At 36.5% G+C, this 56,540-nt stretch overlaps 4 protein-coding genes and 1 long non-coding RNA gene across 7 annotated transcripts; 3 read left to right on the top strand and 2 right to left on the bottom strand.

The window, feature by feature from the left end:
* Positions 1–5,916: 5,916 nt before the first annotated feature.
* Positions 5,917–8,437, bottom strand: LOC130716194 (uncharacterized). Its single transcript, XR_009011889.1, has 2 exons — positions 8,301–8,437; positions 5,917–6,358 (listed from the first exon to the last, which is right to left on the bottom strand). It is a non-coding gene; the product is annotated as an uncharacterized LOC130716194 (long non-coding RNA).
* A 1,903-nt stretch (positions 8,438–10,340) lies between these two features.
* On the top strand, positions 10,341–15,685 carry LOC130710986 (zinc finger CCCH domain-containing protein 64). 3 transcript variants are annotated; one of them, XR_009010531.1, is made up of 11 exons: positions 10,341–10,516; positions 10,603–10,876; positions 10,980–11,109; positions 11,214–11,333; positions 12,130–12,247; positions 12,650–13,104; positions 13,314–13,599; positions 14,190–14,283; positions 14,495–14,640; positions 14,807–15,061; positions 15,165–15,685. XR_009010531.1 is itself a non-coding variant. In XM_057560406.1 (11 exons), exons 1-10 carry the CDS (start codon positions 10,445–10,447, stop codon positions 14,933–14,935), a joined length of 1,824 nt encoding a protein of 607 aa, XP_057416389.1. In that variant the 5' UTR covers positions 10,341–10,444; the 3' UTR covers positions 14,936–14,983; positions 15,135–15,685. The 3 variants fall into 3 exon arrangements, 1 of the variants encoding a protein (XP_057416389.1); XR_009010532.1 differs by having other exon boundaries at positions 15,135–15,685; XM_057560406.1 differs by having other exon boundaries at positions 14,807–14,983; positions 15,135–15,685.
* Positions 15,686–17,524: 1,839 nt separating this feature from the next.
* On the top strand, positions 17,525–27,240 carry LOC130710985 (receptor-like serine/threonine-protein kinase ALE2). Its single transcript, XM_057560405.1, has 18 exons — positions 17,525–18,123; positions 18,989–19,114; positions 19,226–19,351; positions 19,424–19,666; positions 19,772–19,906; positions 20,027–20,152; positions 20,262–20,387; positions 20,471–20,602; positions 20,682–20,771; positions 20,878–20,967; positions 22,196–22,324; positions 22,825–22,896; positions 23,219–23,305; positions 23,415–23,786; positions 23,871–24,164; positions 24,840–25,235; positions 25,350–25,593; positions 26,110–27,240. The coding sequence occupies exons 1-18, from the start codon at positions 18,045–18,047 to the stop codon at positions 26,780–26,782; spliced, it is 3,540 nt and encodes a 1,179-aa protein (XP_057416388.1). The 5' UTR covers positions 17,525–18,044; the 3' UTR covers positions 26,783–27,240.
* Positions 27,241–27,683: 443 nt separating this feature from the next.
* Positions 27,684–29,553, top strand: LOC130710987 (uncharacterized). The gene is made up of 4 exons (XM_057560407.1): positions 27,684–27,839; positions 27,934–28,034; positions 29,202–29,280; positions 29,375–29,553. Exons 1-4 carry the CDS (start codon positions 27,837–27,839, stop codon positions 29,420–29,422), a joined length of 231 nt encoding a protein of 76 aa, XP_057416390.1. The 5' UTR covers positions 27,684–27,836; the 3' UTR covers positions 29,423–29,553.
* Positions 29,554–35,204: 5,651 nt separating this feature from the next.
* LOC130715542 (beta-galactosidase-like) lies at positions 35,205–41,083 on the bottom strand. The gene is made up of 19 exons (XM_057565658.1): positions 40,666–41,083; positions 40,451–40,546; positions 40,234–40,346; positions 40,041–40,107; positions 39,851–39,943; positions 39,544–39,687; positions 39,352–39,440; positions 39,169–39,274; positions 38,846–38,933; positions 38,465–38,583; positions 37,951–38,115; positions 37,587–37,762; positions 37,361–37,470; positions 37,160–37,269; positions 36,934–37,044; positions 36,738–36,848; positions 36,447–36,652; positions 35,814–36,129; positions 35,205–35,600 (listed from the first exon to the last, which is right to left on the bottom strand). Exons 1-19 carry the CDS (start codon positions 40,843–40,845, stop codon positions 35,490–35,492), a joined length of 2,511 nt encoding a protein of 836 aa, XP_057421641.1. The 5' UTR covers positions 40,846–41,083; the 3' UTR covers positions 35,205–35,489.
* Between the last annotated feature and the right edge of the window lie 15,457 nt (positions 41,084–56,540).

Genomic DNA, 56,540 nt, shown 5'->3' with positions numbered 1-56,540 from the left:
GGTCATTGAAGTTCGAGATCACACATTTCATTGCTTCGAAAAAAGTTTTAAACCTTCCTCGGGTGAAAAAACTTTTACCAAATAAGCACTAATACATTGACGGTGAGACAAATTTAATACTTAATTAGTAACAATAATAAAAATTACACTTTATGAAAACACATTTACTCGAATGACAAGAGATATGGATTGCCGAAACAATTCAAAATATCTTTAAAATGTGGGTTTATAGAAATACAAACATGCCCTGAAGTATGCACTGGGATTTAGGTAGGAGTAGGACAGTTGACGTTTACTTCGCTTAGCGGGTTGTTGTCGTTTCCTACTTTTGTAAGTTTGTTCACACGCTATGGCTCTAGATTCGACAACATATTCTTTACTCTTTACTCTTAATTTAGCAGACTTTTTTTAACTCTTTGCTTCAGCGTAATTTTTTAAAGCAAATTGATAGTTGCTACGAAATTAAATGAGAGATATAAAGCCTGTGAAAATAAGGAAATCCAACGTGCAAGTGCCTTTGAATGTTTCTTCTTTCTCATGATATGACAAATTTGATTGGTAAAGTTTTGCTTTCTAAAAAGTTCAAGCCAAAATTTTCATGTTATATACGTAGCACTGCTCTTTTTTGAAGCATTTAGAACTATGGCACTTGCGAATGAAAAGATGATGTTAAAAGGGTTAAAGGGGCATGATCATTTTATCATGCATAAAGGAAAAAGTTATGTATCCGTCAGATTTTGTTCATGTTGAAGAGAATCTTAATTTACATGCAATGCATATGCATTCGTTTATTGTAGATATATATATGGTGATTTCAGTTTAACTCAATGCTCCAAAAATTAGTGGATGGATATGCACGGATGTTTATAATCAACACTCAATGACTATTTGTGAAATAAAATGAGAAAGGTCTGGCGTCACCACGACACCACCTTCTTCAATTGAAAGAGACAAATCAACTACATTGGATCCTTTGAAATTAAAAGCATTTTATATAGTACAATGAATTGACTGATATATATATGTCGTTGATTTCGATTTTTTTTCTTATTTTCACATTGCATTACCTTGATTATTGTTTTTAAAACCAGAAGTAGAGGTTTCAATTTGGTAGGTATGCATCTGGAGCGGAATGGATTAATGGACTATGGAGTAAGTGACGCAATCACCGGAATGCTTGCTCATGTCACATACATGCCTATGGGGATGTGCAACGTGTTTTTGTTTCTAATAAAAAAATCTACATGCTGATGACTACGTTCTATTTATTGTTGACCAAATGACCACCACTCGTTAAAGTCTCCTCTGATCTGAACAAGTCATTATTAGTAATTAATTCATTCCGGACATTTTGATTGAGCTGGGCGTCTGGATCAATGTTTGAAAGGTCACGTTTGGATCAGTATGATTTTGCAAATACAGTCATCATTTTTTAAACACTTCATTTCCACCTATTGTTGTTTCTATCTCTCTCCTCTTATCATCTATCACATCTTATACTTTCTTTCTCTTACTTTTTTTTTTCTTCCTATTTCTCTCATCATTCCACCTCTTTCTACCTCTCTTAAAAGTGTGAAAGAAACATTATCCTTTTTTTATGGATCGCATTTAAAATAATAATGTTATTTAAAAAAATGGCAATACATGTTTGGTAATAAAATTTGTACCTCTTAAGTTACCACTCGCGTAACACGGTGGGGAGGAAGAGTATGCCCTTCGCATGCACTTCTCAAGTCACCATACCATATATATGCAAGGATTATATGCAATTTGGAAAGCGAGAAATGAGGCGGTTCACAATGGTGGAGTTCCTCATCCAGCTGAAATTGTGAACAAGGTTGTGGATGCATGTCCACTGCCCCAATAGAGGAGCTCCAAGCATAATCACACCTGCACCCAGGAAAATGAACAAAGGCCTAATCGTTGGTTGCCTCCATTTGCTGAATGGTTTTATCAAAATTAATGTAGATGTTGGCTGGTCTAGAGAAGATGCAACATGACTTGGCACGGTGGTTGTTAGGAAATAACAAAGCTGAAGAAGTAAAATAAACCAGGAGCGCAATTAACAACACAAGAATATAACGTGGAAACTCCAAAATCGGAGAAAAAACCACGACCGTTGTCAAAACCGACAACCAAAGAATAAACACTATGTGAAAATTGTTACAACACATAGACTTCACTCTCAACCACCCCATAACCCCAGTACACCCACATTCTCCAAAGTAAATATTGGAACTACATCTCACAATACTCTAAAACAAGAGCATAAGAGAAAAAGAAAACACAAATATAAACTTAAAGTGTTTTCAGGTGCTACATCTTTGGTGTTTTGGTGTGTTGAAACAAGGAGCTTGAGATCCCTATATATAGCCTTGGACTCTCCCACCCCTCACTAATATAAGCAATGTGGGACTTCTCCAAGATGCATAACTTGATTTTTTTTCTCCTTCATTAGCAATGTGAGACTTACATTGCAATCAACCCCAACAATCTCCACCTTGATTGTAATGGTCTTCAATCTTCATTGTCTACACCGACAATCATTGTCTTCACCGACAAACATAAATCTCATTGTCTATATACCGACAAATTAAATTATCATACTCCACCATAAAGAGTACACTGCACTTGGAACTAAACCATCCCAAGAATTTTCTTCACTTAGAACTAAACCATTCCAAGAATTTCGACATGCCGAAACCTTGCTGAAAATTTATGGTGCAACTTCCATGTTGGCTTTCTCCGGAAGTTCATCAGCAATCGACATAACCACGTACCTTGCATCAATGCCAACCAATGCCCGCACGCTATCACCATACACCTTGCATCTATATCAACCAATGCTCGTGTGTCACCTGGACAATTTCATGCCCAAAACGCCTTCTGTAATCATGATTGCATCAACTCATCCATCACAGCATCATCGCAGTTGCAGACCACTTCTTCAGCACCTTCGCAATATCACACAAACGGATATCCATCGAATCGGAAGCTCTGATACCACTGTTAGGAAATAACACAGCTGCAGAAGTAAAATAAACCAGGAGCGCAATCAACAACACAAGAATATAACGTGGAAACTCCAAAACCGGAGAAAAAACCACGACCGTTGTCAAAACCGACAACCACAGAATAAACACTATGTAAAAATTGTTACAACACATAGACTTCACTCTCAACCACTCCATAACCTCAGTACACCCACACTCTCCAAAGTAAATATTTGAACTACATATCACAATACTCTAAAACAAGAGCATAAGAGAAAAAGAAAACACAAATATAAACTTAAAGTGTTTTCAGGTGCTACATCTTTGGTGTTTTGGTGTGTTGAAACAAGGAACTTGAGATCCCTATATATAGCCTTGGACTCTCCCACCCCTCACTAATCTAAGCGATGTGAGAATAAACACTATGTGAAAATTGTTACAACACATAGACTTCACTCTCAACCACTCCATAACCTCAGTACACCCACACTCTCCAAAGTAAATATTTGAACTACATCTCACAATACTCTAAAACAAGAGCATAAGAGAAAAAGAAAACACAAATATAAACTTAAAGTGTTTTCAGGTGCTACATCTTTGGTGTTTTGGTGTGTTGAAACAAGGAGCTTGAGATCCCTATATATAGCCTTGGACTCTCCCACCCCTCACTAATCTAAGCGATGTGAGACTTCTCCAAGATGCATAACTTGATCTTTTTTCTCCTTCATTAGCAATGTGGGACATACATTGCAATCAACCCCAACAGTGGTGAGGGATGAGAATGCAAAAATGATGTTCACGACAACGAAGCAGGAAACACCACAAAGGGATCCTTTAGTCGCGGAAGCATCAGTGATGAGTTGGAGGTTGGCACTAGCACATGGACACGAGATGGATCACATTGTTCTTGAATCAGACTCAACATCAGTAATAAGGGCCATGAGCTCTTCTATGGTGCCACCATATATTGAAGGTATCATCCAAAGATTACAAGGTCTTAGCTCGGAGTTTCCATATATTACTCACTCTGTTCCACAAAGATTGTTGTTTAAGGTTGTGATACAAAGACTAAGATGATAATTATTGATAGTATAATGATACTAAAATTCCCTTATTTAATTTTACTAAGACTATGTGTAACTATTAAACTATACTTAGATAGAGAAGAATGTAGCTAATAGGGAAGAGTTGTAGTTGGTTAATATGAAAGGTGATAAGTGAGAGAAAATGTATTAAATGAGGGTATACTAGGATAGAGCCAGTTTTCCCGTGCGATGCACGAGTAATTTTTTAACAAATTAATTGTTAATTATAATCATTGAGTATTCGATATATATGGAATAATACAATGATATATTTATTAAAACATACAATTTTAATAGTGAAACGCTTATATGTTGTAATTATCTTCCCTTTTGGTTCGCTCTTTACAGTTAGTACAGAGTTTGTGGGTGTGACCTTCGGCCCAATATTTCATGTAAAAGATAAATAAATAATTCATACAAAGAGGTACGAATAAGGAATATAATATATGTTGCTCAAATGTTGGTTAATTGAATTAGTACCCTGAAAAAAATTAGGAAATTATATAAACTAATTGTTTGTTGTAAATCTTTTGGAAAACTTCCTTGAAGACAATGTTCTTGAGGAGCCTTCTTTTATTTCAAATTAAAAAGACATAATAACAATAACCAATTTTTCTTTTAGGACATAAATACTCTTTCTTGTTCAACAATGCATCATTAGGAAAGGACTCCAGTAATAAAATAGTAATACAAAATTTGAATTTTAAGTACTTTAAGAGCTTGATGTGTGATTTCAGATTAAGTTTTATAATGCAAATTTTCCTAGAGGTATAAATGAGAAAAGAGACGGGACAATGACTCCTACAAAGACGGTGACCTTCATATTAACAATTACATTTTTGCTTACCCTCATGCTCAATCAATCTTTGGTATGGCTACCATAATCAATCAATAAAAGTACTAAGTACTAATTATATCTTTTAATGGAAATTTTGACAGTCTGATTCTGCTAACCAAGACTTAATAGTAACAAAGTTTAATAGCACAAAAAAGAACTTCAATAGAAGATTTGATAGCAAATAAGAATTATCATCCTAAAACCAAATGTGCCCCATCCAACATGATGTGCAGTGCAACCCAATTTAAACGAAACACAACACAAATTGTCACTTAACATAACCCTGTTCTAATCATAGTTATCAAGTCCGCTTTCTAGTATTATAGGTCCTATTCTAGTGATGCAGCAATTTACACGGCCCTTAAAACTTTCTACATTCAAGATGAAAGACTATAGTGAAATCTTCTGAGCAAGTTTATCAATATTTAATCAATCTTCATTCTCTTTTCTTATTGTATATACACAACAAACGAAAGAATATATCATTGTACTTTTTCATTCTGTTTCCTTCCTTTACATTAATTTAGATCATCCATTCAATGAGTTTAAATAAGTTAGTTGGACAATTCTTAAAAAAATAAAATAAATATACTCACCATTATAAATTTCTTCGCTTAACTTGAATAAAACAAAGGGTTAAACCCTTAAATTCCAATCATAAATCATAATGACATGATAGCTGGGTTTCAGGTTCTGTTTTGTCTAAAAAAATGTCATATGTAATTAGTAATCAAATAGGTTTAACAAATGAGAAACATGAACATGTTAAATAAAAATTATCAGAAAAATTTGATTTGTCTACCAAACAAATTAATAAAACAAATAACACGTGTGTCAGCATAGTTTCAAATACCAAGTCTATTGTGTTTCAAAAAAAATCAATGTACAGAGTTTCAATGGATCCTTAGTTTCCTTACTGTCTTTTTAAAATCAAGTTCATTCTGTATACTATCTATACACATTCAGCTTAGACATGAAATTCAAAAATAAAGACAATCAAAAAACACAATCAGCTTTGAGATTTGAGCAGACTAAGAAGTTTTTGAACTAAATCATTAAGATAAATGTTCTCCAGCCCCTTACTAAGCAAGAAATCTCTCCATTTAGCATGAATAGTTCTAACTTCTTGATCCACTTCAATATCATTGTCCATTAAGATTGTCACTACATGCTAATACAGGTAACCGATATGAGAAATAAAAAAATACCATATGAGATCTTTGCTCTCTTAGATAACCTTAAATTTTAGGCTTAGTGAGGTCCATTGTCGTCATAAGAAGAGAGTGCAATGAGGAAGGAAAGTCTGCAGTTGTTTCAGAGCCAGCACGAAGGCCATCATGTGGTATGGGATTGGAATGAAGGATATTTGATTTGGGTGGAGATGAAAGCTCCAGTTTGGGTATAGAATTTCTAGGCATCATAAATGGAACATTATATGCAACCTGCAAAGACAAAGCTAGCAGTTAGACCTAAGATTTCATCCTTCAATGACTTTGAGCTGGCTACTACTCTAAGTTCTTACCTTCATGAGAAGGAATCTAACACCAAATTTGATCACAGTTTTTCAGAAGAAACTGACTGCAAAATAGATTGATAAAAGAATGAATTTAACAACAAATTTAATTAAAACTGATTGAAAAACATACTTTCATGATCACCCATAATTTTGAATCAAACATTAATAAATAATTAAAAGATTGAAGTAGCAGCAAGTACATCTATAACATGTTGGTTGCATGGTAATCAATTTCTTCTACAGGAATAAGATTTCACTGGAAAATGTTAAATCTTTTAACTTTCACTTAACTTCTATTTGGTAGCGAAGATAATGCCTATCCTTCTTTGAAGCTGAAATTAATTAAGAGATAAAAGTCATCTTAGATATGATCCACATAAAAAAGGACAATGAGTAAGACAAATCCCTAAAAAGTAGTCTGTTAAGCTTAAGCCTGAGACTCAACTTATTGACATCTTAACTGCAGAAAACTCATTCACCATACTCATTTATTCTGCAGATGTTAAAAGAAGAAAAATGAACCCATTAAAAAACTCTTGTTCCATTGCTTTCATCATAGTTTTAAAAGCATAACCAAAAGAAAAAGAGAAAGAAATCAAAACATTGCATGATAGCCGAAAACAAAAGACCAGAGTATAGAAGATGAATGGGTACACTTTTGCAATTAAGCAACCATTCCAGTAGCACTTAAACCAGAGACTCAATGTTTTATTTTTTTTAGAACCAACTTCTTATTGGATTGATAATGTAATAGTACTCCACACAGATAAAATTAATGTCCCCTGAATCTAAGATCAACACAACATCACCACATATAACAAAAGTACATATTTTCATATGCACTCTGTAACACTACCAAGACTGATATAACAACCACACACTAAAGCATGATTTTCCAAAGATCCCCTATATAGATTATAATGGAACAACAAAGAAGCATCATATCAGGGACCACATTGAGATGGTTGTCCTGTTTATGAATCAATCAAGGAGGCCAAAATGGATCACATAATCTCCACCTCCAACAGAAAAATACACATCTTTCAAAAGCTCTAATATTCAAAGATGCATAAAGATGTAGTTCCCACAACTTGGAGGACGCCTTTGGTAAAGGTTTTCTACAATCTACTTCATCCTTTGCCACCATATCTTCCCTTGACAAATCAAACTTTTATTTTTAACATTGCAACTCCTTGCATAGAGTGAAAGACACATAATGTCAATTCCCGGTAAACAATCTCTGTCATATAAAAATAAGAACCATACAAATTCAAATAAGAACCCTACGTTCTCTTCATCTCATTATTGCCAATCCAAATTATCTTAGTTTCTCCCAGCATATTGGCTCCACAAATAGATTACAGGTTGGGAAAATGCTAAGAATAACAAACAAACAATAGATGATCTTTTCAAAATATGGCTTTAGTGCAGATTGTTCATGCATTGAGAGTAATCAGGCCTTGGATGATCCTATTCTAATTTGTAGATTTTTCAGGAAAAATCTGGAAAAAAATCTCAAAATCCCTTACCGCAATCTTGTGGATACAAAAAAATATAGATCCTCCATTTTATAGGTCCATACGTTTGAGAAATCAGTTGAAATCAATAAAGGGGCAAATGGGAAGTGGGAAATGGGAAAGCACACTGAATGCAAAATCCTCATCCAGGGAGTATTTATAGAAAACTTGCATAAATTAACTGGCATACCTACATCTCTATCAGATGTAGGTCATCATATGTACTTGGATGTACAATATTTATTCAAAATTGAAATAAAATCTTTTGAATACATATGAGGAGGATTGAATAGTACGAATACAATCCAATGAAATCAAGAAAATTTATGGCGATTTAGATTGATAACTGACCAATAGATTGTCCATGCCAGATTCAACCCTTGAAAATGCACACAGGTCTGGAATTTCCGGCTATCCAATAGAAGAATGACGAAACAACAGTGAAAGAATGGAGGTGTCGAGACATGGTTAGTTCCACCATTTTCGGCATACCAATAGTCCTCTGACATGAAACAGCGCGCAGCGGTGAGGATGCCATCAGAAAATCCAGAGAAGACAACACATGAAGGAAGAAATGGTGAACTTGTGATTGATTTGGATGACATTGAAGAAGATAGGGCAAAAAAGTAACAAAAGGCTATTTAGTAGGTAGTAGTAGACTTGGGCAATCTTTATCTATAAGGCTTCAGCCCATTCAAATAATGCCACACAAAAATTTAAAAAAAATCGAAAAAATAAGGACACGTGGCGCAACGTGATTGGTGGTCTTGTAGGAATAGTAAAATTCAAACTCATGAATAAGAAGTAGTAGATATGGAAAAAAATTTAACACAAAATGCATTGGATTTATAAAACAACAAACATTTTGGAATATTGAAAGAATTCAAAAAAACAACAATCTTTCTAGAACGAAGAAAGTATTACTTTTAGCCATGTAAAGAGGAAGGAAAATAATGCAATCCACTGCATGACCTCTTTAGCTGCATTGTATCCATCTTATGAGCGATGGGATTCCCCTCCTCAATCTGTAGCTCATGCAATTTTTGCAAACATTTTTGTCTTGCTTAATAAAAGACGAGCTTCCCCTAAAAAACTAAGTGGGAGCTCAAGTGTGTTGGGAATTGTGATTACCAGTAATAAGTAGTTGTCTGTAATCCCAAAGTAAATAAAGATAATCATAATCATACTTAATACATAATAAATCAAATCACATAATGGTGGTGAAGCAACCAAACATGGCTTAAGCGATGAAAAGGAAGAGTTTAAACTAAATCAAGTAGCACATTCGCTTAGAAGATCGCTTGAGCGAATAAGTGGCAAAGAGGAATAGAGATTTAATCGGTGCATTTCGCTTAAGCGAGCAAACAAAATCAAGTTGAAAGCAAGGTCTGAGCTCACTTAAGTGAGTCAACTACGACAAAACACTTATAAATAGGCCGAAAATTGACAGAGAATGCAAGTACTATCCATGTGTTAAATTGATTGAGACACACTAATAAACATAATGGTTCTAATGATGACAAGTAATATGTACCTTCACCTCCTCCTTTACCACAACCAATATCTCCACCATATAACATCTGCCACTACAACATGTAAAGTTTATAAAATATATTTTACAATTATCGTGACTATTGTGAATTTTAAAGTTTAAAACAATTTTCAAAACTGAAAGGCACGAAATAAAAATAAGGATCCGTTCAGGGTGGTTGTGAGTAAATTAAAAAATAAAACGTACTCGAAAAAAATGTAGTTGAAATGCTTATTTACTTGATTTCAAAACAGTTTTAGGCTAATTTTTAAAACCACGAAAATTAGTTTTGTAGTAACGTTTTTTAATTTCAATAACATGTATAACCCACCGCCACCACCACTGCCACCTCCTTCGCCGCTACCACCACCAACATCCACCATTCGTACACCATTACACCACCCTCCACCACTACCAGTGCCACCACCATCAACATCTACCATTGCCACGTCATTGCTACACCCTCCACCACCTCTTTCGCCACCACCAACACCGGCCTCCACCAAAGCCACCACCATCATCCATCACCACCGCTAGCGCCACTACTACCATCACCACTACCTTTATTGTCGCCACTACCACCACCACACCACCTTCCACCCCCCACCACCATTTACTACGTCCGCCCACCACAACCACCGTCACAACCATGTAACATCCACTCCACCTTCTCATCCACACTGCTATGGCCGTCACCACTAACATCCACCACCACACTAGGTAATGTTGATAGAAGATGTTTTATAACAGTTGTGACAATTATGAATTTACAAAGTTGACAACATTTTCTTAAAACTGAAAAATCATAAAACACTAAAATTAAATTTATAAAAGTGAAAACTAGTTTTGATTTTTTTAAAGATTCCAAAACTTAAAAATTTGGGTTCGTGAAGCAAGAGCGAAGAAGCTGAGCTACAGTGAAACACACTGTAGGTTTTCTCTTCCACACCATCAAAACTCCGTCATGGCCCCTCGAATCCTCCTATGCGGCGACGTTTTGGGCCGCCTGAACCAGCTCTTCAAGCGCGTCTCATCGGTGAGTCTCTCTCTTTCTCTCTCTAGGGTTTATCCTCTTAGGCATTGCAGCGAATCATCATCACTCACAGTGATCGCCGTTTTCAGGTGAACAAATCGGCGGGTCCATTCGACGCGCTCTTGTGCGTGGGTCAATTCTTCCCGGACTCACCTGACCTGATGGAAGACTTCATGGCCTACATCGAAGGTGGCTCCAGCATTCCCCTCCCGACTTACTTCATCGGCGACTACGGCGTCGCAGCCCCGAAAATTCTCTTGGCAGCTTCCAAGGACTCTGCTAACCGTGGTTTCATGATGGAGGGCTTGAAGGTTTGTGAGAATTTGTATTGGTTGAAAGGCAGTGGCAAATTCACACTCAATGGTAGGTAACTACTATGCATGAATGAATTGAATTGAATTGAATTCCTATCTATACTTGAAATGAAATGCAGTGGCAAATTCTTACCTATTGTAATGATTTGTAGGGTTATCTGTGGCTTATTTATCTGGTAGGAAATCATCAAATGTTCAACAGTTTGGAACTTATAGTCAAGATGATGTTGATGCTTTGCGCGCAATAGCTGAGGAACCTGGAATTGTTGATTTGTTCTTGACATATCCTTCAATTCATGTGCATTAAGTATTTCATATTCTCAGAATTGTAGTTTCTTGTTTTCTACTCAGTAATCTATTTGTTGATTTCCTTGATTCAATATTACTAACGAATGGCCTAGCGGGGTTACTAATCGAGCAGCTGCTTCAGACATTCCTGCTGGACTCTCAGATTCTATAGGCAGTGATCCGACCATATCAGAGTTAGTAGAAGAGATTAAACCACGGTAATTGTTTGTTAGATAGATAGATCGCAGTTCATTCCTATATTTTCCTTTGCATGTTCTTTCACCATAGTTAATTAGGAACCTCCAAGATTCAGTGCCTACATTGTTTTTTCCCTTAAATTCAATTTTAATCTCCAAAATGCATTGCAAAAACTCCAATTGCTAATCACCACCAGTTTTATGATGTCATTTTAATTTGCTTATATGGAATATGTATGTTTATGGAGTATGTAAGCGGGCGGGGTTTGGCAGATGTATTTTGGTCTTAATTGTTTGAGTATGCTCCTGTGGTCTGTAGTAGTCATTAGGAGTACATATCGATTATATGATTAGGAGAGGCTATGCAGATTGAGAATGAAGGATGTGTTGCTGAACAATAATTGGGTCAGGTGCCACCAAACAAGGGCCAAAAGGAATAAGCTCAAGCCCAAGTGGCTGAGAGATTACACAGTTTGTGTGTCACCTATATGGTTTCATTGTATTGTCTTAATTATTCATTTCCTGTGTTGTAATTCTGTTAGTTTTTGTTTATATATAGGAATAAGATTGAAATTCCTTAGATTGAAATGTGAGGAAAAGGGGATCCGGTGAATAAGAGTTAACCTCCTCTAAGCAATATCTTCATGATATCCACAGTCCACACCAAGTTTTATAATTTTATTTTTCTGGTTCACTAGATCAGAATTAGTCTCTTATGTTTCTACAGGAATTTGGAATGCCAAATGTACCTTCTATGTGGCCTTCATAAATGCAGGCCTGATCCTCGCATTTTTGCCTTATGATTTTCTTTTGGTAGCTATCACATTGTAGGTACTAAAGGTATATACTATGTCCGTGAACCATATTCCAATGTTGATGCTGTGCATGTCACTCGTTTCATAGGGCTGGCATGCGTTGGAAATAAAGATAAGCAGGTTTGGCTATTCTTCTTTAGCATATGTCTATATGGGATTGTCTTTATTTAATTGAAAATTGCAAATTCTTTATCATTTTCATGTGATAAAACTTAAAAGTGGTTATGATTAATTGGTTGTCGACATGGTGATTCTTCTTTCAGTCGATTTTATGAAATTTTCTGCGTAAAAAAATGCCCTATTCTTCACCGGAATTCCCATGAGCTCTATGCTCAAGTTTCTTCTTCCTCTGTGTGTTTATGTCCGTATCACTAGTTGATGTGTATTATATTATAGATATCTTTGGACTTTCTGGAGTTGTCAATTGAGATAGTACTTTATTTATTCTCTTATGGAGAAAATAAACTTTTCATATATCTCTAAAAGCAATGGGGTAAAATTTTGTTTGCTTTTACATGCCAGAAATTTATTCATGCAATTTCTCCAACACCTGCATCCACCATGTCTTCAACTGAGCTTGCCATGAAAACCACAACTACCACCTTATCACCATACACATCTGTGGGGAACAAAACTTCTCCAAAGGATACCACAAAGAGATCCAGTGATGGTATCTCTGATTCTCAATATTGGAGATATGATGATGTTTCTCAAAAGCGATTAAAACATGGAGCTGGGGATGGTGATAAGCTGTGTTTCAAATTTGTATCATCTGGCTCTTGTCCACGAGGAGAGAAGTGCAATTTTCGACATGATATAGATGCAAGGGAACACGGCATGAGAGGCGTTTGTTTTGATTTTTTGAATAAGGGAAAATGTGAAAGGGGTCCAGATTGCAACTTTAAGCACAGCTTGCAGGATGAAGGTGATATGCATCCTTCCACGAGACCTGGGTCCCGAAGTATTAGGTCTAGCAGGTTTGTCTTTTGACTTACTATATTCTATAATTAATATACATTCAGTTCTTTGGTGATACATGATTTGTGATTTTTTGGGTCATATCAAGACTAATGTGGTTAATTTTTAGTTTGTTATTCCTCATATTTTGGTTTATTTGGTCGTTCCGTGTTCACTTAAACTTTAGGTGTTTTGCCATTGATAAATCTATCCTACAATACAACTGCAGATCTCAAGAATGTTGGTTTTGCTTGTCAAGCCCCAATGTGGAGTCACATTTAATAATAAGCATTGGGGAAAATTACTATTTGGCATTGGCTAAAGGTCCACTTGTTGAAGACCATGTGCTGATAATACCAGTTGAGCATATGCCAAGTACCCCGTCCATGTCTTCAGAATCTGAAGTTGAGCTCTTTCGGTTTCAAAACAGTCTCAAGAGGTACTACAAGGACCAGGAAAAGGAGGTCATCTTTTTTGAGTGGCTTTCTGTACGAGGAACTCATGCCAATCTTCAGGTAAAAGAAGTTTCAGCGAGTTGAAATTCTGGCTAGTAATTGCTCTTTGCACTTTGTTTATTTAATGAGCTGGCTCCCCCCTCCTCCACCTCCTCCTCCTCCTCCTCCTCCTCCTCCCTTCTTTTCATGCCTGCCCACTTTCTACTTGTATAGTTTGCTTAATTTCACTTTATGTTACAAACTCAAAAAAAGAACTAGAAAATTGATAGAAACAGGAAAAAAAGGAAAGAACAATTTTTATTGAATGATTGAGAATAGGAGAAAAATTTCTTATCTCGGGTTTCCCCTTTCACACAAACTTTCTAAATTCCCTGAATGAATTCCCTAAATTCTCTTTATATATCCCCTTCCAACTGACTAACTAATGGACTAACTGCTCTGGCTGACCTTTTTCTGTCATAAGTCCTTCGATTTTGGATATTTTATCTGGTATCTATCTCGTTAGTTGGTTATTTTTAGCTCTAACATTAGTATTTTGTTAATTTTGTTCCCCCCCCCCCTCCTCGATGACCGTATTAGTTCAACTTTTATGTGATTGAGATCAATGGTAGCTTCATAGTGTCTCTCTCTCATTTTACCCTTTTATGCAGGCCATTCCCATTCAATCTTCCAAAGCAGTTATGGTTGAAAAAGCATTCAATTTAGCTGCACAAAAGTTGGGATTTGAATTTGTGGCAAAGAAATGTAAGTATTAATCTTCAAGGAATGCTTCATATTTCATTGCTTATGCGGTCCCCTTCAGATCCGGATCCATCAAGTTCTTCTTAACTATTATTCCCCCTTAACTTCCTTTTTTTTCTTTACCTTGTTCTCATCTGCACTTGGTGTTACTTAAAAAATCAACTTATTTCTAAGCTTCTGCTGCATTCTTATGTTGTTACTTGTTGCCACTCAGTTGATAGCATATCTGATGGAAGGAAGTTTCTTAAGGAACAAATTGATGGGAAATCAAGCTTGTTTTATGCTGAAATACCAGGAGGCACAATTTTGCTCCATCATGTTGAGGAGAAAGAAAGATTTTCTGCCCAATTTGGACGAGAGGTAGCCTTCTAAAAGTGTGATGTACTAATAAATATAAAATCATATGAATATATTTCTTAACCGTATCTTTTTCTGGAAGAGATCATTAATGGTTAGCGTGATTTTGTTATAAAATTATAACTTGTATTCATCAGAGTAAGAAGTAAAACTTGTAAATGTGAATCAGGTTCTGGCAGGGTTGCTTAATATGGCAGATAATGCAGATTGGAGGACTCGCAAATATAGCAAAGATGAAGAGATGAAATTAGTCGAAGATTTCAAGAGTCAATTTCAAGAATATGATCCAAACTGTTGATTATTCAGCATTAAATTCTCAGTTTACACCTATGCCACGATGACTATGGTGACTCCTTAATCTAATCGTACCGAACCTTTCTGTTATATGCCCAATTGCATGTGATGCTGAATGTCAAACTGAGAGGTGCATATTTGTTTAATTTTATAACCACTCAACTTTCTGTTTGCTTGATAATTGTAACCAACTGATTTTGCAGTTTTTTCTTTCCCAATGATTATGTGCTTAGGAGACATGATAGTCCGGATGGATTTCAATTGGTCACTTTTTTATCAGCATTTCCTAGGGTGAGCTTCATTTTCCTCTCCTAACTTGGACTTGCTGTAACTTGTTCTCTCTAAACCCGGTGGCTATTTTTGTGACTATTATATGCCACATTATATAGATGCCTCAACCTTGCTATTCTAAATATTTCACGCGAGGAATCACCAAGCTGAAGGTTCTATTCTATCACATAGCTATTTGCATTGGTGACACAAGCAGCCGCTGCATATATATTTTGAGGCACAGGGAGGTTGAGGGTGAGATATACTTCTACTTCCAACTAGTTAGTCGGTATCCTTTTATTAATGCTCCGATCTTGCAATATCTGCACTTCCATTTGCCTAGAATTGAAGTCTCTACAATTGTGTTTTTTATCTCAAAGGTTGGCTTCAACCCTTCTGTGGAAATTCAGTTTTGTAGACTCTAGTTGATTGGTGTAACATTATTTTGTTGTTCTCATGTAATTATTGTGCCTTTTCATTTGTATTTTTCTGGCAGCTTTTATTATCTTTAGGACTATAATGCAATGCACTGTAGTATTTTTCTGTATGCTGTTCCTAATCCTAAATGTTTGCTCTATTGATGACCTTAGCTTATTGGCTAATGCTAGCCTAGTGGCCCCCGGAAGGAATTTTTAGCCACTTTAATAAGTTTTTCATGGACTGACTAGTTTGTATGACCGGCAGGCAGGTAGAGGCTATGTTGACAATGTGGGGAAAGTCTTGTTACTAGGCTGCATGTGGGCTTTGTCCCCCCCCCCCTCCTTTGGGCTAGACCTAATTTCTCAATGAATATCATTAATCCTTATCCAAAAAAAAGCTACCTACCTTAGTTTCTTTTGACAAAAGAAACTACATAACTATCGAAAAGAGTTAGGGTTCATTTGTTCTTGTAAGTGTTTGGATCTTTTTGATGAAACTCTTGTTAAAAGAGTATTTACTGAAACAATAAGGAATTGGACTAGTGGTTAACTAAATGGAACGAACACTTGGACAAGAAAATGAGAGGTTGGATTTGAATAGGCCAAGCCTTCAGAATTCAGCGGGAGAAATGGCAAAAAATGGAAGGAAATCTTTTGTGCCTGGTAGGCATAAAACAGAGCATCAAGAATATTGTAGCACACAATTTGGTAGGTATAAAACAGAGCATCAAGAATATTGTAGCACACCATTTACTAGTGACAGTGATTATGAGACTTCTTACTGCAGAAACAAATAAACCAAATACACTTAGGTATAGAATGCTGTCTTGTCCTTTTGTTTCATGATTCAGCTTGCGGGAAACTGGAAGCAACATCAGGAGTGAGTCAGTGAGCACTACTGGATTTATCTAACAAATAATGGTTGGTTTATTAGTGATGGATCCCACACAATCGACCCTGTTATCTTGCAAATGGCGCATGTGGACAGCAAAGCCACCAGAGTGTCCCACACTACTACCACCACTCGAGCATGTTGAGACTTATGTGCCCTTCACTAGAATCCAACAAAAAAATCACGGAGATATTTCGCCCTTAACTTATAACCGTCCTTGGTGACAAGCTGAGCTGAGCTGCACTTTGTTTTAGTGTCACCCGGGCAGGGCCCTCATGTCTGTTTCCTTCTGTCTCATACATATACCACCTTTCCTTCATAAGCATTTAATAAATATGATTCTTATGGCATTTGAGTACCTTATCAAGTTTCATTTGATGGAAACAGCCTCTTCATTGTCTTCATTTCAGTTATGCCAATAAAAAATTTAAAGGCCACTATTTAATACATTTTCTTGAACATTATTCTTGTGTTTCGTCAATAGTCCACCTGAAAATATCGTTGGATGCTGCAATGAAAAACTCTTGATTTGAGGTAACCAGGGCAATTTTGGACTTCCTCAATCTCTGATTTTTATGTTTCCATTGTGAAGAAAACCACGGGAGCCGCATTTGTATTTGTCTGCCAAATGAGTGATGGACTCTTCTCACCAACAGCTTCCATTTATACAATTTTTAATTCCCCCCCTGGTTTCAAACCAATAATATGGGACTAGATATTATTTAGTTTGAGTTTTTTAATCCAATTGTCTAACTCACTAAAGATTTACACAATGGGACTAATGTATTTATCTTGTTTGATTAAGACGTTCTTTTTACACTGTGTTCTGATTTTAAAGATTTTAATTTAAAATAAAATGAAATTAAGGTAATATTTTATAATAAAGTTTTATTGACCAAACACATCCTACTATTTTTTGAAGCTAAGACATTTTATTGCATGTGGCCCCGATTAAAAATTGCAGCTTGCACTAAAGTATTACTATTGATCTTAAGGTAACACGTGAACCACCAACTCTTGAATATTCTAAACATGACTCTTGATAACTTTTTCTGTCAAAGAAGCTACATTAGCCATTAATAATCCCTGAGCTTACATGTAAAAAGAACACCTTCTTGTGATAAAAGATAACATGAGGTACACTATTATTCTATTCTAATTGAGGTTTCTTAACGTATGTGTCTCGATTGTGTGAATACACACACGTGTTACACTGTTCTCCAATTTTAACTCCATGAACTGAGTCGACAGAGTTCAACTTTTCACCACTCACATGTAGGAAATTACTCTGCCAATGTCAGAGTGCACTATGTCACTTTTAACTTCGTTTTCAAGAGATGTTATGTTCTGGGTCTTGTCCTTTTCACCAAAAACATATACTTTCTTCTCATTGCTTTGGTGTCACAGTATAGTGGGTCTTAATCAATTTAACATCTTTGCTTCAAGTTATCAACTTCAACATCTGTAATCCATTGTTTTTTCATCTGCTCTGAATCACTGCCAAGGAGGTTGTTCTTGGAGATTGGCATGGGATGGGAATGGGAGTGGTTTTGGATCTGATGTTACAGCTCTGCATCATTGCCTTTGCTGTGGCAGCTCAAGGATCCAAAGGTAGGTACTTGCTTAGTTTTCATTCATTGAAGTGAATCCCTTATGCTTAAGCTAGAAGTAATTGATGTGGGTTAACTAACAAACTTCAATTGTACAATGTTTATATTAGTAATTACCACATTTGTGCTCAACTTTGCAATCAAATGGAGCACCAGATATCTTCTCCTTTCTGTTTTCCTCTTGCATTGCTAATAAAATCTATTTTCAATTATTATGTATTGAAGTTAATGCAAGCTGCTACTGGGTTTTGAATCTTGCTCTCACAATTGTTCTAATGAGATGACATGCTATTAGAAGTTTAGAACCAAGGACATTGGTTTACTTTGAGCAATGTTGCTGACTTAAATTTTTTAACTAGGGTTTTTAAGGTTCATAATATTTTTAGCTGCTGAAGTGGCTGAGAACTACTGATTTGCTTCTTCAAGTTTAGCTAGTAGTGGCTTTTTGATTATGAGATAATTGGTTTATATGTGGAAATCTCCACTGCAAAGTCATACAACTAGTAATCAAACATTGTTGGAAGCTGGTGAATTACTTAAGAATCAGATGCCTGCAGTCTTGAAATTTGTACATGTTAATAGTAAAGAATTATAGCCAAGTTTTCTTGTCAATTGAACACATATACAGTACAAATTTTGAATTTTAATTCAAAATCTACAAGAAGAACTACATTGAAGAGTGATACCAAGATTCCAAAAGGTTAAACTAAATGCTAAAGTAAAGTGAGCTCATGTGTTTGCTTGACTTATTAGTCATCTGATATGTCAATTTTGAGCTTGCTGGTTATAATTTTATTTTTATTTTCTCTCCTTTTTCCTAATGGTATATTGGGCATTCCAACTGATGATATGATATCTTCTTTAAGGTTCCATCTTATCTCCATCTCCACTATTCCTTCCTGCCATTCCTCCTATAACAGAAACACTTGGTCCTATCAATCATGGAGAGTCTAAGGGAGGCAATGCACCAAGCTTACCACCAGAACCAGATGGTATGTCTACATATCATACAAATTAAATGGCTCCAGTGTTAACTTTTTTAAGTTAATTGTTCACCATCCCTTTTAGTTTCTTCTAGTATTTGATATATTGTTACCTTTTAGGGCTTGTTATGTCCCCAACTCCAGCAAACTTGCATACATATCCTTCCCCTATTGAATCACCTGGTTCTTTACCCCGAAGAGATTCATCGAGAAACATTGCTCCAAGCTTTCCACCAGTACCAAATGGTAATCCATTCCCTTATTCCATTAAATAATCTTAGGAACATCTGATCAGAAGATTCTTTTGTCATGATTCAGGGTCATTTTCTCACCCTCCAAATATAAGACCACTCCCTTCATCAGCTCCAACTCCTCAGATGCATAAAGACATTGAACCGTTCATATCTCCAAGTTCAAGCCCAGCAGCATTATCACCACCACATGATGTCATTCCTTCACCATCAACAGCGCAAGGAAATATGCCACCATCTGTAAAATCAAGTCCACCTCCAAGGAAAGCACCTTTTGTTAGGCCTCCTGCCCCTACACCAACTGCTCCAGGTACATGATTGAATTGTTTCCTTTTGTTTTTGTGTGAGGAATTTAGTCCAGCTTCCAATTGATATTGAACCTGATTCCTGCTCCATCTATTGGATTTTTTAACAGCTCCAGTTGCAATACCTTCTGGCAGATCACCAGAAAATTCCCCAGTTAGCCAACCAGGTGAACATGGAAATTTGGCACCTAATGTTGATGATAGCAGAGCAAATAAGAGTCATACTGCAGAGCCAATTTCCCCAAGTATGTGATAGAAGTCTTATGATTTTGCAATAATTCTTACTGGATGGCTTTACTTTTCATAGTCAACAGCCTCCAATTAGTATTGATACTAATATCCTATTGTGTCGAATATTTGAACAGCACCAATTGTAACACCTTCTACCAATGTTCCCAAAAATTCACCACGCAGCCAACCGACTGAACATCAAAGTTATCCTCCTCAGCAGGGAACAAATAAGGGCCACGGCCCAGGACCAATTTCACCAGGCAAGTGATAAAATAAAAAAATTATCACCTGAATAAAAATTCCTTTTGTCATCTTCAGTTTCCCATTAGTATTGAACCACAATATGCTCTTCCATTGATTTTTTAACAGCCCCTTTTGCAGTTAATTTACCAAAAACATTGCCTGTCAGCCATCCGCCTGAACATGGGAGTTTACCGCCAAATGCTCATCAAAGGAATGCAAATACTGGTCACACCTTGGAGCCCATTTCTCCAGGTTTCTGCAAATGATTCCCCTATCATTGCCAATTTCCAACTGGTATTGAACCTAATTCTGATTTTCTATTGTATTTTGTTCAGTTTCAGCAGCAAAACCTCCTGCAACTTTGAAAGAAAATTCACCAGTCAGTCAACCAACTCAACATGGAAGTATTCCACCAAATGTTAAGAGGAGTACGGATGAAGGTCACACTCCTGAGCCAGTTTCACCAAGTAGGTGACAATCTTATTGAATCATCTCTGAAATTCAACTATATGGTTCTAAGCTTTCTCTTTTTCCATTGAAGCACAGAGTCTGTTGCATCCCCACCATGGGAAATAGAACACATCCCACCAGTGACCCACCCTATTTTCCCAATAACAACTCCATCCATATTACCTGGTAAATTTTATTACCTTATTTTGATGAAAGAAGTGGGAAAGATAAATTTTAAGTTAATGTCAAAGTTATCAATTCTCACATTTTTTCTATTGTTGAATTCATGCAGCACCAGCCACATCACCAATTAGTGCATTTCCAGTAAATAAACCATTGGTCCATCCAAATTTTCCAGTAGTGTCTCCATCAAAATTACCAGGTGAAAATTTTGAGGATATTGTTCTATCAACTCCTCCACCCCTCTCGTCATTTGTTTTTAAAACATTGTAGTACAGTGACATTTTTCTGTTGAATCATTCAGCAACTACATTTCCATATATATAGCCTCTCTGCAAGTCATATAAAATTACAGTGGTTTAAAAGGTTTTTTTTTTGCCTGAATTACTATTTCTGTTGATAACCCAAGCAATTGGGTAAATTGTATCTTCCCTGTCCAACACATAATAATTTAAAACTGAGGAATATTCTCACGAATCTGCAAAAAGTAGCAGAGAAATTTGATGAAAGATAGTTAATGAAAGAACAAATCTTCATCAACGATTATATATCAATCTGAAGAAGAGAGAAATCTCCTCCATGGATTTTCTCTTACAACTGAGCTACTTCTCTTTTTACTGAGTGCTAAAATGTCTGTCCCTTGTAACCCTCCTACTTAGATTAGACGTCCCCTGTACTTTCAACCTCTCTTAAGTAATTAACTAGTTTTTCTAACTGACTCACTATCTATGTTTGGATACCATTGGCGTGAGTTCTAACGGATGTTAGCACTCACTTTGAGGTAAAAAGTGAACAAAACTCTTCTTATGGATTGAGATGAATGTGCTTTCACGTTAACTCAACGGTTATCGAAACACATACTTGTTGTAACTAACTGCTATTGTATGAGAAACCATAACAACTACGAATTCAGATACCTTAACAATTGAATTGAGATTAAAAAGGGGCAATCATGAGTATATGTAATATTTAGTTTACATGCATAATCTCTGATCTATGGATAGAGGAATGACAAATAAATGATCATGATGCTGTTTAACACAAATAGTTATTTGGTGATGTTTGCAAGCAAGATGTTCAACATATTTAAAGACAAAATTTTTGCCACTGGACTTGCAGTAGAATATGTAATATGTAACCATTAAGGTCTTTACTGATAACTTGTCTTTAGTTACAAACTTACAACTTTCAGCACCCAATTATCAGTTAGTTTCTTGATGAGGAAAAAATCCCCCCCCCCCTCCCCGAATTTCTTTTATATTCCCTTCAAACTTTGCTCTCAATATTCAATTTTTTTTTCCATGTGTATCATTCTTTGAGTGTTCAATATTTGTATCTGCTTTAATTTCTTATATGTTAATGGCATAACACAGTCATACTTCAAAAGTTCAAATCATGGACATCTATTTGACACAAAACATGTGGTGCAGCATCTGTTCCCTCTCCCACGTCAACACCTTCAAGAAGCACCAATTGGAGAAAGGATGGAGAACCAGCTGCTGAACCTTTGTACAAAACACCAAAGCCACTTACAGATGTAATCCATTCCCCTGCTCGAGGTAGACTAGCACCAAAAATTGAGAAAATTATTTAGAGAAATCCCCAGTGAGTCATGTGCATAAGCTATTGAGAGATTATCCTACCAATGAAGTTCAAATTATACGAAGTTGATATCATGATGGAATGTTTTTGCAAACATACAGACTGAATTTAACTGGTACTTTGTATGCAACATTGCAACCATTGTTTTATCTGCTGTAGCTCCTTCTGCACAAAAAGCAACGCAATTACATCATGCTCCTGAGCCATTGACTTCATTTCATAAATATCCTACCTATAAAGACAGTTATTCTCCTGCATTGTCACCTTTTAGCATTTTATAATCATCATCATGTGAGTAACATAACTACCAGCCTTGCTCCTACATTATGTTTGGTTTCTCCTCCCACTTCAAAACACTAAGGTTTACTGTGGTACATGATTTATTTAATTGTCACTAATAAAGTTCTTTGCAGCAATTGAATATATAACCAATTTCTATATTACAATTTTGATATAGATAGAGCAATTCCTCCCTCATTGTCGTCAGCAAGTGGGAAAAAACATCATGTTCCACTACCAATGAACCCAGGTAATGAGATGTACACAAAGGGCATATCTTCTCCGTTTTTTTTTTTTGCAACACAGATTCTTCATTTTCTTCCCCCACTCATTCAGCCATGAACCAAGTTGCACTTGTTCCTTCTCCATCAATCAAATTTAACCCTCACCCCCAATTGAAATTATGAAAAACTGAAATTCCATCGCTTCTTTTTCTGGGTTGCAGAAATTCCATCATTGCTAATTCATTAAAAATAACTTAGAAAATCTCATCCTTTCATTATCAGCAACATATTAGGGTGCATTATTCATTACTATTTGCTAATGCAAGTATCTTTTTTTTCTTCCTTAAGTATCTCCGTCGAAGTCTTTTATCAAGAGCCCTAAGATGCTCCTCCTGCCTCAGATTCATGCACTGCCACCCCCACCTCCAAATGAAGGTTTGCACTTTCTCTGCTTAATATGTTTTATGCTGGAGTTAGTTATAGCTGTCAATACTTTTGGACTGTTTTGTGCCTTGTTCATCAGACTGACGTATGCATTTTTCAGATTGTTTATCAACTGTCTGCTCAGAGCCTTATGTAACTTCGCCACCAGGAGCACCATGCAGATGTGTCTCGCCCATGAGAGTTGGTCTTCGCCTTAGTGTTCCTCTTTATACCTTCTTCCCTTTGGTTTCAGAGCTGGCTTCTGAAATTGCCACTGGCGTTTTCATGAAACAAAGTCAAATTCGAATTATGGGAGCCAATGAAGCAAACCAGGAACCTGAGAAAACTGTTGTCCTTATTGATTTGGTGCCACTTGGGGAAAATTTTGATAATACAACAGCCTTTCTGACTTTTGACAGATTTTGGCATAAAAAGGTAGTTATAAAGGCTTACTACTTTGGCGACTATGATGTGTTATATGTGAGCTATCCAGGTATATATAAATTTCAATTTCTTGAGTAACCTTTCCTTCGACTTCTTAGGTGAGAAATTATACGGGATGCTATTTATGTTACAGGTTTACCTCTTTCTCCTCCTTTACCACCTTCAAGCATTCCCTTCATATATGGTGACCCATATTCCACTGTTGGCAATAATGGAGGGGCAATAAAGCCCCTTGGGGTTGACATACATAAGAGTCAGCATAAAGGTGGACTTAGCAGAGGCATAATTGCCATTGTTGCTGTTTCAGTTTTTCTAGCAGCTGTTTTATGTACAGCTGTTGCTTGGGTCATGTTCAAATTTAGAGATCATGTTAGTCAACTAGCCTCAACCCCAAGGCTTTCACCACCTTCTCTTACCAAAACACCAGGTAATGCAACCGCTTGTATTTTTAGAACCAGGTGAACTAGCTAGTGAATTTTCCCCTGTTAGTTTCTTTGTCTAAGTGGTTGATCATTGAAAACAATACTGTATTTACAAAATATGAATTAACTTAGACTATTGTCTAACCTAATATAGATTGTAAATATGGCAGAATTTATGATGTACCGATGAACAAGAACTGAAATGTATGGAATAAAAAGAAAAAGAATGAATCTATTATTTGTGAATGAAATATGAACAGAAAAGGACATGATTCACCTTCCAAGGTTTTGCCTTCAATTAAGGGGAATCCCTTTCTAAAACTGAATTACTGAACTACTGCTCAATTCACCGAAGCTAACAATTCTGAATGAATATCTCTTCTAACTCCTACTACTTAAGGCTTAAGTCCTTACCTCACAATTATGACCACCAAAATAACATTGTGACTATTTTGTAACTAATTCTATAACTTCTTGTGTTTTATCAGAAATCTTTTCTCGAAAAGCAATTCAATTTGAAGGATTTTAAATCATATCTTTTTTCATAAGCATAGTATTTTGAAATGAAATTATTCAAGGCATATACATTGGAATATTTCCTTACTGCGTAATAAATGTGAACATTTCATTGTTTTATCATTTTTAAGCCCTTTTGCTTACAAAACACAGGAATTTCACAGGTTCTGCTCGTGTGTCATTAATTGGAAATGTAGGGGCTGGTTCTAATTCCTCATCATTTCGATCTAGCATTGCTGCTTATACAGGGTCTTCTAAGACTTTCTCCATGAATGACCTTGAGAAAGCTACTGATAATTTTCATGCTTCAAGAATACTTGGAGAAGGTGGTTTTGGCCGTGTTTACGGTGGTGTCCTCGGAGAAGGAACAAAAGTGGCTGTCAAGGTTCTAATGAGGGATGATCATCATGGTGACCGTGAATTCTTAGCTGAGGTTGAGATGCTTAGTCGTCTTCACCATAGAAATTTGGTCAAGTTAATTGGTATATGTGCTGAGGACAGCTTCCGAGGCTTAGTTTATGAACTCATTCCAAATGGCAGTGTGGAATCCCATTTACATGGTACTTAAATCTGTTTTTTTTGTTAACTTACTTCAGCCTTGGGTTGAGGTAGTATGCCATTTGTTTAGTCCTTCTAGATAATGTTTCCATTTTATTTATTTGGCCTTCTGGTAGGGGTTGACAAGGAAAACTGCACACTTGATTGGGGTGCTCGGATGAAGATAGCTCTTGGTGCAGCTCGCGGTCTAGCTTATCTGCATGAAGATTCAAGTCCCAGCGTTATACATAGGGACTTCAAGTCTAGCAACATATTGTTGGAAGATGATTTTACACCAAAAGTGGCTGATTTTGGATTGGCTAGGGCAGCAACGGATGGGCAGAACATACACATATCAACACGTGTCATGGGAACTTTTGGGTACAGCTTTATTTTTTGTCATGGAAACTGTACCTAAGTTCTGTCCTATTAATATCTTGTTGGAGAAATAGTCTTCCAAATTTTCACCTTGGCTAGTACACTACCCACTGCAACATAAATTTCTTCCGAATGATTTTTGAATTTTTTTGAGAGGATCGATATGATCATAGGATATTTAGTCCTGGTTTTGCTGTCTTTTTTTATCAGCTTATTTCAGTAGAAACAAGAACTGAATTTAAATCCATGACAACATCTAAACTTGGTTGCTACCTTTTTTTCCAGATTTGGCTCCTCTAAAGTGAGTGGATTCACTTTAGAGGGCAAAGTAAGTCATCACACCATTAATAGTGATCACCTAATTTGAAAAGTCAATAAAAAACAACCCGATCAATGTTGTGATGGCTTACTTTACCTCCGACTCACTTTAGAGGAGCCGGACCCTTTTTTTCCTGGTTGATTTTCACTGTTATGCATTTCCTGATACATCTTATTTTCATAATTGAACAAATAACTCAGTTATGTGGCTCCGGAGTATGCAATGACTGGGCATCTTCTTGTTAAGAGTGATGTGTACAGCTATGGTGTTGTTCTTCTTGAGCTTTTGACGGGAAGAAAACCTGTAGACATGTCACAAGCTCCTGGTCAAGAGAATCTTGTTGCGTGGGCTCGTCCACTTCTCGCTAGTAATGAAGGTCTGAAAGCAATAATAGATCCATCTGTGGGAGCTGATGTGCCTTTTGATATTGTAGCTAAAGTTGCAGCCATTGCATCAATGTGTGTGCAACCAGAGGTATCAAACCGTCCCTTCATGGGTGAGGTTGTTCAGGCTTTAAAACTTGTATGCAGTGAATGTGAAGAAGCAAAAGAAGATGCAGTCTCAAGAAGTTCTAGCCAGGAAGATTTATCTGTTGTTTTAGATGGGGGAGCCAGCACTGTTTCTGGACAACTACAAGATGAAAGACATTTCTCGGCTAGTCACTTTAATTCTGAAGTTGATATTGAAAGATGCTTGTCAGCATCAGAACAATTCAGTTCATCCGCAAGAGTCGGCAGGCGAGATACTGAATCATTTAGAAGAAACTCTTATTCAGAACCTCTGAGATCCGAAAGAAGCACGCGGTTGTGGAAGATAATTAGAAGGCTTTCTGGTGGTAGTGCCAGTGAACATGGAACTATGTTCAAGTTATGACCAGGTTCCCATGTTTGAATTTTGCTTTGTGGAAATTGGTTTTCCTGGATTTGTTAATCTACAGTTTATAGTCCCAGCTTTTCAAGAGGCATTTTAAATTGGTGTGGTGGAAAGAGGAGCATTTCCTTTGACTACAGAAGTTGGCCTTTTTTTCTGGGATGAGGACTCCACTGTGCTATAGAACATAAAGAACCAGACTTTGCACTTGTAGTGTTAATAAAATTGGGTGAAAGGAGTTTTTTTGTTAAATTGTGAATACACTACTTGTATTTAAGGGGTTATTTTTGGACCAAGAGGGGTTGCTGCTATTTGGTGTGTCTAGGACTATATGCATCATGAATTTGCAGTCCAAATAATTGTAATATCGTAAGCTTATAGGCCTGGTGTAAGATGTGTATAAGGTGAACTTAATGCTTCAAAGCTTGCACTCTGAAATGGACATCAACATTTGGTATGAATACTTAGTAAGAAAATCCGCATTTAATGAAGAAATGAACAAGCCCAATTTCCTATTTTAGTACAATTTTAAGCTATCCTGGACTGAAGTGATTGCATATACAAAAGTGAGACATGTTAATATGAGATGTTTTTAGAACTTAATTTTTACACGTACATACTAGTGAAAAATATACACATCTAGATGTTACATCTTTTGCCAAGGTAAAGTGGAGACCTTGTCAGAACATCTCCACAATTGGAACGTTGAGACTCTGAGATCACATTAAGTTGAGACTGTTCAGGGGTCAAACCCTCAATTAGATGTTTAAGGATTACAACTATCTATTAGATATGCTTGATTGATTATTTGTGGTTCTTAAGTTCTAACTATGGTTTTTAGATATTTCTTAAATGATAATCCTTTTTTGTCAAACTTGGGCTAGACATAGCAAAAAAAAGCTATAATTTGGGCTCTTCAAGTTGGGCTCATTGCAACCGTAAGCTGGAGAAAAATATACACACTGAGTTGACAGAAGGAGAGTGAGGTGATTTGCAGTTTGCAGCAGGTGAAGTTCAGAACGTGCAAGATCCGTCACTGCGATCTCCACACTCTGCCATGGTAACTCCTCCGAATCGAATCGATTCAATTTCGTTTCTGAATCTCATTTTCATTTCTGTGTGTTTGAATTTGGGTCTTTGTGTGTGTATTGAAGGCTCCAAAACCGATCACCAGCCCTGTCCCCGATGCATGGTACCCTACACTCTCCGTCTTCACCCTCGCCATCGGTCTCGTCTTAACTGCCTCTTTCTTCATGTAAGTTCCGATCCCCCAATCATCTCGTCGTTCCTTTTCTGCTCCACTTTTCTAAACAGGATTTCGGTTTCGATTTCGATTTGTATGTAATTACCCTGCAAATTGTGATAGGATTTATGAATCTTAGAAGTTTGAATGAACATTAAGAACAGTGAACACTGCCTCTGGGTTTGATTTAGTGGTCTTGAAGGTTAGTCAAAGTCAAAATTTGGTTCTGAACTGCTGATGGGGGAGTTTCTTTTTCGTTTGTCATAATTAATCATGTGTAGTCAGGGCCAGAGGGGAAGTTTTCAGAGAATTGCGCGGCGGGATGTAGATTTTACTTGTTTGCGGGTAGTATCGAATCAAATGATAGAACAATCTTAAATCTGTTGGCTGCTTGGGGTGAAGGCTTTTGCAGGTGTAGGAGTATTTAGTGTAATTTATCATTAACAAAAGTGCTTCCAGAACAATATCCTTCAAGGTCATAATGAAATGGTTTTATTTGAAGGAAAAACGTCTTCAGCTTTGGGGTGGTGGTTGTATATACGCACGCCCCTTATACTGAATAAGCAACTTTTGTTCGTCTATTGTTGTTAACTAGTTAATGTACAAGGATTAGTGAGAAGCACAAGGAATTGTACTTTACACATCCGACAACAAAATAAAACTTATCTCTGGGTTTATTGTTCTTTGTTACTTGGTTTTGTATAATCTAATAAGGCAAGGATGATTGTCTGATTGTCTTAGAGCATGTTTGGATACATGGTTGAAAATCACAATGAGCACAAATCACGGTGGAGATAAGCAACTTACCTTAGTTATTGTGCCTGTCCACTGTGATTTTACATTGTGTATCCAGACATGCACTTAATGGGTGAACTTTTGTAGTTGCATCAAGCATATATATGTGAAATGTTACCTCAGATCTTAATGTTACAATTGGTTCAGTGATGTATTAGTGATTGGTGCCTCTGTTCAGCTTGGACTTAGTCTTATGTTTTTGTGGTGCATTAATGATTGAGTGTGATACTTGAAGCTTGAACCATTGGAACTTTAATCAGATCAGAAGTTCCCCAATATCTTGTTAGCTCGAGTTTCATAAGCTATAAATTTTCAGCTGACAGCTTATCATTGTATCTTTAACTTCTCTCTACTCATTCGAATAATTGGCTGTATTATTTGCAGTTATGAAGCAACCTCTTCTCGGAAAACCCGTTCCCTTGCTCAGGAGCTGACAACTGGAGCAGTGGCATCAGTCTTCTTGGTATGTGTCTTTTTCTATTTCTTATCTTCAGTCACTTTGACATGATGTTGGTATAAAATTGTAAACTTATGCTTATGTGTCTATTTTCTTGCAGGGCTTTGGATCCTTGTTTCTCTTACTTGCCAGTGGCGTCTATGTCTAATAATAGTTGAACATCAAATTGTATGAAATTTTTGCTAAGCAGATTGTTTAAATGAAAAATTACATGGAACATCTTAGTTTGATATCTGACTCAAAGTTATGTTCTTAATCTATTAGTGGCATTGTTGATTACGTGTAGTGCTCAAGAAGATCATGAGTTTCTATGATAGTTTTATGCATGATTCTCCAGGGGAAAATGCTTTGCTTTTCTATATGATGATGAAGATCATGATTGATATAATACTTTATAGTTTATGCCTAGCAGGTAATTCTCTCCAATAGATGTGTTCTGTTTTTGTATCTTTTGGAGGTTATAAGCGGTTGAGCAATTTGTTCTTCTAATTTAAAATTTTTAAAGGAAGAAAGGCCCATCGATTTTTTTTAGTAGGGGATTATATGTAAATTGTTGAGTTTGAAGCACTTTCTGTGGATTATTCTAAGGGTTAAACCCTCGTCCCCGAGGGTTAGCTCAAGTGGTAAGAGTCAGGGGACATAAGGGTGGGGAGGGGAAGGTCCAGGGTTCGAAACCTGGAAGAGAACTTTGAAGGGATTTTCTAACTTACTAACAACTAATCACTAACATTTGCCTATTAAAAAAAAAAAGGGTTAAACAATCACATTTGAATTGAATGTTTTTTATTTACACTTGTCCACACGGGATGTGGTTATTCCACTTGGGATTAGACAGACAAATTATACTGAGTATTGAGCAAGCAAAACCGATTAGAGAAAAGCAATAATGGAAACAATAACCAGTAGCAAAATGGCAAGGTGAATGGAGTCTTTCAGATAAGGCCATAAGGGTAAACGTAGCCGGGCCATGAGGTTGAAAACTGCTTGGGTGGTAAGACACACAGTTTCAGTGGCTGGATGCTTGGGTGGTGAAGACAAATGGTTTCAGACTTTCAGTGGCTAGTTACGGGTGATTGGTTGAAAGTTCATCTACGGCGAAGTTTAGAAAGCTTAAATGCTTAAAAGGAACTAACTCCACATGCTGAAGGGTACACACCCAAGAATTCGGGACAAAGACCTAAGTAATGAACAAGATTAAAATGATCCCAAAACTATGAAGGATGAAAAAGTGAAGATTGTAAAATTAAAATGATTTTGAAGTTTAGAATAGTTGCTGCAATGGACTACATCAAGTCAAAATGTCTTATTCAGAAGAATCCGAGTTCATAGCTTGAGCAAGAGTTTATAAAGTTTTTGAATTGCATACTCTAAAGTTTTAGAATGCACAATTGGAACCCGTTGTGGCTGTGGCTATTACTTGGCTTCCAATCCAACATTTCATGGAAGAATCAAGCACATAAAGCTTGATTGTCATTTTATGCGTGAGAATGTGATTGATGGGAACTCTTTGATTAGTTTATGTTACGAACACACCATCAGTTAGCAGACTTGTTGATTATAGGGGGTGTTTGTATAGCCGTGGGCATGCTTTCCAAGGGATGTTAATGCCAATCCATCTCTCACATTACTTTTAAATTAATGAACTTTCACTTTTCCTCAACATTTATACAAAGAGGCCATAAAGCTTTGGCTATCTTCATTCAAACCCCTATTGCCCAAGAAGCAGGTTTTGAACATATTACTCCCATCTCGAGGAAGATCATGATTAAAACTAGTTGGTTAGTTAGTTGATTAAAAATGTACTATTTACAAAAAAAAATATCGATTAAAGAACATTTTGTAAAAGTGGGGTTGTTTTATCATCTGGATTAGGGTTGTTCATAGTTCTTTGAGAACCGAAGTTAACCAAAAATTGAACTGAAAACCGAACCGTTAAGAACCAAACTCAAACCTAAATTTAAAAACCGGTTCGGTAACCGAACCAAAAGCTCAAAACCATTTCAGTAACCGAACCGAAACGAACCGATATATCCACAATTCCACATAACCATTAACCACATTCACTCGAACCAATTTTTCGATTCAGGTTCGGTTCAAACCATACTATATCAGTTCGGTTCGGTTCGAACCATACTATAAATATGTCTGTTTTACCGAACTAGTTAACAAAAATTTAAAACTAATTCGGTTCGATTCAAACCATATTATATCGGTTCGGTTCTCTTAAACCAAATTTTTGGTTTAGATCCGGTTCAGTTCGGTTCAAACAAAGAACTGAACCATGAACAACCCTTCTGGATGATGATAAGTAAGAGATGTATTATGAGTGGTGCCGAAGGAGGTGCACAAGTCATTTGATGGTTGAAGCAATGACTCACTAACCAGCATATTGACTTGACAATAAACTAATCCAAGTTTTATAATACTAGTATTTCATTTCTCATGCATCTCTGTTTGATTTGATACATCACTTCTTTTTACATTTTCGAAAAACAACAAGAAAGACAAAGATACATTACTGCTTGTTTCATTTGACCATAAATTTTTATTGCACTGACCATTGACCTAGGAAAATGAAATTGGTGTTACAAGACCTGTGACTGTGAGATATAAATGGGTTTGTTATTTTCTCCATTCCCGCCCTTTTCCTAAGCACAGAACGCGCCACCATCAACCTTTACATCGATCCCACCACGTGGCAATGAAATCAACGGTATCCATTCATCTCTCAATCAATTTAAGCGGGACCCATCATCTCACGCCAGAATTATCCAGAACCTTTTCTTCATTTCTCTTTATTTTCATTTTTCCAAACTCACTCACTCACTCACTCTCCTCTATGGAGTTAGACACCAAAACGCCGCGTTCTGAAGAACCCTCGCCGTCGCCGACGGAGAAAGAGGAAGACCAAAACGACGACGTTTTCGACCTTGTTGAAGAACTGCCTCTGCAGGAAGCGGCGGTGACGTTCATCGACGACCCGTACTCCTCCCTCGTCGTTTTCCAATCGTCCTCCTCGTACGTCACCATAAACGGCAATGAGGAGAGTTGCGGCTCGTCGTTTTCTGATTCCGGTACCTCCCTCATGGCCAGCGTTGACACGAGCGGTTTCAGGTTGAAGTTCGCGGAACCTGCGATCCCAACGTTTCTTGAGGTTTTGGAGCATCTTCGTGTTCGTGTTCCCCTCGTTAACTCTCAAATCTGAACCCCTCTTCGCTCTCTTGTTTGGTTGTAGAAATTAAGAAATTAATTAGGAGTAGAGTACTAGTACTAATGGTAATGCTGATGATAGATTGATAGGGTTTGCGTTTAACAGTGTGAATACAACAGATTAGTAAAAGCAATTTGTGAATCTACATTGTCTTTTCTCTTTGATTTGGTAATTGCATTTGCATTTGCATTTGCTTCATATATCACTATCAGTTTCCAATTTCATTGATGTGGTGTGGTGGCGGTGTTGGGGATTTCATGATTGTGGGTCATTTCTGGACGGCGATGCAGTGAGGAGGGTTTGTGAAGTGGCAATGTTGCAATCAGTCAAGTCACAAAGATGGTGGTTTGCGGCTCAAGCTATTTCAACACAGATCATGACTTGGTTTGCGGAGGGAGTAAAACACTAATTAAAAGTTATATTCAAGTCTTAAATTCCAAAAGACATCAATTAAACATGATATTGATTTCTAAACATAATTTTTTTTTTTCATATTTTAATTAGCGCATTATTTATACAATTGATATTTGACTCTACCGGAGGTGCAATATTTGTAGTTTCAGTGATATCAAATGAATTCAAGTTTGTGTCAGTGAGAACAATGAAAGGAGAAAAGGCTCGGGTAAGACCTGTACAAACAATGGAACAAAAAGAAAGGATAAAGAGGAAGCTAGATGGAGGCGACGAGAAGGGTGGAGGCGGGAAACTATAGTCAAACGGTCAAGCGAACCAAAGCCAAAGCTAAATCCTCTTCCCTTCGCTCCGCCGCCGCCGCCTCTGGAATCAATAAGAAAACAAGTGCGGAGATTCAAATCAGTAAATAAACCGAAATGATAAAAGAAAGAGGCCTTTCTTTCTCGGTGCCTCAAGCACACTATGCTCCGCTTCAACAAATGAGTTTTGGTGAAATCGGTGAACCACGCGAGCTGGTTAGATAAGTGGGACAAAGGGCTCATAGTACCTGCTAGCGTAGCTATGCAGTGGATGAGAAGACTATAGATGGGGTGGTGTAGTAATGATAAAGGATGTGTACGGTAGTATATATGCAATAAAAAACTACTCCGTCCGTTCTTGATCCGTTCCTTCCTGATCTTTTATTGTTTAAGGTTATTCGCATTGTTTAAGAGTGTAATCATTGCTATATTTGTTGACATAAACACCTTTATTTAATGTTGAGATATATAAATAAAGAACTTAAAAGGGAAATCCAACATGGAGGATATAAGTATCATGCCTAAGTGATACTCCTAGAAAACTCTCATACAAGAGAGAAGAAAACCCTATGAAGAAAATCTTGGTGTGAAAGAAAAACCTCCCCACCCCATTGGGGAAGATAGGGAGGCTACCGTTTCACAAGGTTGTGCGGCAATTTAGAGGAAAGGGAAGAGGTCTACAAGGGTTTTCAGGTTCTATGAAATTTAATTTGGATGGTGTATTTATGATCCATTTCATTGCACATAACCCAAATTCAAAATGTGAGAATAAATTCAAAATATCTTTGTTTCATAATGTTTGTTGTTTCAACATTTTTATATATTTAAAATTTAAAATGTTTGTTGCTTTCGAAATTCTAGACATTTCATTTCTCTTTTTCATATAATTACAAATGTAGTATTTTGCTAACAAAATAAAAAATAATGGCACTTATTAGATTCATAGTGTCTGGTGTAATTTTCCGATGTATCAAAAAAAAAATAGTGTCTAGTGCAAATTAAATGACTTATAACTTGTTTGGATTGACAGTGCATGAAGAATTTAAAGTACAGTTATTCTATAAGTTACACGTTCTAATTTCTCTACACAAGTGATTATGACATCTCTGAATCAAAAGAGATTATAAAGACTCTCATGTGAGTCATGTCCAAACAAAGGGAAAGGGAACAAAGTTTTTGACTTGTTTAGCGGATTATCTCATTTGCGTGTAATGTTAGTGAAAAGCCTAATCAACCTATTTTCTCCATTTAGTTCTTTCTTTTTTCTTAATAAATTTTTTTTGTCATTTTGCTTTGGATTCGCCTCCCACCGTTGATATCTGAACAGCAAAGTGAAAAAGTTAAAAAAAGAAAACCATAAATCATGTTTTGTGGCAGTCTAAAGTTGTTGTCCTGGAGGCTTTTGGGGTTCACTAAAGATTAATGGAGGTTACTGATATAACTAAGTGCTAGTACCATCCTCTGAATTATTACTCACAAAATGTTGCTATGCCGCCACAAATGTTGCTTCAAAATATTGGCAACATTTGTGGTGGTTTTTAAACATTTGTAGCGGCTAAAAACCACCACAAATGTCCACTGCAGAAAATTGAGAGATATAATAAACTTGAGAGGATCCGTTTCCCAGCGGATCATAAAAGTGAAATGTTTTCTCATCTATTTCTTGTTTATTTGAAGTTTAGGTAGCAGTCTCATTCATTGCTATCTACTTTTTTTTACTTGTTCTGCAATTGGTTTTATTTCTAATACAACAGCTACTATTTCCTTCTTCTAAAAATTAGTCCTTTTTTGGCACCAAGGACAAAACTAAACCAGAGAGTTGTTGCAGCTTGCAATTGAAGACTAAAATATAAAACAAACAGATTAGGCATAGAAATCCATATCCACCATTTGTTTTGACAAGAATCGTAGAAGGACCAAAATTCTGTCATGGAATGGGATTAATATCCCGAATACCACTTGGAATCAACTATTTATTTCCGCTGTTCTTTCATAAAAAAAAAATATTAACACAAAGAAAGAAATTGCTTTATTTTGGAATCATGGTATAGTAGTAGTCTGACATTTTTCTTGTGTATTTCTCTTTATTATAGAAATGTGTATGAGAGCTCAATGCTTCATTGTTAAAAACCTTGTAACGTGTGGACTATACACCCACAGCATTTGCAGCCAATTTCTTCTATCTACTCTCTGAAGTGATGTGGCATCATTAGAGGACTTCAAATACTTAATACACTGAACCTAATCAATCTTCTCCTCATTCATATGGCAAATAGTTTCATCAAATGATCCTAGCTGCATAGGGCCTCAACTGAGAATTTCTTTGCAAATCCGGGACATGGGTCTCCCCCAAAAACTTCAGGAGCTACAGTTACCATGCAAGTTTGCTTGCCAATGCAGCTCTACCACAAAAAAAAACAATTCAAGGACAATCAGAGTAGAAGAAAAACATAATGTCAACAATAAGCAAGAGAGATATGTGTTGAAACTAGACACAAAAATGAAATCATTCAAAGCTAAATCATTTATCCAGTAAGTTAAACTAGTGTATCATTTGATATCTAAATTGTCAAAAATCCTAGCTTATTAGGATTTCTCTTGGAATGTGGGGATACCCTTTGAGGAGCATTATATGATTTGTGAGCATGACATTTCCCCTCTTGAAAATTACCACAATTTCCCTGTGGCAATCCATAGCTTGCAAATTTGATATGTGAGATTTTTTTCCCAGGTGGACACAACAAGTGAGCTTTGGTATTAACATTTCCAGAGTCTAGCATCTGTCCAGTCATTAGAGTTTCATATATATCAGCACAAACGCTTGCCGTTGTTCTTTTCACTAGAGAAATTCCTGCAGGATCGCCTCCAAATTCTTCAAACACAACCAGATAGTTCTCACTTGGGTTCAGCCACGACCGAGGAACATGGTACCTGTCCAATGCCAACAACACATTGTCATGATGTTCAAATTAATCCTTTCACTGTTGGAAACTATGTTGTATAAAGATTAAATGGTTAATTTCATTCCTGAAAGATTATGGCACTGACAAGTTAGTCGCTAGAAGAAGTAAATACGTTTGGAAATCCCTGGACGTGCAAAAAATCTGTCGAGTTAGTCCCTACAAAGACTAACTTGACCGACGTTTTAGTTGATCTCTAACATATTTTCCTTCTTTTAGGGACCAACTTGTCAGCGCCCTAATCTTCCAGGAATGAAATTGACCATTCACTCTTGTACAAATTCTTACCATCTCTGGGAGGGTTCTCCACAATTTGTCCTGCATTTTGTTTTAGTATAGGTTCCAGCATAATAACATTCCCCACATTCACCATTTGCTATATATCCAGGCCAATGGCGTCCAATGCTATGACCATTTATCCATACTTGACCCTTTCCCATACTACTCATATCTAGAGCCCATGGATCATTGCCTGCTGGTGTGTTAAAAGTTGTCTAGTGACATGAGAGCATAAAATTATTCAGGCTCAGATTGATCAGAATCGCAGAAATACAACATTTGTTGAAAATTTAATCTTACCTTGTACCATGTCAAAGGTTGATTTTTAGCTATTAATGATCCTTGTACCCATTCAACAGAGGCACTCCCACTTATAGTGTGAAGGTTTAATGTTTCTCCCTTTAGACCAATCTGCCCATCAACATGTTCAAAAATGAGTAAATCTCTAACTAAAAAAATTTCAACATTGCTACCAAGCAGAACATTGCTAGAAAACCTTGTAGGACCATTTCTGCCGCGACAAGTCTCTAATTCCCTCATTTAGACCATCAAGTGTGACCGGGCCTAACACGCCAACATTCCATGTCTCAAAGTGCAGGTCACCATTCTGGCATTCATAATTTTAGTATATACAATAAGATTACAAATGTAAACAATTTCTGAAAACTAAAAATGTTATAAAAATCACATCACATAGGCACAAAGAATGTGACAGAACTAACCGGGAGACCCACAGCAACACTAAGTAAAGAAATCTTGTTATTTCCAACTCTCAGGTTAACCCTGTCACTAAATGTTAATTTTGGAGAACTCGATGCCCCGTACACAGTTCCTGCATTTTTCGTACATGAGATGGATCAATAAAACCGGAGTTTGACCTAACAAAACACTAAACCAGGAAAAAGATTAATAGTTTTATTTACCTGAATGTTGACTATTAATGAAAACATGCAAAACATGCCCTGCAGACATTACAGTAAGAAGAGGGGATTGTCCAGTCTTTATAAAACCTTCATTGGGATTAATATTGACACTGAACAAGGGATACTAGTGTTTATTAGATGGAAAGAATATATTAAACACTGAGCATTCCAATTGTAAGCGTTTAAATTTACAAGTCAGAGACATGATCAATTGAAAGACACTTACTCTGTCATATACCACAAATAATCTGTTGAATCTCGAGTGACATTAATCTGCTCCCATAGTGAATATGCTGTGATTTGATCATCTACACTGGATGATGCTGGTTCTTCATTGTATGACTGCCAGGAAAATCCACTGTTTACAGCAATCATCTTCATCTCGGAGCTTTGAGAACCAAGCTGAATAAAATTGAAAACATGTATGTTCATAACATAAACATAAACCTAAGCAAAAGCTTTATCCCACTAAGTGGAGTCAGCAATATGGATCATTTGTTCCTATTAAATATACGCCTAGTTTTACGTTGCTGCTGCAGGACTAAGTGACTAACAAACAAGCATTTAACATGGCAAGCAGTATTCCTTACCCTTGCAGTGTTGAAAACTGCAGTTTTGCAGTCAGGAAGAATGCTGATAGACCAAGGTGGTAAGTCATATTTTCCATTTCCAAATGTAAGTGTTGCGGAAGATTTGGTGTCGTAATTTGCAAGGAATGCAGCACAAGCACCCGATTTTTCCTTGAACACATGTACCTAAGGTAACATCAACAAATATATCCATTTTCATTGACTAGAATCACATTTAGGTGGTTATATAGATGGGGCAATCGACATAGAAAATCAATTTTGCGGAAGCTAGAGAAAGTAGTTTCTGCGGTGGTGGATATAATCAATTGTGAGATTTCATAGATAAGTTTCACAACATCACCCAATAGAAATCACTTTTCGCATAAACGATCCAAACATAAATCACTGCACTTTCAACTTATTTTAACTAACTTTTACCAAAATCAGTTTTAACAAAATCATTTCTATTGAAACTCAATTCTCATAATGATGATCCAAACACGCACAAACTCAGAAACCAGCTTATGGACTTTACCTCAAGGTTATTTCCAGGCCAGGACACCGTGGGATCTACAGACAACAAAGCTGGTTCACATAGTTTTATTGCTTTGTGTAAATCTCTCAGATGCCCCCATTTTGGTTCGTTAAGAAGTCCTGATATAGTTAAACAAGCTTTAAACTATTCACTAATGTGAAAATATATCTAAGCAAGTTACAAAAAGCAACTGTTAGCATGTTTGAACCAGCTTCTCTTTCTTCAGAAGCTACTCACCAAAACTTCTCCTTAGAATTGATTCTCACTTTAGAATCAATTGTAGAAAATTTTTCGAACAAGTACAATATGTTTTTAAGAGATTCAAATGTGTATGTTGTCATCATCCCAGTAAATTTGCAAAACCTTATATCATTTGCATACCATATTCATCAATTGGGGCATCAAAGTCATAGCTTGTGGCTTTGAAGCGACCACTTGATGTTCGGCCAAAGTTAGTTCCTCCATGATACTGGACCCAAAAATGACACACATTAGACTACATAAAGAAGTGAGAAATATTGACAATGAATGAATCAAGGGTTTCAAACTGCAGCAACCGCAATTGTGGCCGCAATATAATGGGTTTTGGAGTCTCCACAATCCACATTCTCATCGCGACCACAATTGAGGCCGGATCAACCTGCATTTGTCCGTGATTTAATACCCTGAATGAATCATAATTGCAATGGGCAAGTGTAACCTACCATATAGTAGTTAACAAATGAGCCCCCATTCTGTACGAATCTCGCAACTGAGAATGCCAAGTCTTGTGCTGGCCTACGAGGGACCGCACCACCAAACTCAGTGAACCTGCACAACAGGTGACATAACAAAACTAAATACAGGATCAAGATCAGATATTTTTGCCATTTACTTGCAAGTCTTACCAGCCAGTCCAGTTTTCAGTCCACATTTTGGGTTTGTAGTTCTTGTTTGGGGTGAAATTTTCGCAGTAGAACCCATTGCAGGTGTTAATCTATATGAACCAATGAACCAACAACATCAAATTTTCAATAGTAGAAAAACAACAAATTATGTGCATGTTTGGAAACTCGTTCGAAGTTCGAAGAGGTGCTTACAACAGGATCAGGAGCATCTTCTTGCTTGCACATAATCCATGGGACTCCAGTATTTAATCCTACAGCCATTTGAGCAGCCCATTTCGTGTAAGCTATTGCAGGAGCACCAATGGACGTCTCCATTGGTCCAAACTCGTTCTCTATCTATCATATTCGATTGGAAAAAAAATAAAAATTAATTGATTGAAAATGGCTTTTTAAAAAAAAATGATTGGTTGGCTTAAAACTTTCTAGATAAAAATAGCAAAATATGAAACTGAAAGCAATGATATGAATAAGTTTCTTACTTATTTCCCACTTCTTTTACCTGGGACAAAATTATTGGACCTCCTTGTGTCTGAAACAATCTCTCTGCCTTCATCATGCTGACAATCTTCTCAATAAAATTTTGCATTGCTGCCTGCATATCATTTCAGAATCAATTATTTGCTTAGAAATTGACATAATTTAACAGTAACAATTATTTAATGATGATGACCAAAATTGAAAAATCTAACCTTAAAAGGCTCATTGTCTGTTCTGAAAACAATACCCGGAACATACTTGAGCCAAACAGGAAATCCCCTGAAAATCAAACAGAAAGAGAAGATCTTAAAGTGCTGGTTAAGCAGTAATGTCCCTTTTCATCAAGAATGAACTATCATATATTTAATATGTAGAATTATAAGGCAATGTTATGAAAATCATTACCCAAAGTTCCACTCAGCACAAATGTAGGGACCAATGCGGAGATGAACATAAAGGCCAGCTTGCTGCACAAGCTTTATGAACTTGACTAAGTCGTACCTATCCTCGAAATAGTACTGAATTTTTTGTTTTTCAAAACATCCATGAAAAAAATGGATGAGCTTTGTGGCTAACATTTTCACTAGTGAAGAAATAAGGAAGTAAACATTTGCATTACTACCTTTCCTGGAGAAGGCTCATGTCCATTCCAAAATACATAGGTTTGTATAACATCTAACCCTCCCTCTTTGGCTTTTTGAATAAGGTCTGGCCACATCTGCAGTCACTCACAAAACTTTAGTTAATGCTAACATTTTGGACTAACGTGAGAATCAATTGTAAGAAGTTTTTTCAAAATGACTGAATGCCAAATTTGATGCAGCCATGAGTGAGTACCTGAGGTGTGCTTCTTGGATAGTGAATGGAGCCAGAGATCAAAATTCTTCTCTGCCCATTGACAAGAATGGCTTTGTGATCATATGTCACTGAGCCAGTGGCTGCACAAACCCACAAAAATAGCAGCAGAATAGATAACTTTCCCCTCAGTAAACTCTCCATCAAGTCCTGGGAACCCATAACAAAAGCTCAGTTTCTCAAAACCTCTGCTTCATACATTTAAATAATTTGAAAAGAGAAGAAAGTGGGGTTCTGTTTTTGTTTAATTTCTTCACTTGACAATGCGTTTTGAGTTTGGAAAGAGATGGCATTGTAAGACTTTAATGCAAGTATGGTAGTTGATGTGCGTGGTTTTGATGGCTAGCTTAATGCAGCTGGTGAGCAGCTTGCATTCTTCCCTTCAATGGTGTTGAGTGTTGACCCCACCCCGAATCTAAACAAACATTATCTACTCTATATATATAGTATATGCTTGTCCCTTGGTAAATGTATCTTCAGTCGAAAGACCATAGGGAAAAATTGGAATTTGAGTGTCTTAAAAAAACAACTACTTTATAGTTTTGCCTACCGTGGGTCAGTTACAAACTGACCCACCGTGGTGCAGTTTTATTGTGATCGTTCGATTGGAGTTAAAATGATCCAACGGTTAATGTGTTCCACCGGTTAATGGAGATAATGAGATTTTGGAAACTAACATTTATTTGCAATCTGAGACTAAGTTGAAGGTGAAATGCCTGATGGGTTCCCTTCCCTTTCCCTTTTTTCCAGATGTTTCCATACTTGTCCTCCGAATTACTTGTTGTCCTCTCAAAATCGTCATCTGGGTATTTGATTGCAGTTGACCGGCGCTCACGTTCGCCGTCGTTCCCGCCGTTCTGTTTCACAAACGTCTCGAACCCTAAACGGGTTCTCCATCTGTGACAAATGATAGAGCTTTGCTGATGCCAACCGTCGCTAATCCATTCCAACCTCTTAAAAAATTGTCGATTCAGTCGGAATCATAGCCACGAGCATGAGTATTGTGGAGTAAAGTGAAGGGACTCTCGCAGGAGGTACTGTGCATTCCCTGCGTTATATGTAGCAGTTGTATGTTGCCCAGATCTGTTAAAATGATTGGGGAATTTAGGTTGTAGGTTATTCATTCAAATGGGCAAGTAAATTGTGTGTTTTTCATGCGATCCTTTTGTATTTAGAGTTGAGTTAGCCTGAGAGTTGATATTGAGAGTTATCTTGTTGTTGAAGGTTGTAACTTTGAGGCTTTTAACTAGGAACCAATTTATGGTAATGGGTCAATAGGCCTGAGGAATTTCACTACATCAGTAGGTTGATGCTATAGAGTTTGAATGTACATTGCAGTAGATGAGATCCTGAGAAAGCACAGAACTATTTGCTTCATATGAGCCATGGTTTGTTGCCATGAATTCGAATTTATAAACAATTATTGTCCTTATGATGCCAATAATGTTACTAATATTACTTGTTGTTGATTTAGAAGGCAATTAAATTGTTTTTGTTGATATATTACAAAATAGAATGGGAAGTACAAAGTAGCAGAAGTACAATGCCTCTTATTGTTGATTCATATTGGATCTGCTATGAAGATTTGATGAAGAGCAAGTTCTACATTTTCCTAAGTGAGTTTGATGTTGCAAGAGCCAGGTTGGAAGCCGCCCCATAGGTTGTGGAAGCAAGATCCAGTGAGTGTTTTGTTGAATTGAAAATGAATTTCGTTTGAAGAACAGGTGAAGGACATGCATTAGTTGAGTTGAACCAAATTCTGGGTAATATTTGGAGCCAAATTTTGGACACAAATTCTGTTGCTTGAATGGGACACAATAATAAGAGTTAATCTGTCCCCCTCTCCCTAAAGAGGTTTTTTGCAAACCTGTACATGTAATTGGAAACTATATTGAAGAACAAATTGTAGTAGTTGTGCTTAATAAACTTTATGTTAAGGGTTAATCCCCTTCACCTGCTTCGTTAATCTTTTTAAAGAAATGAGAGTGATTTTGTCTATATAGGGTGAAGGATTTGGAGTAAGAAACGGCCTTATGATGAGATCTAAGATAAGAATTGGTGTTACACACACCTATCGTGTCGTGCACAAGTTTTCCCTATTTTTTAGAACTCCCGATCCCCATTCTTACCCCATAATTTCCATTGTACCCAGGAAGAAAATTATATCAATTGTACCTCAGTGCAGAGGAACCCAGTTATATGTAATCAATTTTAGTAGGTAATAAGAAATTAATCGTGCAAACCGTTAATAAGAAAACCAAGTAATAGCATGCAACTTTGGTAGATGAAAATAAGCTGCAAAGTTGTTGAAAAAAAATCCTCATGTGCTGCCTCCCCAAACATGTTAATTGTAAATGACCAATATATAGAAAATAGTAATAGAAAATGAACCCCTTTAACAAAGCCCATTAACAATGGTTTAGTTTAAGAAACTGATCTGCATTGGGTGAAAATAAGATTGAATGTTGTAAGGGGAAAAGCAGGTTTGTGCTTTGCTCAAAAGCAGCAAGTAGTTAAAATACAAAAATCTACAATACTTGAACATAGAGTTACATATTAAACAGCCCTTGAACACATAAAGTAGTATTTCATTTTGCAAAGTGGTAGTATTTGTAGTTCAAACCACAATTATAAATTCATCCGGCATACTCAAAACGAACAATTGAATTTCATTTTGCACAAAAGTGAAGAACAGTTTATCCCCTACAGACAGCTTTAAAGCCTTGCACAGCCCATGCCATCCCTGAGTTAAATAGGCTTCATGCTTGTTTCTCTTAGCTCGACGAAGGTTACAATCTTCAACCAAATCTGTGTTCAGAACCCTCACTGTTAACCTTGTCTGTCCACTTTGTGCCAGTTGCTCTACCACCGGTGCCGGTAAAAACTGCATGGAAAAAATGTCATTTTTTAATATCAGCAGAACCCGATAAAGGCCATGAAGACAAGGAAAATTGATTAGTGCGACGCCTGAAAATAGAAAATGAAAATAATGGAAATATGATTATTGTGATGCACTTACCAAAGGGTCCCTACCCTCAACTATCCTTCGTGTTACCACCTTATCCCAATTTATGCCTCCACCGTTAGGAGGTGCCACGTCTTCATTAACAAGTTGTTCCGGTTCAGAATCTGAATCGAGGTTAATTACTTCTGGTACTGTGCCATGCTGCTTTGGGTATTCTATCTCTCTTTCATCCTCGCCAAGTATGCGGAAGTAAAAAGTTAGTGGTTCTACATACTTAAACTTAACATATGATTTTCCTTTCAATGAGTAATATTGACCAAAGTCTTCAAAACCTTTGATAAATGCAGGTTTGTCTTTCTTAAATCCCACGGTCACTTGCACAGCAAATCCAGTTGGGTCAATGGCAAAAGCATTATCACGACCAGCAATTACATCCTCCCAATATGAATAAAACCTTCTACTAAGGTATACAAAGTCCTACAACCAGCATGGAAGCACAAAATTTCAGTGGAGGGGTCAAAATGCGCAATGATATAAAACATTATTCATACAATATATCATGTATCTCATAAAAACAATTAAATCAATGTACGAACACTGCTTTGTTTTTTTAAATTAAGATATGGCTCTCTATGTTCACAATTTAAGATTGTAAAAGGAATACAAGGATGAATTTAGTGTCATCAATGATGTTACTCAAGTAAACTTTACGAAAACAACAGTATTTACATTTCATTTATTTAGTAAAGATAGATAGTACTATGGTTTATTCTCTTTTTTACTATAACTGGCATATGTTAATCAAGTAAAGTATATGCACATGAAGTTACATTAATTTGCAAACATGTACTACCAACACAGGCACTACTACCATTAATCCTCTGGTTCAAGTGAAAAGTGAAAGCCCTGGTATAAAAAAAAAGAGAGAACTTCAATTGTTTTCATGGTAACTAAGTAATCAAATGTTGTATTTATGTGTTGATGTGGGCTTCTGTTGATGTGTGGGTATTACATGGAAGTAAATATTTACATTAATTCATCAAATTCAATGGGTATAATCCAGGGCAACTTATAGTGTGTAGTCAGATAGGGCACAGGGCAACTCATATTTATATGTAGGGTAAAATTAACTAATTTGTTGAATTGGGCGGGGGGTGCTTTCGGCTGTTTTGAATAGGGGTTGTATTTTTTGGGAAGGCCGAATAGAATATATATGTAAATAAATAGGTGAGGGGACCACAATGGGTGCCTTGTCCCAGTAACAAACAGAAAAAGCATACCAGAACAACAAATAAACATGTAGAACATGTTGAAAAAAGGACAAAGCATACCAGACCCAAAATAATGCATGGAATATACCTGATTTGGTTTCCATATCACTCCAAATTGGTCGTTGTATGCAGGTTCAGGTCCAGTGCGTGGAGTTCCCATCTACTGTGATGATGCTTTGCTTTTCTGCATAAAAAGGACAAATAAATAAATAACAGGTCATATGAATGTAGTTTTGTTCTGGTATAGTAATTTAAAACCTGGATACAAATTCAATCAACACAGAACGAGCAATTACGGCGAGTACCTGAAATAACAAAAGCAAAGGTGTCTGGAAATTGTTGCGGTAAAGTGCGAAAATGGTTCAGGTTAGGTCGGAGCCCTTCGCATGAAGTGGTTTTGTGGTTGGGAGGTAGAAGACAGCTTAAGCACTACGGTAGAACAAAGGGGGACGAACGGAGGAAGAGAGAACACAGAAATGCAGATGAAGAAGTTGAAGAGAGGAAGGTGAGCAACATCGGCGGCTAGGGTTAAGAAAGAAGACAGGATGTTTGGTTTTATATCTGGTGAGCTAACCTGGTCATGTTAGTGTTAGAACCGGGTGGACCCGGTCTAGTCCCTGAATTTCCCTTTTTAAACCGGTTTGAACGGTGTTCTGATTTAAATTTCATTATGTAATTTAAATATTAATTCAATCTCAATTTAATTAATTAATTTTGTTTTATATATTAATGTAATTGAACATTTAATGTTTTGTTATAGATATTATTTACAATGATTTTTAGTTGTACCATTTATTAGTATTATAATTTAATTGAAATAAGGAACCAACGGGTGGTTGGTTAAAGTGGTACATGGTTTATTCCCCTTAAGCAAGGTCTCGGGTTCGAGTCTTGTGGATGGAAAAAATCTCCGCTGGGAGAGTTAGCCCCACCATGATGTGGATGTTCCCGGCTCGAACAGGATTGCCTCCGAAGGAGGACACCTGTCTTACACAAAAAAAAAATTGAAATAAGGTGAAATAAGTAGTGTATTGATGTATATGTATACAAATGTGATATGGGCCCCATTTTTATAAGAATTTGAAATTTTTTACAATTAGTTATAAATGTAAAATTTATTTTAATATATATTTTTATTAATGTAAAAGTAGTAAATTTAAAATATTATTATTATTATTCAAAATTTGTTCTCAAGTTATAATTAATATTTAAAACTTAATAAATATTAAAAATTATTTTAAAATATGGGAAATTGAAAAGTTTTTATTTTAACGTAGGAAATTGAAAAGTTTAACAATTAATAATTAATATAATGAATAATAAAGTAGATGTAGTTTAATTTTTTAGTTTTGTATTTTATTATCTAATGTATTTAATACAAATGTAAGGTAATCAATGCAAAAAAGTTCAAGTCTCCTTTACATATATATATAGATATAGATATAGATATAGATATAGATAAAGATAGATAGATATTTTTTTTTGGGAAAACCAAATATATATATATATATAATTACTTTGGGAAATAAGAGCCCCAAGTACAATATAGATAGATATATATTGATAGAAATTTTTTTATTTTAAAAGTATTTTATCTAAATTATTTATTAATAAATATTACTTTTTTGTTTTGATTTTTTAAATTTGTCAAATGCAAAACTCAAGTTAATTTTAAGTCTATGAATGTTGTTATTTAATATAAGTAGTTGAATAGGTTTTTATAATACAATTTTTTTCAGTTTTAAGTTTATTAAATTTTTATTTTTTAATGTATTTAATATAAAAATACTTAGCTCAAGTTAACTTTACTAATATATATAGATATAGATAGTTAGATTTTTTTTTTAGAAAAACCAAATATATATATATATATAAATAATTACTTTGGGAAATAAGAGCTAGTATCATGTTAGTGATGCTGATCATGAACCAGGACAGGTGGAAGTGCAGTAAAGTACGGTGGAAGTATCTTTCCGCTCTCCGAAGCACATGTCGAGAGCTAGTATCATGTTAGTGATGCTGATCATGAACCAGGACAGGTGGAAGTGCAGTAAAGTACGGTGGAAGTATCTTTCCGCTCTCCGAAGCACATGTCGAGAGCTAGTATCATGTTAGTGATGCTGATCATGAACCAGGACAGGTGGAAGTGCAGTCAAGTACGGTGGAAGTATCTTTCCGCTCTCCGAAGCACATGTCGAGAGCTAGTATCATGTTAGTGATGCTGATCATGAACCAGGACAGGTGGAAGTGCAGTAAAGTACGGTGGAAGTATCTTTCCGCTCTCCGAAGCACATGTCGAGAGCTAGTATCATGTTAGTGATGCTGATCATGAACCAGGACAGGTGGAAGTGCAGTCAAGTACGGTGGAAGTATCTTTCCGCTCTCCGAAGCACATGTCGAGAGCTAGTATCATGTTAGTGATGCTGATCATGAACCAGGACAGGTGGAAGTGCAGTCAAGTACGGTGGAAGTATCTTTCCGCTCTCCGAAGCACATGTCGAGAGCTAGTATCATGTTAGTGATGCTGATCATGAACCAGGACAGGTGGAAGTGCAGTCAAGTACGGTGGAAGTATCTTTCCGCTATCCGAAGCACATGTCGAGAGCTAGTATCATGTTAGTGACGCACTGCTCAGTCGCTAGTATTATATTGCCACACCTCTCACGTGTCGTCCACCTCTATTTTCTCTCTATTTCTCTTTTCTCTATCAATCAAATCATATTTCACATCTTTACTTTCTCTCTATTTCATTCCTATCTCTCTCCTCCTCCACCTCTTTATGTAGATCATCTTAGAGGTTTGTACATAATATTATTCATAAAGTACGGTTGAAGTATTTTTCTACTATAAAAATCACATATTTAAGTTGTGTAATTTTAGTAGACCACTTACTTTGACCGGTTATAATAAGTCCACACAATTTATTGTATTTTTTAAATATGATAAAAATGTTATTATATAATAATTTTAAATAATTGAATGTTATTGACTCGTTATAATAAGTTAAAACAAGTGGTGTAAAATTATACCTCTTAAAAAGATGTATACAATTGTTGTCACCTATTTTTAAAAGTAACAATTGTGATAAACTGATAATGATTTTGAAATTAATCCACAGGTTGTAAGCCCAGGTTTCGTTAGGGAATTAATATAGTGGTTAATATGCAACTAAAGGCATGTAACTAAGTTTGAAGTCACGCATGTCCCAATTGTTAAGTATGCAGTATTTTTAAATTTGTAACTAAGGGATTGCAACTAAGTTTAGCAAACGCAGGTCTCACATGTCCATCCCATCTATGTCAATCTTCCTGTCCCCTTTTACGTGATATGTCGGGTTGGCAGTATGTCAGGACTTGACGAGAGACGCGATTCAGTAGCAGAAAGATTGCAAAAATCTGGCGGGAGTGAAGGAAAGAGATGATTACTTCAAATGGAAGCTTTGGGGGACGGAATTGCAGGTGGGTGATATTACAAAAAAGAATAACTGACAAAATATCCCAACGTTTACACTATACTATATTGGGGAAATGTGACAACGGTCACTATTGAAGTCACAGACGAGGTGACTATACGGCACCTTCCACCTTGTTCACTGAAGCTAGGAACTGTACGAGGGTCTTAAAAAAGTCTTCTAAAATGATATGCATTCAGTATATAACCCGTGGCCCACACCAAAGCATCACACCTTCATCAGTATTATCAATTGGTTGAGTTTATATTGTAATAGGCAAATAATTTGATAATAATTTTATGAGTAATGTTTAATACACACCTCTCTTTTGAGGTGGAGAGGTGGAAGGGTGAGAGAGATAGGAATAAAAGAAAAAGTAAGAGAGAGAAAATATGAGATGTGATAGATGATAAGATGAGAGTGATAGAAATAAAAAGAGGTGTAAATGAAGTGTTTAAAAAATGTGTTATGTAGATATCATTACTCATAATTTTATCAACCAAAATGATTCATGAACCACTAATTAGTGAAAACACTTTATTTACACCTTTTATTTTTTTCTATCTCTTTCTACGAGTCACATCACATCATATATTACACTCTATATCACTTTTTAAACACTTTATTTCCACCTCTGTTTATTTGTATCTCTTTCTTCTTATAATCTATCACATCTCATACTTTTTCTCTCTTACTTTTTCTTTTCTTCCTATCTCTCTCATCCTTCTACCTCGTCCACCTCAAGAAGAGGTGTCAACACAACATTATTCGTGGTTGTTTTAGAGGTTTAGGCATTATTCATTGGTTAATGAATCATTTTATTAATTTTATTCTAGAAGGTATATGCACATGTTTTTAAAGAATGTTGAATGCAGCATGGTATGTAAGCCCATTTACGGATAAAACACATATATAATAAATAAATTGTGAAATCCAATACTCTCAAATATTCTTCATTAGGGTTACCATTTTAGACTCTTTTAGACTGCCTCATGGAAGCTACAGTTGAACAATTAGAATGTGCCAGTTGAATGACTTTGGAGTCAATAAAGTAGATGCACATCATTGAGTACATATGGAAATAAATTTGAGTACACATGGAGATGACAATATAATATGAAAATGGGAATTTTGTGTTGTCAGAAAGACCAAATGGTTCACGTGCCACGTTCCATCATTTGGATTATAATGCATGCATGCTTATTTGAAAGGTGGTTGAGAGAATCAGACAAAGTTTAATGGCTAAGTTTAATTGACATATCTTCATATTTAATAATATAAGGTTTACCCACCAACCTCAGTGCAAATGCAATAATATCCAACGCTGTAGTATATTTACGTGATCTATATCATTCATTTTCTCCCTGCGTTTTATATCAGATCTCCTGTGTAATTCAAAGAGAGCTACTTGCATATCATGGCTGGAAAGAACAAATGCTATGTTGTCTACAGAGGAAGGAATGCTGGGATTTACAAAGACTGGATTGACTGCCAGGAACAGGTTGTTCGTTTTAGTGGATGTGCGTATGAAGGTTTCAACAATTTCGAGGAAGCAGAAGCTGCGTGGTTAAAGTTTTCATCTGCTGCAAATGGAGAAGACGACTTCGAGCCAATGGAACCACCGCCGGTGGTAGGACTGCCAGAGGCTGAAGCGTGGATTGCAGGTGGGGGTCCAAGTTCAAGTAACAACATCCCTTTCGCAGCTCTTTCATTGAATGGTAATGTGTGCCCTTACATTTGTGCATGTTTTTAAGTTCATTGTCTGCACACAGTCCATGACCAATGCTATATCTTTCATGTTCAAATTTGTGTTTCCTTTTTACTAGATGAAAGCATGAATGACGAGTTTGATGTCTGGGATGAGGTGGATGTCACGGGCCCAGAAGACTATGTTGTTCAATTTAGCCTTGAAGCTTTGCTTGTAAACGTTTGTCAGGCCATGGAGCTACCTCCACCTGTGTGGGGACTGTGTGACACAAAACAATTTGCAGGAGTTGCTCACCACAGGTACACTGTTGCTGTGGCGAGAGGAAGGTTATACAGGCCTACAATGGTGACTGGAAAGTACAACATTGCACATGAAGATGCTCGCGATAGTGCAGCAAAGCTCATGCTCAAAATATTGCTTGATCAGTCAGGAAAGCGGGTAAAAGACTACAACTACCATGCATTGGATGCCATTCTCAGCGAGTTGAAGGTGAAGGAAATGCAAATTGAAGAATATAAAGTGGACCAGCAAGAGAAGGACAAGCAAATGGCAAACATGGCTGCTCAGTCGGTTAAGAAGGACGAACAGATCACCATAATGGCTGAAGAGATCGCACTTCTTGAGCACAAGGTTAGAGCAATGAAGGGGGTCCTGGGATGAGCTCTGTATGGTGTGTGTGCAACCAAACAAGGTGGTCAGTTTGTAATATTGTTAAACCTATTATCCTAGATAGTTAGGTGTCATCTTACAAGCTGTAATTGTGATAGGTGTATCCCTGATGATGGATGGTGCATGTGTTTTTAATTCTCTTAGTTATGCTTCATGAACGTTTAAGTTAGGACCTAAGTTAGGACCTTTTCATCAATTCTGTGTATGTTCTGTTTGACTATATGTGAGTTCTGGGTAGCCTAACCGTTGCTCCAGTGTGTTTAATCCGTGTAGTGTAATATATACGTGTGTTATTAAACTGTTTGCTTCCAGTTATGATGAGTACTTCAAAATAGAGTTTTCCCTAGCTGGGTTCATCACAACTGCATGAAGATATGCATTCAATGTGGACTTGCAAAGGCACTAATTAATCTATTTAATAATACACAAATATTTGCATATTAGTTTGGCAAAAATAAAACTGTTTTGAAGGTTCATACTTTAGAATGCTATTGTGTGCTATTGCCAAATATTACTTTGTGTGCTAATGAAAATTATGGAATGGTTATCTATGTGATCCCACATTTTTTAAGCCATACTACAGTAACTACACTACCTAAGTGCCTTAAATGAGAATGGTCTTAAATACGCTGAACAAAATTAAAGTAGAATTAATATATATATACTTAATATATACACTATGAGTAGAATACGTATGATTTGTAAAAAGCATTTCTAATCAAAGGATTACTCCGATTCAAAATAAAAGCATTCATAAAATGATGAGAATAACTCAAACCATTAATTTAATTTTTTTTTAAATAATGTAAAATAAGATAAATTACTTTAAGACTATCCAGCATTTCCCTGTGTAGGGTTGGCCATCAACTAAGATTTATTGACCTCAGGGTGGTCCGAACTCGACTTATAGTGATGTGAGAGTTAAATGTAGAACCTGAAGGTAGTTGTGTCAACCCTTAATACACTATGAGTAGAATCCGTATTATTTGTTAGAAGCATTTCTATTCAACGGATTACTCCTATTCAAAATAAAAGCATTCATAATATTATGAGATAAAAGATTACTCCTGTTCGACTTATAGTGAGGTGAGAGTTAAACCTATAACCTAAAATTAGTTGTGTCTAACCCTAAACCAAAGCAATCAATTATATATAGCTACCAGCCAGGACAAAAACAATTACCAAAGCAATCAAATATATATAGCTAATCAAGGTTCTTACTTGTTAGTGAATGAAACTTTCAATATAATTAAGCATGTAAGGACCGAACAATAAACCCTTAATTTCAAGACTACTAAATGATATTTATGCAAAACTACTAACATTACATAAACATATTATTTGACATGTGAGTATTGTTATTAGATACAAAAGCTTATTAAAATGATTTTCCAAAGTACTCGTCAGTGAATCAACACCTAGCACTAATAGTAGGCCTCTAATAGTAAGTTCATAACATATTAACTATGGACATAATGGACATAAAAACCCATGTTGGCAGCTCCTGATTGGATGTTGGGAAGATAATGGGTGATATGTAGCCTTGATATGTGTTATGTAGGACATAAACTCACCATGGGTCATAAAAAGATGGCATTGGGTTATCCTACACCGCCTGGTACATGATGATGGGCAGCCAAAATGTCTCCTTGATACCAATCAGAGCAGGGGCATTAAATGCTTAATGGAGATATCTAAGTAAATTAATATAATATCTAATATCTCATTCGTGTGAGTATGAGCTGATGATGACATAATAAAATATTGTTTTGTTTCAAAGCCAAATAGAGGGTTACCATAAAGAGAGGCTCACCACCTTCATACAACATTCACCGTTACTGCAACTTTCCTGCTTCAATCGCTACTGCTCATGGTATACCTCTCACGCTCAGATTCCATGGAAACCTATGAAATGGGGATGGGATCCAACGACCAGGACATGGACGTGGGTTGGGGGTAAGCCATTTTTTACTCACACACTGATATACAAAGCTGGAACATGCTACACCATGCGTTCATGAGCTTACAACGTCATCTATCAACCTTTTTTTTGCAGTATTCCTCCCCCAAATGATGAACCTAACGATGATAACCTTGAAATGGATGCTACTCCCATGAACCAACCGAGTGTAAGAAATCTTTACCAGTTCCTTATGGCTTTATGGTCTATTATGTATATACCAACACCATTCAGATATGCAAACTTGTTGTACATGTATAAATGGAAACACACAAACATAGTAAGAGTTTGGGTTCTCTTTATGTGCAGAACAAGTCATCCCCGGTCGTTGGAAATGGAGATGAAACTGCGCCTGAGCATACTGTTGAAAACCCTCCACCAACTCTTATTGCGGAGATGATTCAGGTGAATACACAACGTTAATGTTCATTTCATAAAAATATAGTTTGTGCTCCTTATTTGGGTTGCATATTTGACTTATTTATTAAACACTACCTTTATGTATTTGTCACAGAATCTAAATAGAAGGATGATAGATATAGAAGATGTAACCATGGAGACTATGACCATCACGAGGTCCATTCAGGATGCTCTTGAGGACCACATCTTCAAAACCGAACAGGATGTCAAACATGGACCTGGTAACTGTACCAAGTGTGGTGTCAAATTTAACAACGTTGGGGATGGGAGGATGGCAAACATGCTGGCTGAAGATGTGACCCCTGCAACTGCTAAAACGAAAACAAAGTTTCCCAAAATCAACATTGTGGTTTCTGATAGCTCTGAGGATCAGCCAAAAGTGCAACTCGGTGGTTCTGTTACACATGGGAAGTCCGGTGAACTCAACTTCCGCAAGAGAGCCGCCAAAACCGTCCCCATACCTGACCCTTATTTTAGTGAAGTGGAGAACTTGGATGGAGCAAAGTCATGGAGAAAAATTTCTAGAGGCGTTGAAATAAGGGTACATTCTACACCGTTCCTCTATTTTTCAATCACTTGCTGTACATATAACATTTATAAATAGTGAAATCTAAATAATGTTTTATTTTTAACTAATTGTATGTCAAAGACACCTGGAGACCATGAAGCTGGACTAGATGCCCATCACATAACTAGAAAGTTGACCTTCACTCCCTAAGAGAAGGTGCAGGCACATCATCAAAGCTCCAAAGGACTGCCACCACAATCAACATATCAGAGGCCAAACCACAAGGCAAGTCATCTAAGGGAAAAGGTTTGGCTGGGGAAGAGAGTGGAAGGAAAGGAAAGAATCAAATGACCACCCTACCAAAGGTCAAATTATATTAAAAGTCAAACTCTTTTTATGAATTATAGGTTAAATGAAAATATTGCACTGTAACCATATTGAAGTTTAATATAAAAATTATGCTTCATATTTGAACAGTATGTAAGGTGCAAATTCAAGCCAACATCTGATATGAAACTAACCTTAGGAGAGCTGCAAACATGTGCTTATATATTCAGTCCCGATAAGTCTCCTAGGTACGATTTAGCCATCATGTAAAGAGTATTGTTAATTACACTTCTTTACAAAATACTGTAATTTAATTTGATATGTAATTAAATGTAATGTGATATAACTTGTTGTCAGTGAGAGCCTTTTCAAGTTAGGAAACACCACATATGTCAGAAGAGACTTTGATTGCTTGAGCCCTCCGAAAATTGTGGGAGAGGAGGTGCGTGGTCGCAATAATGCTTTCTAATTACTTTATTAAGGTGACACTCAATGAAGGCATTGAAACAATTTTATATGACTCTAACATTTGACCTCCTTGTTTAGGTGATCAACATGAGTGCTCTAGCCATAACATGGCATCAGCAGAACAAGGAAATCGATAGCATCTGGTGCTGCCACTTCTTTTGCGGTAAAAGATCCTACCCTTCAATTCCATTACGATTATACATGATATATTTATTTCGACTACTTTCACTTAGTATTACTATCGAGTATTTTTAGGTTGCTACTATTTAACTGAGTTTGGGTTTCTTTCAACCAATTAATAAAAGCGTATAATAGGAATTTTGTATTGATGATCCAGGAGGACATCGGTATGGGTACTGAAATAGAAGCTCTAACTGACAAATATGCCCTGTCATGGATGCACCCTTTCGAAACCTTTCCCATGTAAGCTGCGTGGTCTCCATTTGGTTTACATATTCTCAAGTTGTATATAAGGTTTTTCATATGTTTTACAGTTTCTTTTTGTTTTGTTGAATGTTACAGGTTTATGTCCCTATTGAAGAGGTAGGCAGCCATTGGCATCTTATTGGTAGTAGCTGTGAAGGAGCGTAAGATCTACAAGTTTGACTCTAACGCAAGCATACATTTGACTAGAGGCAGGGAAGACACATATAAGGCCGTGGTGGGTGTTAGCATATTTAAAATGTTTGGCCTAACATTAATAATTTAAAGGATTTATAGTGTATGTAATCTTCTAAACTAACTTCATGAATTTTGTATTTGCAGGCTAGGGCTCTTAGTGGAATTCTACAAACAGTGTACTACCCTGCAGACTACTTGAAGGGTGCAACAAACTGGGGAGATTGGCCTATTATAGAGGCCAGAGGAATCCCTAATTGTGGATCAAGGTTTGTGACAATTGCATGGTTATAAAATGCTTCATGTTAAGGTTGCACATGATGATACTTGTTTGAAAGTTCCTTTCCATTGTGCAGCGAGGATTCTGCTTTGTGGGTGCTATCTTGGATGAACATGGAAATTTACTTTACACCGAATGTTGTTGGAGTGGTAAACTCTGCGCAAACCCACTTATAATAAACGAAATGCATGGAAACTTCACTTATTGAAGTTGGTATTGATGTTGTTTTGAATTGTTTGCAGTTGAAGGAGAGGATGATTAGGATGAGGGTCGGTTTGAAAGTGATCACAGGTGAGCATAACGAACTCAGGGATGAAGTCCAAACAGGAGCGGATCTGCACTGGATGCACATGATGCTCACCAGCACCGTTTGAGGGAGAAGCCATGAGCAGCAAATGTGCACAGTGAATGCTTAAATGACTATATTTTGAACTGCTGTATATATAACTATGTTTGCAGTACTAGCCATGTAATTGTCATGGATTGTGTGATAAACATCGTGGTACTAGGATGAAATGCTGCCCACATAATTTGCTCTCTGCTTGAGTGTACTCGCAGTTATGGAGCCATGGGATGTGTAAATTTTGTTGTCTACCCAGAAAACCAGAAACATGTGTGGGGCAGAAATTTTGTAAAGCTTCAAGTCGCCTAGAGTAAGTTGTTGTATGGGAAATTACCACTGTGATTTGCTGCCATAGGTTGGGATGTAGTCTATTTCATGATGATGATCCTTTTGTGTAAGACACTTGCTATGTATAATTATGTTTAATTACGTGTTGATGTACTAAGTATGTTTATGAACATGCATTTCTTTTGTGGAACTTGCTGCCAACTGTATGGAATTCACGTGGCCACCATTTTGATATTTATAAGTTACCAATGTGAATTAGCTGAAAGTCAATTATTTACTTAAAGCATTCTGAAAAAAAGGTTCATATTACATAAATACCCAATTATGTACTCGACATCCAAACCAAAAGACACAAATCAACAAGAGCAATACAGACCCATAATGCAATAGAGATGTATAGTGTAATGCCAATGGCAAAACCACCATGCAAATAACCTTTTTCCTAGTGTACTGCCAATGTACTGTAGGAGCAATGGAATAAATTCACCAACATTTTCCTACAACACGACTCACTACCCTGTAAGAACCACAACATGCCATACCAAATCAAAACTGCAAAATTTGACACCAGTGTTCAAACA

The sequence above is a fragment of the Lotus japonicus genome, chromosome 4 (assembly GCF_012489685.1).
Source record: "Lotus japonicus ecotype B-129 chromosome 4, LjGifu_v1.2".
NCBI lineage: Eukaryota > Viridiplantae > Streptophyta > Magnoliopsida > Fabales > Fabaceae > Lotus > Lotus japonicus.
The sequence above is the reverse complement of the archived record's forward strand: the minus strand, read 5'-3'. Positions and strand labels throughout refer to the sequence as shown.

Excerpts from the sequence above, each read along its gene's own strand:
- LOC130710986 (XM_057560406.1), top strand. The coding sequence starts at position 10,445 with ATGGCCCCTCGAATCCTCCTATGCGGCGACGTTTTGGGCCGCCTGAAC. Across the intron at positions 10,877-10,979 it reads TGGCAAATTCACACTCAATG|GGTTATCTGTGGCTTATTTA; the intron begins GTAGGTAACTAC and ends AATGATTTGTAG. Across the intron at positions 14,641-14,806 it reads CTGCCCAATTTGGACGAGAG|GTTCTGGCAGGGTTGCTTAA; the intron begins GTAGCCTTCTAA and ends AATGTGAATCAG.
- LOC130710985 (XM_057560405.1), top strand. The coding sequence starts at position 18,045 with ATGGGAATGGGAGTGGTTTTGGATCTGATGTTACAGCTCTGCATCATT. Across the intron at positions 20,388-20,470 it reads CTTGGAGCCCATTTCTCCAG|TTTCAGCAGCAAAACCTCCT; the intron begins GTTTCTGCAAAT and ends TATTTTGTTCAG. Across the intron at positions 23,787-23,870 it reads GTTATATGTGAGCTATCCAG|GTTTACCTCTTTCTCCTCCT; the intron begins GTATATATAAAT and ends TTTATGTTACAG.
- LOC130710987 (XM_057560407.1), top strand. Across the intron at positions 28,035-29,201 it reads TTAACTGCCTCTTTCTTCAT|TTATGAAGCAACCTCTTCTC; the intron begins GTAAGTTCCGAT and ends TATTATTTGCAG. Across the intron at positions 29,281-29,374 it reads CAGTGGCATCAGTCTTCTTG|GGCTTTGGATCCTTGTTTCT; the intron begins GTATGTGTCTTT and ends ATTTTCTTGCAG.
- LOC130715542 (XM_057565658.1), bottom strand. The coding sequence starts at position 40,845 with ATGGGTTCCCAGGACTTGATGGAGAGTTTACTGAGGGGAAAGTTATCT. Across the intron at positions 39,275-39,351 it reads ACTGAAAACTGGACTGGCTG|GTTCACTGAGTTTGGTGGTG; the intron begins GTAAGACTTGCA and ends CCTGTTGTGCAG. Across the intron at positions 37,471-37,586 it reads TATTTGTGGTATATGACAGA|TGTCAATATTAATCCCAATG; the intron begins GTAAGTGTCTTT and ends TCCCTTGTTCAG.